General features: G+C 38.1%; 2 protein-coding genes across 9 annotated transcripts in view; both read left to right on the top strand.

Annotated features, from left to right (window-relative positions):
• The first annotated feature begins 970 nt into the window (after nt 1–970).
• Nucleotides 971–30,047, top strand: DTD2 (D-aminoacyl-tRNA deacylase 2). Of its 4 annotated transcripts, XR_009563083.1 has the most exons (5): nt 971–1,173; nt 4,758–4,827; nt 26,236–26,304; nt 28,969–29,054; nt 29,226–30,047. XR_009563083.1 is itself a non-coding variant. In XM_060294707.2 (3 exons), exons 1-3 carry the CDS (start codon nt 1,063–1,065, stop codon nt 9,141–9,143), a joined length of 465 nt encoding a protein of 154 aa, XP_060150690.1. In that variant the 5' UTR covers nt 971–1,062; the 3' UTR covers nt 9,144–10,670. The 4 variants fall into 4 exon arrangements, 3 of the variants coding, with proteins under 3 accessions (XP_060150690.1, XP_030710600.1, XP_030710601.1); XM_060294707.2 differs by lacking the exons at nt 26,236–26,304; nt 28,969–29,054; nt 29,226–30,047 and adding an exon at nt 8,818–10,670 and having other exon boundaries at nt 971–1,131; XM_030854740.3 differs by lacking the exons at nt 26,236–26,304; nt 28,969–29,054; nt 29,226–30,047 and adding an exon at nt 8,818–10,669.
• Nucleotides 30,048–32,824: 2,777 nt separating this feature from the next.
• Nucleotides 32,825–60,948, top strand: part of HEATR5A (HEAT repeat containing 5A) — a 111,884-nt gene continuing 83,760 nt past the window's right edge. For 3 of the 5 annotated variants that reach the window (XM_030854727.2, XM_030854729.2, XM_030854723.2), the window contains exons 1-6: nt 32,826–33,054; nt 51,131–51,331; nt 52,617–52,828; nt 54,586–54,694; nt 58,713–58,862; nt 59,538–59,712. In XM_030854727.2, coding sequence (XP_030710587.1) covers nt 51,206–51,331; nt 52,617–52,828; nt 54,586–54,694; nt 58,713–58,862; nt 59,538–59,712 — 772 coding nt within the window. In that variant the 5' untranslated portion in view covers nt 32,826–33,054; nt 51,131–51,205. Of the gene's footprint in view, nt 33,055–45,405; nt 45,489–51,130; nt 51,332–52,616; nt 52,829–54,585; nt 54,695–58,712; nt 58,863–59,537; nt 59,713–60,948 lie in introns of all 5 variants that reach the window. The other 2 variants (XM_030854724.2, XM_030854728.2) reach the window with 2 other exon arrangements.

Below are 60,948 nucleotides of genomic sequence, written 5' to 3'. Positions count from 1 at the left end.
TCTAAACCCTCCAAGCCCATAGAAAAATAATGCTAATCTGATGCAGGTTCAAGGAATACATTATGTGGGAAAGAAAATCAAGCCCTTGTTTAATTTCATTTACATTCTAATATGTACTTACAGGAAACACCACAGAATTCAGTATCATTATGTGCATCAGACTATGCCATTTTATTTTTGAATTAGTAGCATGTTTAAAAATTTATTAAAATCAAACACTTTCTTGGATAAGAATATTTTTAGCAAGGATATTCTCTAAAAGATTGATCTCCAAATATGTATTCACATAGCCTACCAACACCTTTCCACAACTGCGAGAACAGAATGATTTATAGCATTCTTGATAGAGGAGGCAGCGTTGTTTTATTATTTGGGGTAAGGAGATTTTTTTGAAAGATTTATAGCTTTCAGTTCCACCTCCGCTTGTTTTGTGATTCAATTGACTCATTCTATTTACCTATCTTCACAATGGTCATAATATGGACTTAGCAGATTTAAAAATTTTCAACGTCTGTAAACTTAAGCTTTCTGAGCTGAAAAATGTCTCTTTAAAAGGTATGCTGGGGGCTTCCCTGGTGGCGCAGTGGTTGAGAGTCCGCCTGCCAATGCAGGGGACACGGGCTCGTGCCCCGGTCCGGGAAGATCCCACATGCCCGTGAGCCATGGCCGCTGAGCATGCGCGTCCGGAGCCTGCGCGTCCGGAGACCGTGCTCCGCAACGGGAGAGGCCACAACAGTGAGAGGTCCGCGTACCGCATAAAAAAAAAGGTATGTTGGGAAGAGAACCACTGGGTCTTTTCACTCGCTTAAAAGCATACACTGAGCGCCTTCTACCGAATTGCATGTAGGTTGGGGTAAGGGTTAGTACATACAAGTCTTTTAAGACCGCACATCCGGGCCACCGATGAGCCAGTCAGAGGCCCCGCCCTTCTGGAGGCGGGGCCACGGGCGACCAGCAGGTACCTCCGCTGCGTCGCGCCCCGTCCAATGCTCCCTGAGCGCCGGAGGCGGGCCTGTGCGGCGCGTGGCTGGAATCTGGGGAATATCCGCGCGGGCTTGAGCCATGGCTGAAAGTGGTCGGCCACCTCAGGCCCGGGCCCTCCTGCAGCAGTGCCTGCACGCCCGGCTGCAAGTACGCCCCGCCGAAGGGGACGCAGCGGCCCAGTGGGTGGAGGTAACGTCGGCTCCGCAGCTCCGGTTATCCTGTGGCGCGCAGGGGCGGTTCTCACCGCACTGTCTAGGCGATTTGTGCCCTCGCGTCTCCCTCCGAGCCGGTCGCGTGGCGCATGGCACGTGCTGTGGGCGGGGCGGGACTCCCGGCCGGTCCGCCCAACGCTGCCCTCAGTGCCTACCTGTGGTCGCCTCTATCCTCAGTACTGCACCACCGGCCCTGGCCCTTTCTCCCTCGGACTTATTTTACGAGAGGAAGAGGGTGTCCCCTGCTTGGCACCCCGGGAGTTGGGAGCTTCCCCTCACCGTTTGCCTACCTGAGCTCTGTGGACTTTAGACCTAGTAGCTCAGACCTCTTGCTTCAAAAGAGCAAAAAGCCTTGCCACGCCCTGCGCGATGCTCGGGCTGCTGGTGAGTTGTCCTGATCTGGTTCGAGCTTCTAGGTTAGATTTGTTGCAAGCGTTCAAGATCTGTTTTGACTTGTGCTCCGGATCCCGTCGAATTCCCTCTTAGGTTGACTGCAGCTAGGTGTTAGCACAGTCGTGAGATTGCCCATGAAGCAGTTCTTTTTTCAAGAAACTCTAAAAAACTTGACTTATTTCCCACCAGGAACAAAGATGACTACTTTTATAATAATGTTGCATTGTTATCGAACACATTTCCTCCAAAGAATTTTAAACATTTACACCAATATGATGTCCTTCTGCTTGAATATTTGCCTTTTTAAAAGAGGCTGCCCATATGCAAAATTCCATGCAAAAACAAAATTTTCTTTAAGGCCCCCGACTTATTTTTTGGAGTAAGTTGAAATGAAGGGAAAAAATGTGTAATAATGATAAATAAAACTGGTGGAGGTACTCAGAAACTCTAATGTAGGAGCATTTCATTCATTCATCTGCTGAATTCCGTCCCAAATCTAGCACTCCTTAACACAATCCTAGTTATTATTTTAAATACTACCCATGAACTATATGTGGGTGACTATTCTTAAATCACTATCTGTTACTCCCTTGTAATTTGGAAATATTTATAAGCATAAACAGTCCTATATTTTTGCCCTCCCTTTTTCTTTCTCAAAAATTCATTTCTTATTTCTTTTGTTATGGTCTCTTAAAAATTTCTCTTCCCTATTTTGAGATTTTATTATTTTTGCCATACTGTCCAAAGAATTGCCTATTTTTATACTTGCTTCATGGGACTATAAATCCCAAACTATTAATCATTTAGATTTCTTCCATGCTTCTTTATCCTTTTATATTCTTCATGTCACATCTCCTTGTGCAAAATCACGGATAGTTTATTGCAGCCTTCCAAACTATCAGTGTGTTTATTAACTTTAAAAGCTATTTTAAAGCTTTCTCTTCCACTCCCACACATGGCTAAATTAATATGAAGAGCTGATGAGTAATTAGATAGAGTAAATTCTTTCCTCTTTCTCAAGCATCAGCTATTCTATTACTAAAAGTTCTAATTAAAAAAAAACATTTTTAATTGTTTTTAAGTTTACTTTTTGATTTGAAGGTTACTTTGCGTGTTCTTGGTTTCATTCATTTAGACCTTTGCTGTCACAGGCTAATATTTTTCTTCCTGGAAGGTGAACATTTTTAACCTACAGTGAGAATTATGTGTACTTTCTTATATATTTGAAATGTTCTATTTATACCAAAAGAAGCTACAAGGAAGGTGATTCTGACTTGAGGAGGGGAATTTGTAGATCACAATTTAAGAGCTATTTTTGGAATAAACTAAAAGAAAATACCTTAATGAAGAGGTAGTGTGGTAAGTAGAAGGAAAGAACTAGTGTTTTTTTGTTTGTTTGTTTGTTTTTGGCCAAGCCATGCTGCATGTGGGATCTTAGTTCTCTGACCAGGGATCTAACCCCTGCAATGGAAGGGTGGCGTCTTAACCACTGGGCCACCAGAGAAGTCCCAACAGGTGTTCATTCCTGCAATTACTTAATTCTGACATTGCATGTGTCCAAATATGAGTATGCTTGAGAAATTTTGGCCTGTGCTGAAACAATCCCAGTGTAGAGAGCTGTGACAGTGGTGCAGATATCTGTATTATTCAACCTGCCACCTCCTTACTTATGGGTGTGCCCTGGAGGCACTTGTTTGTTCAAGAGCACAATTACACTTATAAAAGGTTACTTCTTATCCAGGTAAGTCAGGTGTGAGTGCAGAGCTGCATTTATGTTTATTTACAAGAGTATTTAGATAACACATAGAGCCTGTAATATACAGTAGAACTTAAATGCAATCAACAGAGTCCCTATCATGTACAAAACAGTCTGTAAAGTGCTTTGGGAGTTAAGATGTAAAATAAATTGTGTTTCAGTCCTTAAATTTCTTTTTACATGGTCACTTAATACGCACTTGTATCGCTCTTACTATGAACCAGGCACTGTTCTAAGCACTTTACAGATATTAACTCAATCTTTGTAATAGCTGTTGGACTCAGAGGGTTAATCTACAAAATAAAAAATTTAATGATTCACTCTGCAGCAAAATCAAAGTCATTTGTCAAGTGTCTCTTTTCCGTATAGTCTCTGTCCTACAAGAGCTAATAAAGAACTATCCAAGTCATTGTATAAAATAAATAAGCTTACATTCCTGATAACAGAAAACCTCTTGATGTAGAACTTAATATGAATGCAGTTTCCAAGGTTTAATCACTGTGTATTTAATGTATTAACAAAAATAACAAAAAATAATTGGACAGCAGTTTCTTGGAGTTTATTGAAATAAATCAGACCCTTATTTTCATTATCTATAAGTAAATGGATTAGGAGGAACAAAGAATGATGATGTCAAAAAACATATCAGTTACAGTGTTGTTTATACATCAGCCATATCTGATATAATGTGAATTCATTTGGTGTTGAATAAATGGGCCCCTGCAAACTAATTATAAGTCTGTCAGCCATACTTAGGAAGAGGCTAGTTCATAGTACTAATGATTTTGATCAGAAGTACATGTTTGGGGACTTCCCTGGTGACGCAGTGGTTAAGAATCCGCCTGCCAATGCAGGGGACACAGGTTTGAGCGCCGGTCTGGGAAGATCCCACATGCCACGGAGCAACTAAGCCCATGCGCCACAAGTACTGAGCCTGCTCTCTAGAGCCTGCGAGCCACAACTGTTGAGCCCATGTGCCACAACTACTGCAGCCCACACGCCTAGAGCCCGTGCTTCACAACGAGAAGCCACCGCAATGAGAAGCCCGCACACTGCAACGAAGAGTAGCTCCCACTCACTGCAGCCCACATGCAGCAACGAAGACCCAATGCAGCCAAAAATAAATTAATTAATTAAAAAAAAAAAGAAGTAAATGTTTGAAGGTATAACTTGGGGTCTTTACTGCTCTTGGCTGTATTTTAAACTTAATTTTTGAAAAATGATAACTGAGGTGACTGAATATTGAAAAAGATTTTATTTTCTCACATATTTAAGAAATTAAATCTATTATCAAAAGTTATTCCTCTTCTTTTGCATTTAACCTTTTATCTATAAAAGTTGTGAAATTTTATTCATTTACCTCTGTATATAGAAGCTTCTTTCTAATCTGAATTTATTGTGGTTTCTCATAGGTCCAGAGAGGATTAGTGATCTACCTGTGCTTTTTCAAGGGAGCTGATAAAGAGCTTCTTCCCAAAATGGGTATGTGTTTGATGTTTCTTTTTTAAGAGTGAGAGTGACTAGCAATAGATAGATGAATCAGAAGGGAAAAAAGCACAATCTTAAATTGTACTGTTATGTAAGTTATAAATGACTTAACTCTGTGTACTGTTGTTGACTTTAGCTGTTTGTCTTTTCCAAAGCTTAATGTAAGCAAGTGTGGTAGAATTCTTTTAAAATATCTGCAGCATTTCAGATCATTTATAGATTGGTTTAGAAGAGTGTACACACACACACACACACACACACAGACAACACACTGAGATTCAGCCAAGGATACAGAAACTTGTTGGAAGCAGGGTGGCCACATAGGGAGAAATAGATGCTGCATTTCTTAATATAGTCTCCTTATCTCTCAGAGTCCCTAACAGGGGCATAGAGGTGACACTGTATGTACAACATGTGGTTCCCATCAAATACGTGAAGATCAGGCTTATATCATTATTATAAAAGAGTTTACATTAACCATTTATGCACTTCTTTTTAGGAAATGTGTATAAAGATGATTATTAAACCAAGCTCAGTGTCATCACAGCCACACCTCCTCTGCGGGCAGAGAAAGAGTCAGTGTTCAGGCATCTCTGAACAATAATGTACCTGCCTGCAGCTTTCCAGTGCCCTCGATATTCTATATCACTGCACATTCCTTGTGATAATTACATAGGTTCAGATATACCAAATCAAATTATATACTATCTCAAGACAGTATTTGATAGAATAATTATGTACAAAAAAAGAAGCCTGAAATAGTCAAGCTGTCCCTAAGGTTGGGGACAGGTTATATTCTCTCCATTAGTAAAGGCAGTACCCATTAGTTGGATTAATAAATATAAATTATATAGATGGGTAGTTGAAGCAGGCGGAAGTTAACCTAGAAGAGCTTTAAGTAGTGGAACTCAAGCGTAAATAGCACAGTGAGGAACAGCTTGGACAAAGGGCTAAAGCTTCTAGAGGGGATTTTATGCTGAGACATCAAACATGTTTAACAACTTTGTCAGAGGATGAAAACTAGACTTGAGAAGGGACTGCAGTAGGTGAGAATGGAAAGCAAGTAACTGTAATAATTTGACCTACTAGAGAATGGACTTGAGGAAATGGGGAGGGGGAAGGGTAAGCTGTGACAAAGCGAGAGAGTGGCATGGACATATATACACTACCAAACGTAAAATAGATAGCTAGTGGGAAGCAGCCGCATAGCACAGGGAGATCAGCTTGGTGCTTTGTGACCACCTAGAGGGGTGGGATAGGGAGGGTGGGAGGGAGGGAGACACAAGAGGGAAGAGATATGGGAACATATGTATATGTATAACTGATTCACTTTGTTATAAAGCAGAAACTAACACATGATTGTAAAGCAATTATACTCCAATAAATATGTTAAAAAAAAATGAAATTTGAACCTGAAGGATAATAGGGAGCTTTAAAGGGTTTAAAGAGAAAATGAAATGAGGTCTCCTGTTACAGAGGGTTATTGCCAGGACTTAATGCTTGGATATTGGACATTCTGTCTGTTTTTGCCTTGAATTAAAGCTTTCTTGACCATGAAGGCTATATAGTAGAAATCTTCAAAAACAGGAAGAGCATTTTTGGCCAAATTGTGGCCAAATAAAAACACTGAGGAAGTCCACTTTAACTCTTCTAGTGGATAGTCTAACACAAAGCTTTTATATATCATGATTCTCAGTAAAGAGCTGTGACTCTAAGAATCACATTCTACTGGTGTGAGTTGTAAGCAAAATAAGTCCATCTATTATTGATAGTAGTAGCTTGTACTTCCCTCTGTTCCAGGAGGCAAAGTAAGCCAGTGTGATGGGATTCTCTTAAACCCAACCTCATACTTATTACATGGATTCAGATCTTTCCAATCAAATCATGTAGCCCTTGGGAACATAACAGCCAGTTATATCCATAAAGTCTGAAATAGCATGGCTAATGTATAGATGTGCAGAATCTTCCTCAATTCATCTTCAGTATAATTGGACAGAGATCCAGGGCCCTGTCAAAACTTAACTTCCCATATACATCATTAGAGATATTTGATCGACAACCTGTCTTAGAATCTTTGAGTTTCCAAGATGCCATTAATTCATTGTCTCATTTTAATTCTACTTACTGACATTTGTATTTGTATTATATTTACTTCTATATACTGATATTTGTATACCAACAGCATTAATTGAATTCTCAGTTAGATCCAGTAGAGGGAAGTGTGTGGAAGTATAATAAATTATACTTACCTCTCTGGCCTGTTATTTCAAAACTGCCTCCTTAGTCTGTCACTAGCCTGAGGCCTGGATAGCTGGATAGTGATTTACGTGGAATGAAATGCTCCAGAGAATTATAGTTTTCTTAGAAGCAATCAATAGGACTGCAGGCTATATAGCAAAGTCCTATTTGTACTAGAGAAAATTAGAGTTATTTATTTATTTTTGGTTGTGTTGGGTCTTCATTGCTACGCACGGGCTTTCTCTAACTGTGGCGAGCGGAGGCTACTCTTCGTCGCGGTGCTCAGGCTTCTCGCTGCAGTGGCTTCTCTTGTTGCAGATGTTCTAGGCGTGTGGGCTTCAGTAGTTGCAACACGTGGGCTCAGTAGTTGTGATTCGCGGGCTCTAGAGCAGAGGCTCAGTAGTTGTGGCGCTCAGGCTTCGTTGCTCTGTGGCATGTGGGATCTTCCCAGACCAGGGATCGAACCCATGTCCCTTGCATTGGCAGGCGGATTCTTAAGCGCTGCGCCACCAGGGAAGTCCCTAGAGGTATTTTAAAATAGGCATTAGTTAAATGAAAACTGATAGTGCTTAATGCAGAGCTTAGGAATTCATTTGGGTGTTCACCTCAGCAGGTTTTCACCAGGTTAATTCCTTGATTTGTAGAGTGGGGCCACTGTACTGAATCCTTGCTAATATTTACTACAGGCTCTCTAGTAGTTGAAACCATTGACTACCCCACCAGAAAGCATACCTTTTCAAGCCTGATTATTCACACAGGAGTGTGAGGTTTCAATAGTTCTTTTACTGTTTGTGTCCTCTCAGGACTATTCTTTACAAGCAGAAGTTATTTATACCCTTTATAGAGGTAGGAAGACCCTAAGGGTGTTTATATTAGGCATTTCTTTTGCTTATTGTTTTGAAAATGGCTAATGTTGAAATGTAAAGATTTTCTAAGTTTAGATTTTTTAGCTACACATGGATATTTATGGTTATTTTGACACTTCTTATTAGCTATGAGTATACTTGCATAAGTGCCATAAAAATAATAATACAATATTTTCCTGTATGTATATGAAGATAATGCCAGTAACTCTATACCTTTGGATTTACTTTCCCAGTTGACAGTGAATTTCTGATGATTTTTGCTTTCACCTTTATCCTCCCACTGGTGATGTTTGTAAAATAATTAGTCTCTGTTAATAATGTCTTCGAGGTTATAAAACTGCAAAATCAACTAGTTTATAACAAGATTGAACCTGGAACCTTTGTTCAGCTTAGAATTCTAGGCAACTAAGTTTAAAATAATAAATGCACTAAGGTTTTTATTTAATGTTCTTTGTTATAAAGTAGAATAAGTGTGTGGAGGATCTGTCATGTTTTTTTTTTCCAGTGGGATTTGTTTTGAAATATAAAAAGGAACAAAAAGGCAAAATCTTTTCATGTATCCCCCAGGGCAACAATATCTTGAAGTTCCAGTATACAGTTAATTCTTTAGTCCTTTCTGGATTATCTTATTGTTAGGAGATCCTAACTGCCAAGTCAGATTTAAAACATCATGACATTTTCTGCATGAAATTTTCCTTGTTTTTCATGCTTAGATCATTTAGCTTACTGAAGCAGCTTTTAAAATCTAAATAGAAACTTTGGGTTAAAAGCATGAGCTGACAAACTGGATTTTAAACATGAGGTTTGCTGACTAGAAGATCGTTGGTTTTCTTCAAGTTTGTTTTCTACCTCAAAATGTTCTCCTTTCTTCCCTACCCAGTTAATACACTGTTAAATGTGAAATTAAGTGAAACAGAAAATGGCAAGCGTGTCTCTGTATTGGATCTACCTGGCAACATTCTTATCATCCCTCAAGCCACCCTTGGGGGGAGAGTAAAAGGAAGAAGCATGCAGTATCACTCTAACTCTGGAAAAGAAGAGGGGTTAGAACTTTATTCCCAATTTGTGACTCTCTGTAAAAAAGAATTAGCTGCTAACAGCAAGTGTGCTGAAGCTGGGGTTGTGGTGGAACATGGCACTTACGGCAACAGGCAGGTGTTAAAGCTCGATACCAATGGACCATACACACACCTAATTGAGTTTTGAAAAACTAAAAGTTTCTACAGTTGTAATTAGATTCTCTTCCCCTTCTGCTTGAGTACACTAATCTGCAGCATTTTTAGACAAGAAAATCCTGGGTCCCATCCATACCTCTGCAGCCTGCTACTTGGACGACCTCGCTACGTCACCTAAACTCTGGATCTCAGTCACCTTCCATCCTGCTTTCCCCTAAACTCACACTCAAAATTTTGAAAAATGCCTTGTATTCGCCTTATGGTCATTGATAAGAACATGGAAATGTTTTTAGAGAGCTGTATTTAAGCATTTTGTGCAATCAAGAAAAATATGTTTCTTATACCCTCAAATGTATGTAATATGTAGTAAAAATCACTATTTGTGTTACGATTATAATTTTGTCAATTTTGTTTTAGTATTTCAGATTTCCGTATTTTGAATGAAAGAATATGCAATTTACTATTCCTTCTAATAATATCTATGAAAATATAATACAGAAATGTTATTGTACATTTTAATATTATTTTCCAAGGACATCCAAGTGCTTTAAATTATTTTAAGAATCTTTAGTTGATATAGCAATAAGGTATGGGGGACTAAAAGTTTTTTTTATTTAATATACTAATGGCTTAATATTCTGTTTCTCATTTTTTTACCAAAACAATGTGTGTTGCATTTTCTGTTTTTGGTTTTTAAAAGTTACTGTTTCATTAAATTAATGTTCATAAATTTTTTTAGGAAGTTCCTTTCTTGTTGGTTTAGATTGCTGTAAAAGGAATAAAAGGAATAAAAAGGGAGGCTTTCTACTGGAATGATTTGAAAACAAGTTGACTTGTTCATTTCCATTTTATCGACTTAATGATTTAGAGCCAGTATCATTTATTTCTATTAGTGTATTTTTGTGTCCTCCCCCCACCCCAAAATTCATATGTTGAAGTCCTCCAATGTGATGGTATTTGCACATGGGGCCTTTGGAAGGTAATCAGGGTTGATAGAGCATGAGAGTGGGGCCCTTATGTTGGGATTAGTGTCCTCATAAGAAGAAACACCAGAGAGCTTGCTCACCCTTTCTCTGCCCACCATGTGAGAATGCAGTGAGAAGGGAGCCATTTACAAGCCAGGAAGAGAACCCTTACCAGAAACCATGCTGGCACCCTGATCTTGAACTTCTAGCCTCCAGAGCTGTAAGAAAATAAATTTCTGTTGTTTAAGCCACCATAAGTCTATGGTATTTTGTTCTAACAGCCCAAGCTAAGACAGTCACATAAGATAAACATCTAATAAGGTAGACTTTTCAAAGCCAAGAGAGGAAGATATACAAGAAATTGAAAGCATAAATGAATCAATAAAAGGTAATGTTCATTTTTTACAAACTCATTTGACTTGATTTAATATTTTAAAGAGTGAAAATGAAATAGTGTTTCTCGTTATCAAAAAGATGAAAACAATGACTTGAAGAAACATCTTAAGTAGCTGTTGAAAATTCTTTGTGTCTTATAATTTCTTTAGGTTTATGTTCCTAAGATACTTAAAGTTTCTGTTATCACAAAAAGTCCTATTTTCTCTATATCCTTCCTGTACTATTCTATTTTGGAACTTAAGGATCAATAACTGACTTGGTAGTGAGCTCATTTGTCCTTAACTTTTGCTTTATTGATTCGCAATACACTTATTGAAATGTAATAAACTATTCATAAACTTTCAAACTCCAATTTTCTCAGAGCTTCTCCAAGGAGGTTTATATGTCTTTCAAAAAGATTATGTGTTACCTATTTTAAATCATTTTGATGTGTGTGGGTGAAATGCTGACTCACAGCCCTAGATTGCTATTTTATAGTTCAGGCAATTCTCCTTAAGAAGAAATTTGCTTGTGGTACTTGTGGAGAATAGAAATTTCAACTACATGAAGAGTTATTAAACAGAAGATGACAGCCAAGTTTGTTTCATTTCCAAGGAGGCTAGAACAAGAGGAAAAAGGCAAGAGAAATAGTAGATAGGAAAATAACTACACCTTGGCTTTCTGTAGCTCTCCTGGCCCAAGATGCTCAAAGAACATTCAACAGATACCTAATTTTATCTTCACAGTATATAATGACAATAATGCTGTGGAAAGTAAGAAAATGCTTAAATAATTTTCCCAAGATCACACATTAGGGAGCAATAATTTCTATCCCCCTGACTTTTCTTGTAGTGAGAGTTAAAATTGATCTTCATAAAGGCTTAGCATCTCCCAGTGTGGATCACTTGAGAAAAAACAGCCAATAAATTGTTTTATGTACTAAATTACGTGGCGGTAGGGTTACACCTAATTTGGGTGCCTTCTGCCTTTGTTTTTCAAAGATTCTAGAATGTTTAAATTAGAGTATCATTTCTTTCTTTTAATGGAAGTATAGTTGATTTACAATGTTGTGTTAGTTTCAGGTGTACAGCAAAGTGATTCAGCATATATATATACTTTTTCAGATTCTTTTCCCTTTATAGGTTATTACAAAATATTGAGTATAGTTTCCTGTGCTATACAGTAGGACCTTGTTGTTTGTGTATTTTATATAGTAGTGTGTATCTATTAATCTCAAATTCCTAATTTATCCCTCCCTCCCCTTTCCCCTTTGGTAACCATAAATTTGTTTTCTATGTGAGTCTGTTTCTGTTTTGTAAATAAGTTCATTTGTATCATTGTTTTAGATAACATAAGTGATATATTTGTCTTTCTCTGTCTGAATTACTGCACTTAGAATATCATTCCTAAATACTATTTTATCTGTCCATTTGGCAAACTTCATGGATTCAATTATATAAAATACTGTGTATAAGACATGGACTACCAATGAGTATGAATTTATCTTGAATATACTCATACTAGGTAAATCAAACACTTTTACATTTCTTCATTCAAGTCAAAAGAAGGCATTGACATTTATGAATAATATCTGTATTAATGATTTATTGACTCCATAATGAAAGACCTAAGCTTATCAGATATAAGGATCAAATACTATAGAATCCTATGCCACTTGTTTTGGAGGATAACTCACATTGGTGTTAGAATGATGACATGTCAAACTTTTATTATCTATGATTAACATTGCAGAGGACCTGATTTGTTACATTATAGTTATTTCTTAAAAACTCACATGATAGTGAAACTAGTATTTCCAAAAGTGCTTTATCTATTAATTTATTGAAGTAAGACTACTTTCTGAAAGGGAAGAACTATTAGAAAACTAACATTTTCATTCTGAAGCCACACTTTGATGATGACTTTAAATGTCTGTTTATTTTGATAATCTAATTATTCTCCCTTCCTCCTATTTCTCCTACATCTAATCCTTTTTTGCAGACCATCTCCAAGGTAATGTTTCTAGAAAATTCCTTTCTGTATGATATTCCACTGTTTAGAAACTTTTATAACTATTTTTTATCTACAGGACAAAGTCTAAACTTCTGAGGTTGGCATGAAGATTCTCCTTACTCGTTAGGAGTGAATGAAATGAAGGGAGAAATGTAGAGGACCAAAGTCAGAATCCTGAGAAAACATAAAGAAAAGGCAACATATGAGAGGCCACAGGATAGTATAGAGATCAAAGAGGCAGAGAGAACCAGAAAATGTATTGTTAACAAGATAGTTTTCAAGGTTTAAACAGTCAGTGCCAAATACTGAAGAAAAATGGGACAACACAAAGACTGAGGAGAGACCTCTGGGCCTAGCAGTTAGGTGTTTTCAAACTTATGGAAAATTGGCATAAAATTTGCAAGAGTTACTACAATTAGGAAAAGATTCTTAATCTTTTGTCTTCAGGTAGAGTGTCTCAAAGTATGCCACTGGACCACCTGTACAGGAATCACCTGGGGAGACTAACTTTTTACGAAATGCAATTTTCTGGGACCATCCCAAATCTATTGAATTAGAATCTCAGGAGTTAAAATCTATCTAGTCACCTATCTCCCCCAGGTGATTCTTGTATATACTGGAATCTCAGAACCACTGTTATTCGAATGAAGCCCAGACTTTTAAAGCTGATATTACAGTTTCATAATCTGGCTCCAGCTTGACTTTCTAACCTTTTCTCCCTCTACTCCCCAGTAGAAATGCTCCAGGATAGCTCTTTTTATACCCTTCCTAGATCACGCTCACTCTTCTTCAGAAGACAAGCAGAGTTGTCTTCTGCTCTCCTCTAAATCCATCATTCAATATCTAGCTCAAGTCAATCTCTTCTGACCCCACAGTAATTTCTCCTGCCTCTACCCGCCTGGGCATTATGGTTGTCCCACTCTTGACACTTGGAATGTGTCTTATGAGATTGAGTACTTCACCTTTTTTTTTTATGCTTATATGTCCTAACTGCAAGAATATAAACAATATTGGGCAGAGACAATATGACAGTGAGCACACATAGTATAATATTTTTCTTTAAATCTCCATAGTACTTCCATAGCACCGTGTTGTCCATGCTCAATAATTCATAGTAAATGTTACCTGAATTAACATGGAGATTCATCAGTGGCTAGAATACTCTTGATTTTGGTTCGGTTTTACCAGTATTTCACACATAGATTTCTTTGTCATTAAGAAATAAAGAGGTTGGAATGTGCAGGAAGCAAGTTTAATACCACTACCCCTTTCTTTAATACAATAGATAACACCAGAAAAGTTAAAAGACAAACTAAAACAGGTTTTTGAGATTCAACATAAATGTGGGCATTGCTATTTCTACTTTGTTAGTTTATTACATCAGTGTGTTAAAGGGAAAAGCCACAGGCCCAAAATGGTGTCACTTGTGCTAAAGCCCATGATACCAAACCTAGATTTAAGATCTAACCTAATTGCAGTTTTAACCTTCACCAGAAATGTAGTGTTGTTGTTTTTTTTTTTACTGAAATATAGTTGACTTACAATGTTGTGAAATTGTAGCACAATTGTAGCAGTTAATTTCTGCTGTACAGCAAAGTGATTCAATTATATATATTTTTTTCCATTATGGTTTATCATAGGATATTGAGTATAATTCTCTGTGCTATACAGTAGGACCTTGTTGTTTATCCATTCTGTATATAATAGCTTACATCTGCTAATCCTGACCTCCTACTCCATCCCTCCCCCAACCCCCTCCCCCTTGGCAACTACAAGACTGTTCTCTATGTCCATGAGTGTGTTCTTGTTTCATAGATAGGTTCATTTGTGTCATATTTTAGATTCCACGTATAAGTGATATCATATGGTATTTGTCTTTCTCTTTCTGACTTACTTCACTTAGTATAATAATCTCTAGTTGCATCCATGTTGCTATAAATGGTATTATTTCATTCTTCATTATGGCTGAGTAGTATTCCATTGTATAAATGTACCACATCTTCTTTATCCATTCATCTGTCAATGGACATTTAGGTTTTTTCCATGTCTTGGCGATTGTGAATAGTGCTGCTATGAACATAGGGGTGCATGTATTTTTTGGATTAGAGTTTTGTCTGGATATATGCCCAGGAGTGGAATTGCTGAATCATATGGTAATTCTATTTTTAGTTTTCTGAGTAACCTCCATACTGTTTTCCATAGTGGCTGTACCAACTTACATTCCTACCAACAGTGTAGGAGGGTTCCCTCAGAAATGTAGTCTTAACCAGTCTGGAATTTTTTGGTCAGCACCAATTCAGTAATCTGCCACGTGGGCCCTCTCCAGCCTCCAGAAGAAGAAGCCATCTATATAATAAAACCCTTGCCTTTCCCTTCACCCTTTCCCCCTACAAAGATGTTCTGGCCTAAAAATAGTCCTTTCTTTTCTTTTGCTAATAGCTACTTTGCCCCACCCTTATTCCTATAAAATCCTTCCATTTTGTACAACCCCTCACAGCACCTGGAAAGTTGCTAGATGGGATGTTGCCTGATTCGTGAATTTCCTAATAGAGTCAATTATATCTTCAATTTACTCAGTTGGATTTTGTTTATTTCAACAAGGGTGATCACTTTACATTTTCTTAAGGCTTACTCTATATTATCTTTCTAATATAGTATAACTGTATTTATGTACCTAAGAAAGATTACAAGAAGCAAGCCATTCTTAAAACACAGAAGGAAAAAAAAAACAAATTTCATTTAAGAAAACCTGTATTTGAGTCCTTTTTAAAATAAACTTTTTGTGAATCAAATATAAAAGTATTTTATTCATAAATATTAATTTTGATACAAGCTTTAAGACCCTTCTATATTTAATTACAAAATAAAGCAGTTCTGTGGAATGCATCACAAATAGCCAACTTCATGATAAATTTTATCCTACTTCTTTTTACTGGACTTTTCCATATGAATGAATTTTTTGCACTGTGTTAGCTAGCATTTTTCTCTTAAGAAGCTTAATAAAATTTCACCTATTATATCAGCTTTTTTTCTGAATGTGAAAAGAAAAATTTATGTAGAGAATGCACCACACCGTATATAAACTGTATCTGGGAACCATTAGCTAATACTATTATAAACAGTTGGGGTTGGGAAAGTAATTGTGGACATTTTTTTTTTGAGGGGGAGATATGGAGTCTTTTTAAGGCACGTAGGACTAGACTAGCAAAAATGCCATCCTTGACTCCAGCTTTGAGATATTGTTTACTTAGCTTTATACTAACATAAATAAACTAAGACACATTTTCTACTCCAAGCATTCTTTTAATTTACTTTGCAGCCCCAAGGTAAGTTTCTTTAATGAGTAGATATGATCATCACAGTTTCATTTTCTCAGTGCCTGAATTATTTTATATCCTGATTACATTCAGGTAGTCTTCATGGCTTTGATTTCTTTTCATCATATGCATACTTGCCTTTTTTAAGCCAGGTGTTGAAAATGTTCTAACATTTTCTTAATACTGCGTCATGGATAGTTGCTCTCCACTTGAAAGTTATAATCCTCAGAATCTGCAGGTCAGCAGTGGAGCTGGGAGCTGTGTGAAATACAAATTGTTCAAGATGTGACGCTTAACCCCAAGGAATTTACCATCTAGTAGGGGACATGATAGACACAGAAATGAACTAGGTACTGTGTGATCAGTGATATCTGGACAATGCTATCTCTGAGCTATAGAATAGCAGCAGAGGGAGAAGATACTTCTGGCTAGAGTGGTGAATCCCTGTGTTAAAACAGGCATGGCAACTTGAGCCATCCCTTGTAGAATGGGTAGCATGTTTATAGGCACGAGGTGTGGGGGAGGGCACTTCAAACTTTCTGGACTGATAGACAATAAGGTGCCATTGAAGGCTTTTAGAGAGAATAATGACATAATGAAGACTTTTTAAGAGGAGAGACCTGACAGTGGTACATAAGGATACAGAGAGAAGGAAATTTTGTGACAGGAAGACAGATTTGTGTTTTTATTTTTTTGAGTAGTGCAGACATAAAGGGATTTGGTCTCACTTATAGTAGTGGCTGTGAAGATGGAAATAAACGTAATTGGAGATATTGAAAGGTGTTTTGAAGAACAATACACTTCAGGACAGCTGATTAGCTGTGGTGGAGCTAAAGGGAGGAATCAAAAATCACTCTTAAGATTTCATGTATGGGTTACTGAGGAAGATGAATTCAGATTTTAATACATTGAGTTTGAGGCACCTAAAGTAGGAACGTCTACCAGATTTGTTACTCAGGGCAGAGAGAGTATAGATGTGAGAGTCTTGTTTATAACAGTGATAGTTGAAACCCTAGAAATAGACGAGATTTAATCATTCCAATATTACTGAGAGCCTACTCAGGTAAGTATAAGAGGCACACTAAAAATGAAAAGGCAGTTTCCTCAGGAGATTACAAAATAACTGGTGTGTTAAGATAGTTAACTGGAACACAGAGAAACTAGAGGTGCCAAAAGAGAGGTAAAAACAGTACTATGGAAATTTGGAGACGGAAGAGATTTCATCTAGTTGGGGAAGCGCTGGCATTTCAGTATAATTTTGAAGATGAGATCTGCGAGAGATGATGTAGAGAACAACAAAGGATTTGAGGTCCAACCAAATTTATAGTAACAGAAGGAAGAGGAAAATTGACAAAGGAAAGCAATGTCAGACAGGTAGGTGGAAAAAGTGGGAGAAGTGGAAACACCAGTGTCTTGGAGTTAAGGTTTCAAGAATTGGGGAAGTGGGTCCAAACATAGAGAAGTTGAAATTATTGCATAGTTAACACCCACATATCCACCACCTAGATTCTACAATAGGCATCTTGCTATATTTGCTTTACTACCTATCTATCCATCTGTCCATTCCAAGAAGAGGTTATTTTGTTTGCCAAGGGTTTTTAATTTATTCCTCTTCTTTTCTCCCCTTTTGCCTCTGCTGGTTAGCTTCTCCTCTCAGAGGCCCAGGTTTTTTGTTTTTTGGGTTTTTTTAATTAATTAATTTATTTTTGGCTGCATTGGGTCTTTGTTCCTCTGCTCAGGCTTTCTCTGGTTGTGGTGAGCAGGGCCTACTCTTCGTTGTGGTGCGCAGGCTTCTCATTGTGGTGGCTTCCCTTGTTGTGGAGCACAGGCTCAGTAGTTGTGGCGCATGGGCTTAGTTGCTCCACAGCATGTGGGATCTTCCCGGACCAGGGCTTGAACCCTTGTCCCCTGCATTGGCAGGTGGATTCTTAGCCACTGTGCCACCAGGGAAGTCCGAGGCCAAGGTTGTGTGTGAGCCTGCTGCATTTCACTGATATGCCCAGATTTACTATACTTACATTATAGGAAAGCCTCTCTACTCCGTGTGCCTTTGTCTTTAAAGGTCCCAAATGGTGACCCATGGGAGAAATAACTTTTCCACCTTTTCAGTTAGGTTAGTTAACTATCCCTGGAAGTCTGCACCTGGGACTAGAAAAGAGCCTATTTCTAAATGACCCATGATTTGCTGAACTTTCTAGTAGTTTACCAAAGTATGGTCTGAGAATCTCCCTAATCAGAATTACTAGGAAAACTTGTCAAAAATGCAAATTCCTATGTCTCACCTTGGACTTACTGAATCAGAATTTCTGAGAAAAGGCCTGGAAACTGCATTTTAAGCCACTTTTCCCCACCTGTGGCTCTTATACAGACTAGCATCTGAGAACTAATTGTATAATCTTTGTGGTGATATCTCTGAACTAAGAGTCAAGAGGCTTCTGTTGAAGTCTTGGCTTTCCCATGGACTGTGTGTGTTACACTAGCCTAGGGTAACTCAATCCCATCACGACTCATCATAAGGGAGGAGATTGCACTTGACAAATTCTGAAATTCCTCTCAGCTCTACCATTTTGTGGAACTCTGAAAACTGAATTCTGTAAATCAGGAGTTGGTTAAACTTTAATCAGATGAACTGAAAAAAAAAATGTGTTACTCATCAAAATAACTAAATTCTTCTTACATCTTATGAGTTTTCATTTGGTTTTTAAAAGCTGGACCATAGAATGGGCTTCAGGCATTTCACTCAGCCCTTTGCCATTTCAGAGTTCTGTGTTTCCGTGGTGATTCCAGTGTTCATAGCGGTTACCACTCTGCATTCCTTTTACATTGTTGGTAATATCCTTTTCTTCTTCTTCTCCTCCCTATAAAAAAAGTGACTTAAAAAAAAAAAGTGACTTATTTTCTCAGGGTTCTGAGTTGGCAGAAGTTACTGCAAGTTTTAAAGCTATATTTACCAGTGAAAGAGAAAAGTGTCTGATTGTCTTAAGCAATGATTAAATTTTGTGCCCTCAGTCACCTTGGTGTTGGGTAGTGTTTTTTGTGGTTTTTTTTTTCCATTATAAATCTGGGCCTAATTTTAATTTCAAGATGATTTCAGAATATTATTTTAAATGTTACTCAGTGTTCTTGCTGTTATCTCATAAGTGATAATGATGAGTGTCCATATGCTCCAAAGTGATTTTTTTTTAATCTTTTCCTTTTTGGTGGTGGTGTAGATTTGCTATGTGCTAAACTTTTCCAAACATTTTGTTGATAGATAGATTCTTATTTACTGAGGTCGTAAGATCAGAATAAAGTTTATCTAGTACATAGCTCACATATTTGTGTTTATCCTAAAATATGTGTAGGAGTAGAGTAATGACATATTAATTCCTGTATTCTCTCCTCTCTTTTTCCTTGATATTTTCATTTAGAAATAGGGAAAAGAAATTATGCAAGCATTTCAATAGTGGGCCACTGGTACTCTCAGTTCGATTTATATTTGAGATTATTTAATTAACCAGGTACTTATGACCTAGTATGTGCAAAGCAGTAGTAAGCATTATAAGAAGCAATAAGTACATTGCAAGGTGCCTACCATTAAGCTTACAATAGTAATTCATCCTGAATTACACAAGTCAGTAGAAAAAATATTGGACTTTAGCACTCCTAGAATTTCTTTGTTAGACACACTCAGAATTCAAAAGGCATAGTCTTTTTTTTTAAATTAATTAATTAATTTTATTTATTTTTGGCTGCTTTTGGGTCTTCATTGCTGCACACGGGCTTTCTCTAGTTGTGGTGAGCGGGGGTTACTCTTCATTGTGGTGTGCGGTCTTCTCATTCTGGTGGCTTCTCTTGTTGCGGAGCACGGACTCTAGGCGCGTGGGCTTCATTAGTTGTGGCACGGGGGCTCTAGAGCTCAGACTCAGTAGTTGTGGTGCACGGGCTTAGTTGCTCCGTGGTATGTGGGATCTTCTCGGACCAGGGCTCGAACCCATGTCCCCTGCATTGGCAGGTGGATTCTTAACCACTGCGCCACCAGGGAAGCCCCCAAAAGGCATAGTCTTTTAAATAAGAATCTGTTTAGAAGCAATTGTATACCCAATACTGGGATACATAGTGGATAAAAAGATAAACATATTTCCCTCCTTTGTAGGTTCATATCTTTATATATTTCAGGAGACAGAGAGATTGGGTCATCCAATGTAGATTTGGAGGTTAGCTACACATACATGGTAGTTAAAGTCACCAAGGTTAATAGTTGTGGTTCCTCAAAAATTAAAAATACTACTACCATATGATCTAGCCATCCCGCTTCTAGGTATATATCCAAAAGAACTGAAATCAGGGTCTCCAAGAGAGATTTGCACACCCTTGTTCATAGCAGCATTATTCGCAGTAGCCAGAGGTGGAAGCAGCCTAAACATCCATTGAAGAATGAATGAATAAACAAAATGTGGTATACACACACAGTGAAATATTATTCAGCCTTAAAAAGAAAGGAAATTCTTGGACTTCCCTGGTGGTACAGTGGTTAGGAATCCACCTGCCGATGCAGGGGACACAGGTTCGAGCCCTGGTCCGGGAAGATCCCACATACCATGGAGCAACCAAGCCCGTGTGCCACAACTACTGAGCCTGCACTCTAGAGCCCATGAGCCACAACTACTGAGTCTGCGTGCCACAACTACTGAAGCCCACGTGCCTTGAGCCCGTGCTCTGCAGCAAGAGAAGTCACTGCAATGAGAAGCCCATGCACCACAGCGAAGAGTAGCCCCCGCTCACCACAACTAGAGAGAGCCCGCTTGCAGCAACAAAGAGCCAACGCAGCCAAAAATATAAATAAATAAAAGAAATTTATTTAAAAAAAAGAAAGGAAATTCTATTACATGCTGCAAAATGGATAAACCTTGAGGACATTATGCTAAGTGAAACAAGCCAGCCACGAAAAGAAAACTTCTGTATGATTCTACTTATATGAGTTATCTAAAGTAGTCAGAGTCATAGAAACAGAAAGTAGGATTGTGGGTGCCAGGGGCTGGGGGCAGGGTAAATTGTTGTTGCATAAGGAGAGTTGTTGTTTAATGGCATAGAGTTTCAGTTGTGCAAAATGAAAAACTTCTAGAGATACAACAGTGTATGTAGAGTTACAACAATGTGAGTATACTTAAACTATTGAACTATACGCTTTTTAAAAAGTCACCAAAGTGGATGCCGTTGTCTAAGAGAGTGTGTAGAAAAGATGTCAAGAGAGAAACAGTAAGAAGCTAGTTATTTAAGAAATAGGCAGATTAAGAGATGCCATCAAGAGGCTAGCTAACAAAGAGTGGGACGAGAAGAAGCAGAAAAAGTCTAAGAGAATGCTGACATGAAATCCAAGAGAAGGAAGAATTTTATTTAGGTCGTGGTGAACAATAGCCAATCAAGTAGAGAAGTCAAATAGGATAAAACTTTTTATAAGCCATTTGGATTGACAATTAGGAGGTCAGGTTCCTTGGAATTTTGTAAGCCAAATGTCTTGAGGATTGAATGGGACTAAGAAAATATAGTAAATGCAGATGACTCAGGAAGTTGAGTATGAAGGAAATTGAAGAGTTGTAGTTTTGTGGGAAGGCAGTATTAAGGTTTTTTTTTTTAAGATGCAAAAAATCTGAGCATGTTTTTAGAGGAAGAGGAAGTAGAGAGAGAAATTGAAGAAAGAAGAGAGGTTTATGTAGTAAAATTATGGAACAAAATATACAGAAAGCGTAGACGGAGGAGTGCTTTTGGAAAACTGGAAAACTTTGGGTATCTCTGAGATAAGAGGAAAAGACTGCTGAGTATAGGATGAGAAGGAGAGCTCTAGTGGAATTCAGACATCATGACCTCTACTTTAGCTGTAAAACATAAGATGCGATCATCTGGGAGAGAGGAAGATGGCTTGGCGTAGTGACTGGAGGACAGTAGTGAATGTTTGACGTAGCCACTTTAGGAAATGGGTAAGTGAGCCAACTAGCTGAGGCTAGAAATCATAAATAATGTAACAAATTAGAAAACACAGTTACACAATTTTCTTGGCATTCCAAGAGCAGATTGGAAAAAGCAAATGGGTTGGGTTGATTCACATTCAGGGATTAGCAGAGGAGATGCAGTGTGTTAAGGTCATGGAGTGGAAGGAATTGGGAATGTTAGTAAGAAAATGGTTGAAACAACTGACCTCATAAACCAAACTGGATAAGGAAAGGGAAAAAAAGAGTAAAATCAACTAGGAGTTTACAGACCAGATGAGGGAAGAGGTCGAGAAGACTAGTGCTTTTCAGAAGTTAGAAGGAGAATTTCTAAGAGGGAATAGGGGATGTGGAAAGATTAGAGACTGGTCGTAGTATGAGATCTCTGAGGTAGAGCTATTATGAGTGACAACAAAATCTAGAATGAGGCCATGGGAACGTGTAGCTGCAGTGGAGGATGTCAAGGAATTTAAAAGCTAGTACCCCATTTGGACAAGAAAGGTAACCCAGAATGGTATGACTCAGAACAGCAGGAAATACCCATGACCCTGAGCCCAAATTTTTTAATCACTGTGGAAGTGTGATATGAAGGTCAGCAAAAGGCAGAGATGTGGATGGGGAAAGAGTGATGTATCAGGGGGATGTCAGAAGAGGAACAAAGAACTATATTCTGAAAACCACTAGAGAGCCAGAGAAATGTCAGCTCCATTTCCTGGTCTCGAAATAGGAATAATCTTCCCTTAAAGGGACCTTCATGGTCAGGAGGAAGTCGGGTTTCCATCATAGCAAAAAGATCAAAAGATTGTTAGGGAAAGGTTAACAATATAGGAAAGTTTATTAGCAACAGGATGGTATTTTATTTATTTATTTTTCAGGATGGTATTTTAGAAGATAAAGTGAGATGAGTGGGAGAAAGAGCAAGCTGAGTTGTGTAGGAAAGAGAGAGCAGAGGAAAGAAAAAGTGACTAGAGACTTATATGAGGGAGACAGGACACAGAAATACTGAAGATTGCAGGGAGGTGAGAGAAGAAATGTGAATGGAATTATAATGTGAATTTTTGGCTGACTCTTGTCGGAGATGAAGCAAAAGAAGTTGAGAGAGAGAGAGAAGGCATGTTAATACAACCAAAACACTAAGTATGCCTATATATTGTTTAGAAGAGATAAAGTAAAAGATGGTGACATAAAGGAAATGAAAACACTAAATTTTGGCTTCATATTGTTTAGGAGAGATGAAGAGAAATGGAGATTATATGGAAGTAATATCTAATATTAGTGCAGGCTCTGCTTTAAGTTTTAGATTTCAGGTTTAAACATTTTGTTCTGAGGAAAAGCATCTAGGCACCTTCTCCCACCCCGACTTTCTCCACCTATTTATCTTTCAGGACTGGAAATACATCGATTGCCTGATCTACAATGACCGTAATTCAGTTCCACTTCCCCACATTGGTCCAGCTTTCTTACTTGTTTGTTTATTTATTGATATATAATTCACATGCCATAAAATTTACCACTTTAAAGTGTCTAATTGAATGGTTTTTAGTATATTCACATGGTGGTGCAATATTGTTGTATTGTACAATATTGCAGTAAGGTTGTACATCACCATTATCTATTCCAGAACATTTTCCTCACTCTAAAAAGAAGTTTTATACTCATTAAAGTCACTCCGCATTTCCACTTTACCCCCAGATTCTATAAACCACTAAGTGACTTTGATCTCTGTGGATTTGCCTATTCTGGACAGTACATGTAAATGGAATCTTGCAATATTTGGCCTTTTGCGTACACCTTCTTTCATTCAGCATAATGTTTTCAAGGTTCATCCCATGTCCTTTGTAGCATGTATCAAAACTTCATTCCTTTTTATGACTAAATAATATTCCATTGCATAGATATACCACATTTGTTTACACATTTATCTAATCGGTAGACATTTGCATTGTTTCCTTTTTTGGCTTTTATGAATTATGAATAATGCTTCTGTAAACATTCGAGTACAATTTTTTTGTGTGGATGTATGTTTTCAATTGTCTTGCATATATACCAAGAGTGAATTGCTGGATCATATGGTGACTCTATGTTTAACTTTTTGAAAAACTGCCAAACTGTTTTCCAAAGCAGCTGTATCATTTTACGTTCCTACTGGTAGTGTATGGGGGTTCCAATTCTTCCACTTTATCACCAACACCTGTTATTTTCCATTTTAAAAAATTTTAGCCATCCTAGTGCCTGTGAAATGGTATGTCATAGTTTTGATTTGCATTTCCCTAATGACCAATGTTGAACATATTTTCATGTGCTCATTCTCCTTGTGTATCTTCTCTGGAGAGATGTCCATTCAAATTATTTGCCCATTTTTTAATTGGGTTATTTGTCTTTTCATTGTTAATTATAAAAGTTCTTTATATGTTCTAGATACTTGACCCTTATCAGTAAATGATTGCAAATATTTCCTCCCATTTTATGAGCCGTCTTTTTATTTTCTTGATAATGTCCTTTGAATAACAAAAGTTTAAAATTTTGATGAAGTCCAATCTATTTATTTCTTTGGTTGCTTGTGCTTTAGGTGTCATATCTAGGAACCTGGCATATTCATAAATAGCTCCCCTTTGACTCTCAAAAGTGTCCCAGGGCTTCCCTGGTGGCGCAGTGGTTGAGAGTCCGTCTGCCGATGCAGGGGACACGGGTTCGTGCCCTGGTCCGGGAGGATCCCACATGCCACGGAGCGGCTGGGCCCGTGAGCCATGGCCGCTGAGCCTGCGCGTCCGGAGCCTGTACTCCACAACGGGAGAAGCCACAGCAGTGAGAGGCCCGCGTACCACAAAATAAAAGTGTCCCAGTAGACAATAAATTATATGGGCAACGTACTAATAACAGTCTCAGGGATAGTTAATTAGAAGCCCCTGGGCAGGTGGATGAGTAAATACTCACTTATTTTACCCTTACTTCACCATAGCCAGTGTTAGCATTTGGCTTCTCTAAAGAAGATCTGCCAGCAGTTGTAGTTGCCATTTTGCATAGTTATTCATCAAATTTACGTTGAGCAACTACTATGTATCAAGTACCTTTCCAAAGGGGGAAAATTACACCTGGAAATCGCAAAAAGAAATCTTTAAAAAAATGCTTGCTTTTTTTTTTTTGGTAAAAGTAATAAACACAATTACAGATAATGAAAAGATTAAAAAGCCTGTATGCTCATTGCTCAAATATCATTATTTCATTTTTATTTATTCCCTTATAATCTTTGTTTATAAAACACTGATATTTTAGCATTGTTCAGTTATAAAGGGATTTTATATTTGGCTTTTTAAAAACAATATTTTATCATAATACTTAAGACAAAGTTTTTTTTTTTTTTAATTTAGATCTCAGGGAGCATAAGTGAGAGGAAGCAGACAAAAGGAGAAAAGGTGTAAGTCAATAAAATATTATTAAGATGAGCAAGTATGGTCTATAAATGGATTTGTGCTCTGGTCTGTGAACGCCTGTAAGTTAACAAATTGAGTTCGAGAGAGTATGTAATTCTATTCCATATTATTAACATTTTTCTTTTTCTTTCTGATCTGTGACTCTGGCTCCACTGATTATCTTAACTATATTATATGGTTAATTTAATTTCTAGCTATTGTTCATAGTGGTCAGTTACATATTCGCATCTAGATAAGGTTCTCTATTCTAAGTTTATAGCTAAACAAGAAGTTTGCCATATAAACTAATTTTTATTAGAATTTCCTTCAAGAATATTGTGTCCCAAAGAAGTTATAATAGATCTGTCTTCATAAACACAGTAACTGATAAGAATTTCCATAAGTATTTTTTATAATATTGTATATAGTTTTTCCTCATGTATGATAATTCAGCAAGAATACTATTTATCAACTAGTTAGAGTTCTTCCCTTTTACTGGGTAAATTCAATTTCTTGAGCTAGACAAATAATCTTATTATGAATTTTACAACAAATTATTTGAATCATCACATTATCTCATGTGGTTATTATTCAAAGGCATTTAATTTTTGAGTGGACGCTCATCCATCATAAGTTTTTACATTCAAATGTCTGCAATTGGTGAATAAGGTTTTGGTGGGATATCTTATATGCTACTTATAAAGGATGAAACATTCCTAAATTAAAGCACTAAATTATTCTCTTAAATTGCCTGTCTACAGGTAAACAGTGTACTTGCCTAAAGAGCTTGCAGCTGAAATTAAGTGTTTGTGTAATATGCTTCTTCAGTCCTAGCTCTGGCTTGACCTATCCCATTCCTTAGGTTTTGGCTCATGTTTAGAACCGAGCCACTAATGTCATTGAATTTTGCTCCTTCACCTTGATAAACTCCATGATTCATTTGGCTTATGATGGTGTTTCCTGTGGTTCCCATCAGGAACTTCCTGGCAGGGAAAAATTGACAAGCTGACTGAGAAGTCTTCTCATTCCTCTCAGCCCCACTTTTTTTGATGCCCCACTTTTTTTGATTCCCCTCAGACACCTCCTTCCCCCTTCCTGGAGTCAGCTTTGGATCCCATCATCCAGAGCCTTCTCTCCCTGGCCACGGTAAGTTTGTTGATGCCCATTACTCCCCCTTACCACCGAAACCTTCCTGTCCTGTTGTTCACTTCTTCAGGGTCACAATTTGCCCTGTCTTCCAAGGTGAAAACTGTATTAAAGAAGGAGTCAGAAGAGATCTCCAGGATTTTTTCTCCCATCTCTGGTTATAGCATTCAACATTGACTTCCTAAAGTCTCTTTCCTTGTCTTTCTTTTATGAAAGCCAGAGGAATGATTCTAACCATGAGATTTTATTTATTTATTTATTTATTTATTTATGGCCACGCCCTTGCAGCTTGTGGGATCTCACTTCCCCAACCAGGGATTGAACCTGCGCCCTCAGCAGTGAAAGCGCAGAGTCCAGGGACTTCCCTGGTGGCACAGTGGTTAAGACTCCGTGCTCCCAATGCAGGGGACCTGGGTTTGATCCCTGGTCAGGGAACTAGATTCCACATGCATGCCGCAGCTAAGAGTTCACATGTCACAACTAAGGAGCCCACATGCTGCAACTAAGGAGCCTGGGAGCTGCAACTAAGGAGCCTGCCTGCTGCAATGAAGACCCAGCGCAACCAAATAAATAAATATTTAAAAAAGAAACAAACAAAAACGCAGAGTTCTAACCACTGGACCACCAGGTAAGTGCCTAGCCATGAGATTTTAAAGGCAGATATGAAGGAAGAGCGGTATCATAGCAAACTACAGAACCATTTTAGGTCCTCTTCACTCCTTGCCAATTACTCGTCCCTACAGGCAGGAGACAGCAGTTTTTCCCCCAGCCCTCAGGTCCATGTGATTGAGTGTTAGCAATGTCGTACCCAGGAACTGATGTTTATATGGCCAATGGTAATAAAATTAGTATGAATACAAATTTGATGTGCCATATGCATAGGACTTTGCTTGACATATGAGTAACAGTTCAAAGAAAACCAAATAAATGAAAATAATTTCATGGAGGTAGTAGGATTATGTCTTTGTTTCCCTGAGTTTAAAAAAAGATTGTGTTTTCAAGTTGATGTTAATAATAATATTTAAAAATAAATATGTGACCACATACCTAAAAAAGAAAGACTTTTAAAGGTATTTAACATATTTTATACAGTTTTTAATATATGTGGTACTATGATACTATGGAAAAGATATCAGACAAGGGTTCAGAAGGCCTGGTTTTAAAATCTTACTTCTGGAATTTTGTTCCAAACATGGACAAACTAGTTACCTATTCTGGGATTTGGTTTCTATTTCTTTCAAATAATAACTACTCTATTTACCCTGAAGGGATTTTTGTAAGAATAACAATAGAATCTTTGAATTTTAAAACTGAGATCTTAGCGATCCTCTAGTACAACATGCTCATGTTCCAAAGGAGGAAATTGAGGCCCAAAGACGTTAATTGATTTGCTTATAAAATACATGATAGCAACTTTGGAACAACATCATAAAGTTTATGCACATGTAAAACACTGTATTTCTTAATCTGATCAGAGAATGAGAAGTTGGAAGGGATGTTAGGGGTCCTAGTCAAGTATGAACATAATTGCAGTCGATTCTTGTGTAAAGTATCATCAAATATGTAGTTACAGATCTACCTTTGCTCAGTATTCCTCCTTAGAAGCACCAGCCCTGAATTTAACTGCTTCTTTCCAGGTTAGATTGTCTACTACTACTTACTTACCCTCATGCATCAAGGTCTGTGCTATGTTGTAAGTACTTCTTGGCTGAATTTTTATAGTGGTAGTTTGCCTACTGAAGAAAATCCTGCCCGTGGCCAAAAGTTCTTAATGGAAATTTAGTGCTAAAAGCTGTCATATACTACAGCAAGCTCAGCAGTACATTGACAAATAATGCTTGATAGACCAAAAAGTAGAAAGCTGTATCACAAAAGGCCAGCAGATCTTTTGTTGGAGTGAGGGCTATCAGTGTCATTTCAGGCTTAAGATCACACTGAAATCGACAGAGTGGAAGCTGTACCCAGCCCATGAGTTTTGTGACATGAGCTTTCCACATGTCCACTCCAGTCTCCTCGATGGCTTCATCAACATTGAGCAAAGTCTGCTCCCAGGAGCACTAGTTCTAAAAGATATTAGTGTGCATTCCTTTTTTTTTTTTTAAAGATATTATATTCCATTGTCAAATAAGCTTGGGAAACACTGCTTGAAATGCAGCCTACTAATATGCCTAATGACTCTTTAAGAAACGGCTATAAAATGTTAACATATAGTGTTTCTCAAATTTATTTAAGAATGCCTTTTTAAAGGAACAACTGTTAACATCTTGAGGAGTGCAATCTAGAGCAAGACCATAGAGCTACATGGGTATACGAGAGTCCCATTTGTTCTACTATCATTGAATTTTATAATCTCAGGGGTAAAAGGAATCTTAAAGGGAATATATCATCTTCAGTTTCCCAAATGTATAGTGGTTGGAACCTAGAGTTGTATCAGATGGGTGTGAACAGTAAATTAAAGTGAGATATCACATAGCCAGTCAAATGGGTAACTACTGGTTTACTTCATCATTTTTACATACACCATTAATTACCAACAATTCTACTTCTAAGATTGCTTCATTTATTGGTGGGGAAAATTATTCCTTTATAGAAAGCCAAGAAGATGTAGTATGATGCATTACAGGATAAATAGAAAGTATGTAAAATTCTCCATTCCTTCAACAGATATCTGATGAGTGCCTTCTGTGTGCCCAACAGTGACACCAAGTGTATTGACAAAAGCTGAAGTAAGTTGGGAGTAGAGAGATAAGGTAAGTGCCTAATAATGCTGGCTATCATTTCACAATGGGCAACATGCCAGTTATTTTGATTATATTTTGAATCTTCAGCACACCTCAGAGAGGGAGATATTATTCTCATTTTAAAGTGGGGAAACTGGGCTTCCCTGGTGGCCTAGTGGTTGAATCCGCCTGCCAATGCAGGGGACACAGGTTCGAGCCCTGTGCCGGAGCAACTAAGATCCCACATGCCGCGGAGCAGCTAAGCCCACGCACCACAACTACTGAGCCTGCGCTCTAGAGCCCACGACCCACAACTACTGAAGCCTGCGCGCCTAGAGACCATGCTCTGCAACAAGGAAAGCCACCGCAGTGAGAAGCCCGCGCACCACAGCAAAGAGTAGCCCCCGCTCACCGAAACTAGAGAAAGCCTGTGCACAGCAACGAAGACCCAACACAGCCAAAAATAAAAATAAATAAAATACTAATAAAATAATTTTTTTAAATTAAAAAAATAATAAAGTGAGGAAACTGAGATATGAAGCAGTTTTCTCTAGGTCAAGCCTACTAAGTGGTGGAATTAGGATTTGAACACAAGTCTCCAGATTTGAAAGCTGTGTTCTTTCCATTAATTATATTACAGCTTCTTCTTTATTGTGACTTAAAATCTCAATTTGAGATTGAACAAAGTATAATAGTAGTTGAGAGGTGAAACATTTCCACCTGGTTAAAATTAAACTGGTTGTTCCTCAGAGTTCTGTCCTTGTCATTTTCTCTCTTTATTTTTTCTCTTTCATTGTATTAGCTGTCCACTCCATGTAGAAACGTTTTGAATCTAGTGCTCTTGTTCTGAACACTTTCCTAAACTGTAGTCCTCCATTTCTCCTTGGATGCTCTACTGTCACTTCAAATGTGATGTGTTGACAATTAAACTTATTATTTCCTCCTAAGTTAATTCGCTTAGTCACTTGGGCTCAAAGTTTGGAGCCATCTTTGAATCCCTTGTAAAATTAATGGTTGGACTCAATGATACATAATATCCCTTCCAGCTCTAAAATTCTAGTGTTGTTATTCTTGTACCACATACTCAGTCAAAATGAATCACTTTCTCTGCTTTGGCCAAGAACAAATAATTTTGCGCTCAAATTATTTTCCAGAGTTATTTCAGAATCTTACAGAGTATATCCTACTCATCCATTCTTATGCATTCTTCAAAGCCCATTTTAAATGCCATCTCTTTCTATAAACCTTTCATGAGCCTCCCAACTGGACTTCACAGCATTTGCTCTCTCCTTCAGGATCTGGAATATCTTTGTATCTTTCTCAGCGTAGTTTACAGTACCCCCCCCCACACACACACACTCTTGTGGGATAAGGAGGGTGCCTAGAGGGATGCTTGGCAAGGGATGGAGCCTGAGCACGGTGGAGAGGGCTTACAGACAGGGCATGGGCACAGGGTTTGGGAGCAGGGATAAGGAAAGAGAAGGAGGGGCTTGTGGTGGCTAATTTTGGGGTTTCAGAACCTTAGTGGGATAAGGGCAGCATCCTCCAAAGGGAGAGATGGCAGCAATGGGTGATTGCTTAAATATAGGAGAGGTGTTCAAACAAGTAAATATCTCAAAGATAATAGGATCCATCATTCTCTCTGTAGGAGAAAGGAGTTACAAATGTGGGAGGGAGGAAACTAGAATAAATTGTGTGATGCTGGATTGGAGGTATTACTGTGAACATGTGGTTTTTCAACATACATAGTTAAATAAAGAAATCTAGCTATAAATGTGTATATGTGTGAGTATACATATATAGATGCACTGTATATGTGTATGAATGTACAAATATTCCTTAGCTACAAACCCTAAGACAGCCTGAGCAGTGATACCTCAGTAGTAGTGAGCATGCCTCGTGCTTCTAAATTCCATTCTTGGGGACGCTCCTGGTGGCTCAGTGGTTAAGAATTAGCCTGCCAATTCAGGGGACATGGGTTCGAGCCCTGGTCCGGGAAGATCCCACGTGCTGCAGAGCAACAAAGCCCATGCACCACAACTACTGAGCCTGCGAGCCACAACTACTGACCCCATGTGCCACAACTACTGAAGCCTGCGCACCTAGAGCCCGTGCTCCGCAACAAGAGAAGCCACCGCAATGAGAAGCCCGTGCACCGCAATGAAGAGTAGCCCCCGCTCGCCACAACTAGAGAAAGCCCGTGCGCAGCAACGAAGACCCAATGCAGCCAAACATAAATAAATAAATAAACAAACAAACTAAATACATACCATTCTCCACTCAAAGGAACCAGGACTCCTGGATAAATGGCTGCATCCAGGTGCCAGAAAGTAAAGGAGTACTCAAAGAATGATGGAGGTGTGTCAAAAGGGCACAGAATAGTAAAATGTTAATGAATAATATGGATGGTGGGATATACGTTATATAAAACTCTTTCCAATTTTCTGTATTTAAAAAATGTTTTACAATAATACATTGTGAAAGGATTTAAAACACACAAAGACACAGAAGCCAGCATGAATGGGTGAATCCCACTGACCAAAGTTGGGACAATTTGAACTCCAAAATAAACAATGATAAATTATAACACATTTAATAAAATAGGAAACTCTGAATTCATACTGATAGAAATAAATTAATTGAAAGTTTGATGAGAAACAAAAAAATGTACATAGTTTCAAAGAATTTCCCCCACAAAATACTTCCTAATTACAAAGAGGAAAAAAGTAACTACTGGAGAAGCCTGGCAGACACTACCTTATTGAAATAAACACCCGTAATCAGACATTAAAATCATGTGCCACCTCACAGGATGCAATGAGAACAGAGCATCACTTCTCTGAGAGTCCTATCAAAGACATCTACCCTGAATCTAATCATGAGTAAGCATCAGACAGATGCAAAGTGAAGGCCATTCTGTAGAATAATTGGCCAGGAATCTTCACAAGTATCAAGGATATGAAAGTCAAAGAAAGACCAAGGAAGTGTTCCAGATTGAAGGTGACTAAAGATACATGACAAGTAAGTACAGTGCTTGATCCTGAACTGAATCCTTTCATCATAAAGAGCATTATTGGGACAACTGGCAAAATGTAATGTATCACATAAATATTTTGATTTTGATAGTTATATTGTGATTATGTAACAGAGGTGCTTATTAGTAGAACTACACACTAAAGTATTTAGGGACAATGTGGCATTGTGTCAGCAACTTAGATCACAAATGGTTCAGGAAAGAAAAGTGTTTTCTGTACTATACTTGCAACATTTCTGTAAGCTTGTGCTTGTTTCAAAATAAAAATTGAAAAATTACGTTCAAAATGCTGAGTATACTAGAAAAACGCACTTGACTTGGGGCCAAGAGGTTGTTAATCCCAGTTCCGCCAGTGACTGGGTGTGTGACCTTGAGCAAGCTACTTTACGTCAGGCCCCAGAGTTTCGAGCTGTAGGACACAAGGCTCTCTAAGGCCCCTTCCCAGTCTAGCATTCCACCACCTACACCCATGGCACTCCCTGCCTGAATTTCTACAGGCTCCAGTTGTGTCTTAGACTTCAGATGCCCCAAAGATTCTGGGTAGCGTCGAAAACAAACAAAAATGGGTGTGGCCAAGCTCTCCAGACTGCAAAGACGCTGACCTGGCCTCAATCTAGGCCGCAGTCTCCGCCATCGCTCTTTCGGAGGTGGAGCAGTCACGCCTGCCAGTGTGGGCGCTCGATAGCTCGGCGGCCGGCTGGCGGGGCTTCGGCGCGGTACGGGGCGCGTTCCCAATCGCTGGCTCCCGCCGCACTCCAGGCTCCGAGCTTTCAGTCCCGCCCCGCGCGCGCCCCTCCCGTCGTCGCTACAGCCTGCGACTCTCAGCGCTGTGGGTCCGATAACTTGGCGAGGCTGGGACGGTCGCTGAGTCGTGGTCGTGGCGGACCCCGGGAGCGAGCAGTCGGGAATCCCCGCGGTGGAGGCGGCTCCCGGCGCGAGGGGGCGGTGTCCGTGCTGCCTGCTGGCTGCGAAGAACCACACACCGGGGCCTGCACTGTAAGTTGAGCGGCTTGAGGGTCCCCGGGGTGGTCGCGGCAGCGAAGCGGTGGAGGAAGCTGGGACCCGGGGAGCAGGAACGGGACGAGGGATTAGGTGATTTGGCCGAAGGGGCCGGAGCCCGCCGAGAAGGGGCTGAAGTGCGGCGCGGGGATGGCAGAGTAGCCGTGCACTCCGTCCTTCCTCTTGGGCTCCGGGAAAGTCTGGTTTCCCCCGTGCACAACAGGTAGGCGTGGACTCTGGCCGCCGGCGGGAGCCCCCAGGCTTGCGGGGAAGGTCGGAAGGTCGTAGCCCGCTTCGCCGGCGCGCCACTCCCCGGACCCGCCCTGGCGGCGCCCGCCGCGCCGGGGGTTGGCCGGGAGCGGGGCCCCAACCCGAGCTTCGGGAGAGGTTCTCCGATCGCCCGCGCGCAACCCTGGAGGCGCGTTTCCGGGAGCAGTGGAGTGGATTATGGATAGTGCCTTCTCGCAAGGAAAGTAAGCCTTTGCCGGGGTAGCATTTGCTTAGTACGAGGAAGCACTTCTTCTTACCCTACTTTCGGCCAGCACAGTGTCATTTCTAGAGGTTATAAAGTCTTTGGAAACTTTATGAAGCGCTTTACGGTATTTACTAGTCACAGTAATGTATACCTCCGATAAGGTAAGATGATTTTTGTAACTGTCAAGTCAGAGAATAGGTGTCAAATGATTTGCGCTCCTTTATTAAAGGTCATAGTTATACACTGTTTTTATGTGCGGTCCTTTATTCAACAAATACTCAGCATCTTTTATGTGCAGGCTCAGCGCCCTTAAGGAAGTTAACAGCCTAGAGAAGACGTGAAAAGGGAAAAAAGGGGCCCATAAGTAGGGTTCAGAACTTTATCAGAGAAAATACTCTGGTGAGATTATAGTGTAAGGAAAAAGTGTGCTTGGAGCTGGGATTAGGTGGATGGGGAAAGGAGAATTGCCCTGTTTCATTTTCAAACATTTTAGAAAGTATGTCTTTGAGAAAGTGGTTTTAGGTCAGCATTGAAGCCGAGATTTGTCTTACATTTTAATACCATAGATTTTTTCCCCGTTAATGAAATGGGTAAGCAGGCAGGGTTTATACCAAGAATAGTGACAGTTGGAAAAAGTACAGCTATTTTATATAGATAGTTATAGTATTGGAAGATTCCTAAACTGACGGGAGACCTGAATTTTAGCTTAAGCTCCTCCACTGCTGTTTACGGATCTTTGTTAACTTTTCTCTTCTTTTCTTTTTGTTTATCATTGTATCTGACTTAAGAACAGAAAATACATAATACAAAGTACCTTAAAATTTTTAGAAATTGCACTAATAATACGTTCTCTAAGGAAAAAATTTAAGAACTCTCGTCTTTAAGCAATACACCCATCTTCCTTTCTTCCATTCAGCTTTATTTCAGAAAGGGGATTGAGAGAGTTGATAACCTTTATGAGCTTTTCTTAATTATCATTTGAATAAAATAAAAGATTAAACTCTGGATTTGTTCAGGTCCCTTCATATTCTAAAATTCGTTTATTCTAAATCCTGATTAACCAGTTTAATGACATCGGCATTTTTTTAAAAAGGCTTTATTGACTCTTGTGTTTCATTAATTATCCATAGTATAGTTGATGGCTTTGAACAGCCTCTTCGTGGGACCTTAGTCCTCTCACAGAAAAGCATTTCTGCATTTTAAGGAGACTGCAGAAACTGTTATTAAACTTCATTTAAGAAATGAATTAACTGAGGCCTAAGGAATTAGTAGAGACTTGTTTATATCATTTAATTGAATCTTTTGTCTAGTTGTAGTGTTAAATTCTTTCGGTTACACTAGGGGTCAGCAATTGACAGGCTGTGGGTCAAATCCAGCCTGCTGCCAGTTTTTATAGATAATGTACTGGAACATAACCACACTCATCTATTTATGGGTTTATGTATTGTTTATGAGTAGTTATGATAGAGACTGTGTGGTCCACACAGCCTAAAATATTTACTCTCTGGTCCTTCACAGGAAAAAATTGCTGACCCTGGACTAGAACTCTGTAAACTCTTAATCACTGTATCTTTTGTGGGAGGAAGTAGGTTAAGTTCAGTTTTAATTCTCCATCTTTTTCATTATGTTAGGTGAACTACTGGATCCCATAAATGCTTCCACATCCTAGATGTGTAATGAGGGAAAAAGGTTATGCCTTTTCTGTTATATTTACCTAATAATTTTTAATTTCAGCAATTCTAGCCTTTTGGAAGGCTAGAGAAAGGGAAGGATTTTTACGTGTTTTCTAACAACTTTATAATTCTAGTTTTAATTTAGATCTGATGTGGAAATTTTTTTTCATTCAGTAAAGTCTCTTTTTAATATTTGTGTTTTTCACAAGTAACAGTAAGTTATTTTTACTCAGACTTTTTTTTTTACCATGAATCTAGTGACATTGATTAAAAGATCAGACAGAAAATTATTGACAGTGTAACTGTGAGCATGAAGTCAAATGTATATATACAGTAAGACCCAAATTGGAAATTGGAACCGTCTAAACAGATACCCAACAGATTGAAACTGGAGCATGTATCCTGAATCATGTTAGGGATTTTCTTTTAGTAGTAACAACTTAAAAGATAATTATTTCTAGAAAAGAAGCATAATATAGCCATATTAAAGTATTATGTTAGTGTTACCTGCCTAAGAAATTAGAGCTAATTATGTGACAGGAAAGAAGGAAAACTTGTATGAGGTGATATTTAAATATTTAAAGCAGAGTATATACTTTTGCTAATCTTAAAACCGTGGTATGGTTCTAACTTCACTAAATAAAATATTTTATATATGTACTTCTTTGTACTTATTTTCTAGATTATGCTTCTCTATGGATATACAACAGCATCTGTCTATATCCTTTTCTCTTGGGCTTGTAGATTTCTGTATGTTGAATATATGCATGTTTTTGTATATATATTCATAATAATACCTCACTTGTTCAATACATTTTTTATGTAAGTAAAATTATCAGGGGCTTCCCTGGTGGCGCAGTGGTTGAGAGTCTGCCTGCCGATGCAGGGGACACGGGTTCGTGCCCTGGTCCGGGAAGATCCCACATGCCACGGAGCGGCTGGGCCCGTGAGCCATGGCCACTGAGCCTGCGCATCCGGCGCCTGTGCTCCACAATGGGAGAGGCCACAACAGTGAGAGGCCCGTGTATCGCCAAAAAAAAAAAGATTATCAGAAAATTGAAATTACCCATTGAAATGCACAAAAATTTTTAAAAGATATTTTGGGAGGAAATCTGCAAAGCAAAAAAACAAAAAAGATAAGAAAAGTATATGCAGGTATAAAATCCCGTAAACTTAGAGTCCAAAAGGCTTTTTTCTTAACTCATTTGGCAGCAAAACATCACCTGAGCTGATATGAAGCTATTTATAGTCATTATTTATCCCACCTTTATGTGAATGTTTATCTTTTGCTGCAGAAATATCAGTGAGTTTGATTATGGAGTGCTGCCCCAGAGCAACTAGGGGTTAGAGGTAATAGATGGTATGTTCAGTGTATTACTTGGGTGGGCCATGATGGTGGCAGCCAGAAAGCAGAGGAATAATGGAGTTGTTCCAGGGAGCTGCACTTGCAACGTTAAGAGCCTACTTAGGCATCTGGCAGGGAGTAGGAAGCAGTGTCTGCTAAAAAACAAGAACCCTCAGGTAGGGCTCCAAGAGAGTCAGAGCTGTAGCTAAATTATAGACTAGGCATTTCATAAGATATGTTGTAAATTAGAAGTGGGAACCGTGAGGAAAAGCCAAGATGTCAGACCATAGTGTGCATTAAGGGTGAATCTGTGAATGCTAACCAGCGTGCAAGAGCCATGAATAGTTAGAAGGGGAAAAAGGAGGGGATTCTATAGCAGGTGGACTCTTAATGGCTGACTAGGAAATCCTAGGTGGCAGATTTCATGAGCAGCAAAAACAGTGATATTTTGGAAAATTGAGCAAGGATTCCGGGCCTCTGATGAGCTGGGGGAATAATGGCATCTTGTGCACTTTGCTCTTGAACTAAGTATCCCCATGTTGCCTGCTTTTAAAATATCTGTATTAAATAGTATTTTGGTCACTTCCATCACTGATACCTGCCTGCTCTGACTTCTTCCTGCTCTCAGTGAGTTTGCTTCTTCACTTTTAATATGGTGCTCTACTCCACCCTAACTAGAATCCAGATAACTGGATTATTAGTCATGTCTAAACTAAACTAAGAATAAACTGACGTTGAGAGACAAGAAACTTACGTCAGTAAAGGTCATGATTTTTGAAACAATTGCTGTATATCTTCTTTTTTTTAAACTTGTTTTGTTTTTTATTGTACTTCTTGTTACTGGATTCATAATTAGGTACCAAGTAGTGAGATTGCTTAGATAGTGACTTTCAAATTGAGTGTGATAGGAGATATTAGAGTAAAATTTCTCTTTTAAAATTTGCCTTCTGGAATTCCAAAGTGAAATCTTTCTTCCCAGGGGGAGGTGGAAGAGTTGGTTTGTGGAATAAAGAGTGATAAAAATTGTCAAGAATAGCCAAAGACTAACCTAACACTGTTAGTACTTATTGATTTACTGTCTAGATGGAAAGGGCCCTCTGGAAGTTGATGTCTCTAGTAGACCTCACACTTTATCAAAAAGCCTAAAAGTATTGGAGACCTAAGATGAGAGTGAAATGATAAGAAAGAACAAAGTTATAAAGATTAGATGCTTCAGTGGGCATGGCAGTAACTGTCAGTAATAGCAGTGATTAGAGACTATATGAAGAGAATGTAGAAAGTAGTTGAAGGAACATGGACATTGAAACTAGACAGATGTAGGCGTTAATCTTTCTTCCACTTAAATAGCGTCTTCATGTTGGACAAATTGCTTAACTCATTATCCTCATCTGTAAAATGAGGATGATAATATCTGAGTCTCAGTGTTATGAAGATTAAATGAGATAGTGAATTAAAAGTTTCTAGTAAGTAAATCCTCAAGAAATGTTAGTTCCTTTTCCATCATTTCCTTATTAGAGTTGGTTCCTGCTGCTCAGTTCCCCTCCCCCTCCACCCATACTTCCTTTTACCCTTCAAGGTTTTCTCTTTTGTAATCTGCAAGGAGAATTCCCAGGGCTGGACATCAAATGGGGCCCCTATTGGCAATCTCCTTCATCGAATGCAGCTTCTGCCATTCTTCTTGTCCCTAATGGTAATCTACAGCACTTTGGAAAAACAAGAAAGGAAGGCAAAGGAAATTGCATCCCTACTTCTGGCCCTTTCTTACCCCAACTTATAAATTTCTGTATAACTCCTGTTTCTTTCCTATTCCATCCTAGCTTCTCTGTCCTATAGGATGTGCTCCCCATCAGTTTTTGGAGTTGAGCGTATCTGCCTTTCCTATTGACTTGTATTATGCAGTGGTGAGAAGCAACATTCTTGCCATTTCTACCAAGTTTGCAGGAAATATTGTTTGAATCTTGGTACACTGAATGTATTTTCATTATATAGTAAAACAAGGTATTAGTGCTGTGCCTGGGGCATGATGCAAGTTAGATTTTTGTCATATGACAAAATGGATTAAGTTGACAACATGGATTAAGTTGATTTTATGGGAATTGTATTCAGAATCCAAAAATGAAATTTTAAAATTTATGGTGCAACAAGCCATTTTTAGATTGTTAAAATTATGAATAATACAGATTTTTATGTGAACTGATAAATCTTAAATATACTAGGTTAATTAAAACTATTTTTTTCTTTACTCATATTCCAGGAGTAGAAAAGATTCTGTTTATATTTAGAATTCTGAATGTTAGATAATTTGATCCAAAATATTAATCAGAAATGGCTACTTTTTAAATAAATTTATTATTTTTTAAAATTTTATTTATTTTTGGCTGCGTTGGGTCTTCGTTGCTGCATGTGGGCTTTCTCTAGTTGCGGCGAGCGGGGCCTACTCTTTGTTGTGGTGCGCAGGCTTCTCATTGCGGTGGCTTCTCTTGTTGCGGAACATGGGCTCTAGGCACACAGGCGTCAGTAGTTTTGGCATGTGGGCTCTAGAGCGCAGGCTTAGTAGTTGTGGCGCATAGGCTTAGTTGCTCTGCAGCATGTGGGATCTTCCCGGACCAAGGCTCAAACCCGTGTCCCCTGTGTTGGCAGGTGGATTCTTCACCACTGCACTACCAGGGAAGTCCCAGAAATGGCTACTTTTAAGCAGAAGTGTGACATTGACTTGTTACGCATTCTTCTACTTCTTAAAAAATCCTATCACAGTATAAACGAAAGGGAATTTTAAATTTTTTGACTTACAATAGTCTTTAATGATTAGTATTTAAAGATTGTGTACTATAGAACACTGAGTTCACAGGGTTCCCAGCTGGGGAAAACAAGAAAAAGGTAAAGGTGGGGCAAAGGTTCATACTTAAAAGGTGTTGAGAAACATCGAGTGCCATATATATACTGGGTGGGCCAAAAGGTTCATTCAGTTTTTTCTGTAAGATAGCTCTAGTAGCACTTAGTTGTCTTTAACTTCATTTGAAACGATTTTGTTAGATTACATGTGAGAGCTGTCATATCTGCATGCATTTAAAAAAAGACTTATCAGGAATCCAGATTGCAAAAGAAGTAAAACTGTCACTGTTTGCAGATGACATGATACTATACTTGAAAATCCTAAAGATACCACCAGAAAACTACTAGAACTAACCAGTGAATTTGGTAAGGTTGCAGGATGCAAAATTAATGCACAGAAATCTCTGACATTCCTATACACCAACAACGAAAAATCAAAAAGAGAATTAAGGAAACACTCCCATTTACCATTGCAACAAAAAGAATAAAATACCAAGGAGTAAACTTGCCTAAGGAGGCAAAAGACTTGTACTCAGAAAACTATAAAACACTGATGAAAGGAATGAAAGATGACATAAATGGAGAAATATACCATGTTCTTGGATTGGAAGAATCAATATTTGAAGATGACTATACTACCCAAAGCAATCTGCAGATTCAGTGCAATCCCCATCAAACTACCAATGGCATTCTTCACAGAATTAGAACAAAAAATTTTACAATTCGTATGGAAACACAAAAGACCCCGAATAGCCAAATCAATCTTGAGAAAGAAAAATGGTGTTGGGGGAATCAGGCTCCACGACTTCAAACTATACCAAAAAGCTACAGTAATCAAGATAGTATGGTACGGGCACAGAAACAGAAATATACATCAGCGGTACAGGATAGAATACCCAGGGATAAACCCACACACACATGGGTACCTAATTTACAACAAAGGAGGCAAGAGCATACAATGGAGAAAAGACAGCCTTTTCAGTAAGTGGTGCTGGGAAAACTGGACAGCTACATGTAAAAGAATGAAATTAGAACACTACCTAACACCATACACAAAAGTGAACTCCAAATGGATTAAAGACTTAAATGTAAGACCAAACACTATAAAACTCTTAGAGGAAACATAGAAAAAACACTCTTTGACATAAACCACAGCAAGATCTTTTTTGACCCACCTTCTAGAGTAACGGAAATAAAAAGAAAAACAAATGGGACTTAATTAAAAGCTTCTGCACAGCAAAGGAAACCATAAACAAGACAAAAAGACAACCCTCAGATTGGGAGAAAATATTTGCAAATGAAACAACAAGGGATTAATCTCCAAAATATACAAACAGTTTATGGAGCTCAATATCAAAAAAACAAACAATGCAGTTAAAAAATGGGTGGAAGACCTAAATAGACATTTCACCAAGGAAGACATACAGACGGCCAAGAGGCACATGAAAAGATGCTTAACATCACTAATTATTAGAGAAATGCAAACCAGAACTACAATGAGGTATCACCTCACGCTGGTCAAACTGGCCATTATCAAAAAATACAGAAACAGTAAACGCTGGAAAGGGTGTGGTGAAAAGGGGACCCTCCTGCACTGTTGGTAGGAATGTAAATTGATACAACCACTATGGAAAACAGTATGGACCGTCTTTAAAAAACTAAAAATAGAACTACCACATGACCCAGCAATCCCACTACTGGGCATATATCCTGAGAAAACCGTAATTCAAAAAGAGTCATGTACCGCAGTGTTCATTGCAGCACTATTTACAATAGCCAGGACATGGAAGCAACCTAAATGTCCACTGACGGATGAATGGATAAAGAAGATGTGGCATATATATACAATGGAATATTACTCAGCCATAAAAAGAAACACAATTGAGCTATTTGTAGTGGGGTGGATGGACCTAGAGTCTGTTATACAGAGTGAAGTAAGTCAGAAAGAGAAAAGCAAATACCGTATGCTAATGCATATATGTGGAATCTTAAAAAAATGGTACTGATGAACCGAGTTGCAGTCCAGGAATAAAGATGTAGACATAGAGAACGGACTTGAGGACACGGGGTGGGAGGGGGAAGCTGGGGCGAAGTGAGAGTAGCATCGACATATGTACACCACCGAATGTAAAATAGTTAGCTAGTGGGAAACAGCAGCATAGAACAGGGAGATTAGCTGGCTGCTTTCTGATGACCTAGAGGGGTGGGCTATGGAGGATCAGAGGGAGGCTCAAGAGGGAGGGGATATGGGGACATACGTATGCATATGGCTGATTCACTTTGTTGTACAACAGAAACTAACACGGTATTGTGAAGCAATTATACTCCAATAAAGATCTATTAAAAAATAAAAAATAATAAAAGACATCAAAATTGGTGAATTTTTGTACAGCCATTTTAATATTGAAGATGGAAGAAAAACAACATTTTTGGCATATTATGCTTTATTATTTCAGGAAAGGTAAAAACACAACTGAAACAGAAAAAAAGATTTGTGCAGTGTATGGAGAAGGCGCTGTGACTGATCGAACATGTCAGAAGTGGTTTGCGAAGTTTCATGCTGGAGATATCTTGCTAGATGATGCTCCACAGTCAGGTAGACCAGTTGAAGTTGCTAGTGATCAAATCGAGACATTAACTGAGAACCATCAACCTTATATGAGGTGGGAGATAGCCGACATACTCAAAATATCCAAATCAAGTGTTGAAAATCATTTGCACCATCTTGGTTATGTGAATCACTTTGATGTTTGGGTTCCACATAATTTAAGCCAAAAAAACCTTCTTGACCGTATTTACATATGCGATTCTCTGCTGAAATGTAATGAAAACGTGCCGTTTTTAAAACAAATTGTGATGGGAGATGAAAAGTGGATACTGTACAACAATGTGGAACAGAAGAGATCGTGGGGCAAGCAAAGTGAACCACTACCAACTACACCAATGGCTGGTCTTCATCCAAAGAAGGTGATGTGTATATGGTGGGGTTGGGAGGGAGTGCTCTATTATGAGCTTCTTCTGTAAAACTAAACGATTAATTCTAACAAGTACTGCTCCCAATTAGACCAACTGAAAGCAGCACTCAACAGAAAGCATTCGGAGTTAGTCAACAGAAAACGCATCATCTTCCATCAGGATAACGCATGACCGCATGTTTCTTTGATGACCAGGCAAAAACTGTTACAGCTTGGCTGGGAAGTTCTGATTCATCTGCTGTATTCACCAGATATTGCACTTTCGGATTTCCATTGATTTCGGGCTTTGCAAAATTCTCTTATTGGAAAAAAATTCAGTTCCCTGGAAGACTGTAAAATGCACCTGGAACAGTTCTTTTCTCAAAAAGATAAAAAGTTTTGAGAAGATGGAATTATGAAGTTGCCTGAAAGATGGCAGAAGATAGTGGAACAAAAGGGTGAATACATTTTTCAATGAAGTTCTTGGTGAAAATGAAAAGTGTGTCTTTTATTTTTACTTAAAAAACTGAAGGCACTTTTTTGCCCACCCTATATATATTTTATGTGTGTGTACACACACACACACACACGCTTCTGGCAATACGTAGTGCACATTACCATATTACATGTGTGGGGACCCTCTGTAGGAAGGAAAACTGCCAACTTGGCATTTCCCAAAATGATTTGGATTTGGATTTGGATTCTGCTCCCTCACACACAACACTTATCCTCATTTCCTCATTCTTTGGCACTATTGTTCTACAAAACACTCTTTAGGAAACACTGCTTTACCTATGGCACGCCCTCGACGTTTAAGATTTATGTACTTATAGTTTCCATAATTATAATTGTTAATAAGAGCCTAATACTCTTTGAAAATGTCAAACTTAAGTTAACCATTTCTCTAATGTTGGACTTTCAGGTTTCCAGTTTTCACTTTTCATAGTGCTGTAATCAACACTTACGCTTGTGATATTTTCCTTTTTCTTTCTCTGGCATGAATTTTCAAAAGCTGATGCTTTTGACAAATGGTTTTGATATTTCTATGGCTTCTTTATATTTTCCAAAAGAGTGGAATCTGTTTGTACTGTCACTATGAATCTATCAGCTTTTCTAAAATCTCAGTATTGGCTATGAAGTTTTTATATTTATAATATTTAGTTTTAAAGTACGTATAATTTTGAATCACTCAGCTAAATCAAATCCTTACTGAGCTTAAATCAGTATTATACACTTAACATTTTAAAGTATTAACTAATGGTTAACTAATTTATTTTTAGGGTTATTACAGACAAGTAGAAAGACTAAATTCATGTCAAATACTAATATCATAGATTTGAATTTCATTGTCGTATTCCTGCTATTTTCTAAAGCAGTTTCAGTTGCTATGGGCTTATCTAAAAATAATAAAGTTAAATTTTTCTTACCCAATTTAATAGATGAATTATAGGAGAATAGGGGACACTAATCAGCTATTAAAATTATCTATATTATCTAGTCTCAGCATTCTTTACTTATAAATTAATAGTGCTAGTTTTTTTTGGGTTTTTTAAAGCGTTTTGGTTATTTTTGGTTAAAGAAAAACAGCCTTTTCCAAGGACAACAAAATGAACTTAACGTCAGAAGGAAACAGGGTGTGGGCTTCTTACAAGCCATTGCTCCAAAACTTGTATGTGATTTTCCTCCTGGAAAATCAGGGGTGATTGGCTAGCAGAGGGATGACTTTGGTGGTGAGTGGAGCTGCAGCCTACCCCTGGTCACCATTTTATAATGGTGATGTGAGGATTAAATGAAAAATCCATTTGTCACAGCACCCCAGCCTCCAGAGATTCTGATTAAGTTGGTTTAGGCTCAACTTCAGTATTTTTTAAAAGCAGCCAGAGGCTGTCATCAAAAAATCTACAAACAATAAATGCTGGAGAGGGTGTGGAGAAAAGGGAACCCTCCTGCACTGTTGGTGGGACTGTAAATTGATATAGCCACTATGGAGAACAATATGGAGGTTCCTTAAAAAACTAAAAATAGAACTGCCATATGACCCAGCAATACCACTACTGGGCATATACCCTGAGAAAACCATAACTCAAAACGACTCATGTACCACAATTTCATTGCAGCTCTCTTTACAATAGCCGGGACATGGAAGCAACCTAAGTATCCATTGACAGATGAATGGATAAAGATGTGGCACATATACGCAATGGAATATTACTCAGCCATAAAAAGAAATGAAATTGAGTTACTTGTAGTGAGGTGGATGGACCTGGAGTCTGTCATACAGAGTGAAGTAAGTCAGAAAGAGAAAAACAAATACTGTATGCTAACTCATATATATGGAATCTAAAAAAAAAAAGGTTCTGAAGAGCCTAGGGGCAGGACAGGAATAAAGACACAGACATAGAGAATGGACTTGAGGACACAGGGAGGGGGAAGGGTAAGCTGGGACGAAGTGAGAGTGGCATGGACATATATACATTACCAAATGTAACATAGATAGCTGGTGGGAAGCAGCCACATAGCACAGGGAGGTCAGTTCAGTGCTTTGTGACCACCTAGAGGGGTGGGATAGGGAAGGTGGGAGGGAGATGCAAGAGGGAGGAGATATGGGGATATATGTATATGTATAGCTGATTCACTTTGTTATAAAGCAGAAACTAACACACCATTGTAAAGCAATTATACTCCAATAAAGATGTTAAAAAACATTTTTTTAATTAAAAAAAAAAAAAGCAGCCAGAGTTGAGAAGCACTAGTCTGCATTGTTATAAGTCTACTGTCTTGACATGTTTAGCTTTTAATTTTGTTTACCAACCTCATCTGTATTGTTCCTTTTGCTGTTTTCCCAGTGCTGCCTTTTTAATTGTTTGACCCTTATCCTTGGAGGACTTGGAAGGTGAAACCTATTTTGTGATTTACTAAAAGGTGTAGGGGGAAATAGGGAGAGAATGAGCCCAAATATAAAGTAATGCCTCCCCACCCCACCCCCCGCCATGCCCTGTTTATTCCACACTTTTTGTCTCTTACATCTTAATGAAAAATGCTGTTTTTCCTTTTTTCCCCCTGTGGAAGGGCTTCCTAGCATTGAGGAAGGAGAATGAGCTTTGTTGCCAAAGAGACCTGGGTTCATTTTCAGCTCTACTGTTTATTGGCATGTAAGTTTTTTCTTCCATAAAATGGGGATGAGTAATGCCTTCGTTGCTTTCTTCCTTGTGATGATTAGAGGTGATATAAATTAAGCACCTAAAAGTTCCTGGCTCAGTGAGTAATAGCTACGGTTGTCAATTTGTGATTTGGGAATCTGTTTGGAAAGTGAAAGGCATTGCCGTGAACTACAGCAGGCAATACATTTGTCCTTCCCACTTGTGATGTTACGAAGATGATGCTAACAAATGGTATTATGGATTATAAAAGGAATCTAACAGAAGTTTAGTTTATTTATTGGTTTCTAAGGGTTTCATTTTAAAAGTTTTTAAATCATTAAAAATTTGGAGACTAGAGAAGATAGCATTACCCATAATGCTACTACTCTAATAATCATTGTTAACATTTTTGAATCATGATTTGGAAAAATACTAGGAGCATCTCACAATTTAAATGATGGCTAGAGAAGCCAAACATTTTATGAAGCATAACTATAATAATAGAAAAAGTGCTGTACCAAGAGAAGACAGTATAATCATGAAAGGCTTCCTGAAGGAAGGCTTTTTTTTTTAAGGTGAATTTTGAAATAGTTTATTGTAGGAAGAAGCAAGGTATTTCAGATTCAAAAATGGAATACAGACAGGATTTTAAAATCATTAAGAAGAAACTGTTAACTCTAGAATTATAAGTGATTTCCTTCAATATTCATTTTACCCTACAACCAGTGAAATACAGTGTGTCAGCAAACCAACTTTAAGACTGTGCCTAGGGATATTTAAAGTACAGTAACAGAAAGACCTCATTTTCTTTCTACCAAGGGCAACCTTCCTTAGGCAACATCTTAATTATGACCTAATGCTCTGTGTAACTTGTGAGTTCCTATTTTGTAACCTATAATTTTGCAAATCCTGAATCACAGGTCATAGGGAATAATAGGTCAGTAAAGAATGATCCATCTTCTTTCTAGATTAAATCTTGGGATTCAGAACGAACTGCCCAAAGTGTGTCACTTTTGCATGAGGATTGTTTTGAACTAAAGGCAGTCGAGATGCTGTGGGTTCAAGAGAAAATACTGCCCCTCCCATAACTACTTAGAAGAATTTAAATTTGGGATTTTTCCCAGAAAAGAGTTATTGCTGGAGATAATTTTAATCTAAGTAGACCCATCTCTATGTGAGAGCAAACATCTAGTTACCAAACATTTACTCTTCTTAATCGTCCTGTGAATGACTCTTCCTGCCCTTCGAAGCCCCAGGCCACTGTCCCATTCCTTAGCTTAGAATGGCATAATACCTTATTTTACCTTTCTGTCTTTCAACATTTCATGTATCTGGGGTCTTTGACCCTCTTGTGTATGGGGTTTCTGTATGTCCAGAAGTAAATTTTTCTCCTGTTAATCTGTCTCATGTCAATTTAATCTTAGACCATCCAGAAAAACCTAAAAGGGTAGAGGAAAGTTTCCTTCTTTCCCAACAAGCTAATTACTGTTTTGGGGTTTTGTTTTGTTTTTTGAAAGGAATAGGTTTTAAAAAGATTTATGTATGTACCTGAAGTATGGGAGATTCTTGAGAGGTTTTTTGTTTGTTTGTTTTACTGTATGCTTTTTGAACAATACTGAGAAGCTAAAGCCTGGAGGCTGAGTTGAAGCTGTTGTGATGTCTTTTAGACACGTGAGTTGAGAGTCAAAGAAAAGTAATTTAAATTTAAGTATGAGAAAGATTCCGAAACTTTAACTGCTTGATACATTCTGGAATTAGTTCCATTTACTGCTGAGTGGCTTATTCATTTTGTAAATTGTCTTTTAATGCTCTGGAAAGAAAAAAAAAACAAACCAATTCGACAAACCTATCTTATTTTGTGTTTGATGTTTTCTTTGCATGTATGTGATTTTTTTTCTCTTTTCTCTCTTCAAAATGACATAATAAATCATTTTAAAAAACTAAAACGACCAAAAAGATTAGGGAGACTTATTCCCCCCTGCATAAACTTCAGCATATGTTCCCAAAATAGTTCTGTAAACCCTATACAGATATGGTGATCATTTCATGTTTGCAAATGTCAAATCATTATGTAGTACACTTGAAACTAACATAATATTGCACATCAACTATATTTCAATAAAAATGAATGAATGAATAAATAAAATGCCTGGCTTCAAGGTGTTTGACAGGCTTGATTGGATAAAAGGGTAGCAGCATAGTATCTCGTGGTTAAAGCACATATATCTAGAGTCAGATTGCTGAAGTGTATGACCAGGTTCTGTGTGACCTTAGGAAAGCTACTCAACTTCTCTGTGCCTCAATGTCCTCATCTTAAAATAGTGCTAATAAAAATAGCTACCCAAGGACAGTTTTGCGAATTAATTATTCAAGAAAATGTAAAGCGCTTGGAGTAGTGCCTGGACTATAATGAGTGATCAATAAATAATTAGTTTCTGTCAAAAATAATGGCTGGCATTACAGTTGGCACACAACAGTTTGATGGAATCTTTTTTTCAAGTAGCATAACTGTACCTTGAAAAATATATTGATATATATGTTCACTTTTAATAAACTAATCACTTTGTAATCTCAACAAACATAAAAATGGAAAATAAGAGAAAAACTAGAAAAATAAGCATCCTTCAGGTATATATAGCCATAGGGTTGTGGTTAGATTAAAACATAACGGTAGATTGACTTCGTTTGTATTCATCATCCTAAAGTGAAACTGTAGGTTAGAGCAGGAGCATCTGTTATTTGCAAAATGCATTTGCTTCTCTCACTGATGGTAGGTATGTGGAGATTGCAGGTGCATTTTAGATTTGGGGGTTTAGATGTGGGATTACCAGTGTGAATTGTCTGCTTCTTTTAGGAGTGATTTATATGAGGGATGTGTTGAGGGCATTGTAGATAACTTTATGCCCTGCTTATGATCTCAACCTTTTACTGAATTATTTATTATTGCATTGTGTTAGCTATTTTGCTTCTTGATAGATCATTTTACACCACAATATTGCTGCTGCCTAAGGAAAAAAATGTCTCTTGAGCAGTCCTAATGACCTCTAAAAAGGGTAATTTGATTCTTGAGATTTTGAGTTGCCCTGGTGGTTATAAGAAGTTTTCTCTATGATACTCAGGTTTTTTTTTCCTCTCACAGTCATAGATACTGAGTGCAAACTTGCTTTTCACCTTCGGTACACTTAGTAGCTTTCTTCTGGAAATTATTTCTGTAACATTTATTAACTTTATCCTTAATTGTATGTATTTTGGTCAGTTCACTTCGATAATTTAAGAAAGTAAAGGAGGGTTTTTTATTATTTTTTTTGCGGTATGTGGGCCTCTCACTGTTGTGGCCCCTCCCGTTGCGGAGCACAGGCTCCGGACGCGCAGGCTCAGCGTCCATGGCTCACGGGCCCAGCCGCTCCGCGGCATGTGGGATCTTCCCGGACCGGGGCATGAACCCGTGTCCCCTGCATCGGCAGGTGGACTCTCAACCACTGCGCCACCAGGGAAGCCCAAAGGAGGGTTTTTTAAACAAGAAGCTAAAATTCACGTTATCTTTATAAAAGTAAATTTGTTAGCATGGTTGTTTATATTGTTCTTGTTCCTCAAGATTGACATTTATGAAAATAATCTAATGTACACTTCTGTTTTGTTTTGAGGGCAGTTGGTGCTAGGTCATGGGTGGCACTGGGCGTGTGGGCAGGACTAATTAGGGAGGGACAACCCAGATGGCTAAAAGCAGCACATAGGTTTGAGAAGACAGTGGTGATCAAAGCTGTCTTTTGGCCTCTGGGGCAGCGTCATAGTGAAAATATAGGATATTAACCCAAGCCATAGGACGAAAGTAAGGTAAAGAGTAGGGGTTGAAAACTTGAATACCCATAGAAGTTGGCAAATAATGTAAGTGAATGAGGCAGTCTAGCTGGTGACTGTGCCTGATGGAGAGTCCCTGCCCCTCTTAGATTCCGTCATTCATTGCGGTATGGGATATGGACCCAGATTTTTGTGTAAAATCTTGTGTTTAAATGTTAGTAACTAATTTTTTTCCCTAGTACGTACATTGCAGGCCCAATTTAGCCAACAGGGTACCAGTTTGCGACTACTGTCTTTTAGAGGGGCTCTTTTACTTATTTAACAATAATGATGATGTGATACTCTAGGTAATTTTATACCCATAAACTTTCTTGGAGAAAAAAATAAAGGAAAGAAAAGCCTTCCCATGTCTCTCCCATCTGATTTTCTAATACATCTTGCTGGCTTCTCTACAAAAGATTGAGATTTATTTAGGGGAATATGAGCTCTGTATTTTATATGGTTTAGTTTAATTACCTGTAGCATTCTGTCTGTATTTCAGTGCAGTTCCAATTACCTGTTTCTGTTCAGCTTGGAGTTTTATTTATAAGGTATCAAATTTATTTTTGATACATCAATGAATAGGAGTATCCATCTTATATGTATATGGTACTGTCTCTGTCATTTAATGTTCTTGATGATAGCTGTTACTCCTGTAAGTAGTAGTAATGATTTTTTCTAAAGCCAACTTACGTTTTTTAAAAAATTTCTCTTCTTAAATAATTTTTCCAACTTTTTATTGTGATCTTTTAAAAAATACAGAAAAATTAAAGAACAGTAAAATGGTTACTCACATACCCACTACCAACATTCAGCTGTTAACATTTTGCCATATTTTATGGCTAATTGATTGATGTACTTAACCATTTGAAAATGAGTTACAGACATCATGGTGTTTTACTGCCGTATACTTGAGCATGCACCTAGAAATAAAAAATTCCATAACCACAAATGCCATCTTATAGATTTGTGTATGTGTGTATGTATTGTGCACACATGCTTATGTGTTGTATATAAGCAACACAGGAACTAGAGTGTACCCAGGAGATGATCATGAATCTGAAACAAAACAAAACCTCCTCTGTCTTACGTTGATTATTTCCTGCAACAGAAGTGAAGGCTACACTGGATCTGGGTCAGAGCAGACATGATCTTTATTGCTATGATCCCCAGACAACATCCATCCAAGTGCCTTCAGAAACATGAGTTTGCTTTCACAGCAAGGCTCTCAGCGATAAGGAGACTATATACTTGTTGGGATGGGACTCTTTCCCAAAACTCCTAGCCTCAGGCAGTGTCTTTGTTAGATTGGGAGAACAGGTTTTAATAGGAATAAGTCCCTCTGCTCCTTGAATCTACAGGTAAATGACAGGTTATTTATGGAGGCAAAGATCCAGAGAGACATCAAGCTTTCCTATAGAATTTTAGCAGGAGGTCTGGAGATTTGGTCATTTGTTAATATGTACCCATGACCCATTTTAGTAAAAAGGTGCTTATGCTACAGAGAAAACTGAAAATCTTGAGTAGTCTAACCTTAAAATTTTCAAAATTTTAATGGAACGTCTCTTCTGTTTAGCAGCTTTTTGCATGTGAATGTCAATACTCCTACTCTGTTTTCCTGTCTGCTCTCTAAAAAAGGGGTTTTGTGTCAGTATTAACTAGGGTTTACTATTGGGATTTTCCCAGTTTCACCCTAGAGCTGTTACAAAAGATGTCTCCATTTATTTATGCTTTGTGCTTTTCTGTGGAAGATTTCCAGTATTGTGATTGTGTTCCTTTTCACCCTCCTTTTAAAATATTATTTTCCTCTATTATAGGTTTTTTTCCTTAGGTATATTGACCGAAGTTTAATGAGAAGAATCGTGACCAGCTAGGAGAATTTTCTGCAAGGAATGGAATTAGCTCATAGCTTACTGCTGAATGAAGAAGCATACAATCAACTGGGTGACGTTCAGAAGGCAGAGTTTATTTTTGATTGGTTGAGATATTTGGAGAAGCTCTTGCTAGCAACAAGCAGGGTGAGTAAAATTGCAAAAACTGTTTTTTGAGGTTTTTTTTACTTGCCAGATAATGTTTAAGTTCCTTTGATTTGATATTCTAGTTCTGTCCAGTATAACCTAAATTAGCTTTCAAAGGTTAGACCTTAGTAAGACTTTATATTGAAATAGGAGGTTTCTTCTGTTCAAAAGAGCAGGAAGAAATTAGCCAGTTATTTGTAGTATTACTTTCAAATATATTAAAAACTAACTACAGAGCACATTGTGTTAGATTTCATTAGCATTGTCTTCTGTACCTTGTGTCACTCCACATGCATGACATCCTGGTGCAGTATAGCGCTAAATAATGTGATGGGAGTTTCACGTTTAAAAAAAGTGTGAACTCTTTAAGGGGAGTAAGAATTGAGGAGCCTTTGAGTAAACACATTCCCTTTTAAAAGTTTATGAAATGGCTACCAGAAAGTGAAGACTAATCACTCATACCCTTTACCGACATTCAGCAGTTGTTAACATTTTGCCATGTTTAACTGTTTTACAGAGCCATGTGAGTTGCTACTTTACTTCTAATACTTTTGCATACATCTCCTAAAAATAAAGATATTCTACAGAATGACAGCACCCTATGTAATGCAGAAATGGTGCAAAGACTACTCATGGAGACATTTAGAATTTAACAAATGACAAAAATCCATACACTAAATTAACAAATATTTTATGGTGGAAGTTTAGGCCTCAGGGAGCACCTGAATACCATTACCACTGTGATGATATTCTGTACTCCTTTTTCAGAGCGTAGACAAGTAAAATGGAGTCACACTATCGGCATTTAGATGCATAAGCTTGCGAAAAGAAAATTGCAGTAAACTTAGAAAATGATCTGAGTAAAACAGGTAACCCATTACAAGATCAGCTCTGGTGATAGGTTTTAGGTTGCTGCTTATTGATGCAGATATATATTGGGCAGAGGCTTAAGAACTAAGAAGCTCTAGTTAAGATATAAATTTGCTCTACTTTTCAAACCTAAGAAGAAGGACATAGAAAAAATAGAGCCCTTGTCTTTGTTCACAAAGACTCCAGTATATTGTAGTTCAGAATTTATTTTTTGGAGATATCAGCAGGGCAACAAACTACCTGTTAATGAGGTGTAATAGCCATGCCACCAACTTATTTGTACTATTTAATCAAAATAATTTTGCATTTTTCTAGAGGCTTTTAGTTAGTTCTTAATTATATGAAAGAAAAATCATATTAGAGGATTATGTGTAATTATGTTGACTTGAATTATCTTTGTTACCTTCCTTTTTAGAGTGATGTAAGGGAGAAACAGAAAACTCTCGTGGAACAGCTGCTATCTTTGTTGAACAGCTCCCCAGGGCCTCCTACTCGCAAACTCCTTGCTAAGAATCTAGCCATTCTTTATAGTATTGGAGATACATTCTCTGTTTATGAGACAATCGATAAATGTAATGATCTTATTCGAAGCAAAGATGATTCTCCAAGTTATCTTCCCACCAAACTGTAAGTTAAATGTTAAAACTGAACATAAAAGAGTTCTTCTTTGTATCATTTTTATAAAGAACCCAAACTTTGCTCTACAGTAGAAATGAACACAACATTGTTCATCATCTGTACTTCAGTAAAATAAGTCTTTAAAAAAAAAAAACCCCTGGACTTCCCTGGTGACGCATTGGTTAAGGATCCACCTGCCAGTGCAGGGGACACGGGTTCAATCCCTGGTCCTGGAAGATCCCACATGCCGCGGAGCAACTAAGCCCATGCACCACAACTACTGAGCCCACACGCTACAACTACTGAAGCCTGTGTGCTCTAGGGCCCCCGTGCCACAACTGCTGAGCCTGCATGCTGCAACTACTGAAGCCTGCACGCCTAGAGCCCGTGCTCTACAACAAGAGAAGCCACCTCAGTGAGAAGCCCGCGGACTGCAAACAGGGTAGCCCCTGCTCGCCGCAACTAGAGAAAGCCCACGCGCAGCAACAAAGACCCAATGCAGTTAAATAAAAAAATATATATTAAAAAAAAAAAGAACCCAAACTACTTGATAATTATTATGAAACTGAATACAAATTGTTTTACTCATTTTTTAAAGAATCTGACTTTCAGAAAGATCTAACATTTTCCCATGGACTGAGAAACAGTTCTTTTAAAAAATGCTTTAGGGCTTCCCTGGTGGCGCAGTGGTTGGGAGTCCGCCTGCAGGGGACGCGGGTTCGTGCCCTGGTCCGGGAGGATCCCACATGCCGCGGAGTAGCTGGACCCGTGGGCCATGGCTGCTGGGCCTGCGCGTCCAGAGCCTGTGCTCCGCAACGGGAGAGACCATGTCAGTGAGAGGCCCGCGTACAGCAAAAAAAAAAAAAAAATGCTTTAGACATTTGAAGCTTAGATTTGGGGATCAAAACTGTCTGATAAAAATTTTAGCAGTTGAGGGACTTCCCTGGTGGTCCAGTGGTTAAGACTCCAAGCTCCCAATGCAGGCGGCCCGGGTTCGATCTCTGGTCAGGGAACTAGATCCCTCACACTGCAACGAAGATCCCACGTGCCAAAACTAAGACCCGGTGCAGCCAAATAAATAAATAAATATATAAAAATAAACAAATAAAATTTACTTTTAGCAGTTGAGTGTTTAAGGCACAAGTATTTTAAATTCTTCACGTTTTGTATGTTCTTTTAGTTTATTAATTCTTAGTAGTGAAAATTAATAGTAAATATATAGGAAAATACTCTTCTAAGATCCTAAAAGAACAACTTAGTTTCTTTTTCCGTAGGACTCAGTTCATTTTATCACCTGTTTTTTAGAGAAGGCAATTTGCCATGTATGGTTGCATAGTACTAATGTTATAGAAATTTTTATTTATTTAATTTTTAGCTTATAGTAGAATGTATTTTCCCATAAAGTTTTCAGACTTTATGGGAATGAGAACATTGTTCTTTTTCTTTTACCTTTAAGACCATCTTTGATTATCTGATATATGAAGCTCAGTTCTATTAAAAATTATTTTGTAAAAAATTTGAGGGGATGGAAGCTTTGGGCTGAGATTTAGATTAGTTGAAGATATATCTTTTTAAAATTCTTGTATTGAAAATGTAATTATTTGATACTCACCTAAGTGTCATTCCCTAGGATTTAACAGTGGAATAGATTCTGGGAAATTTTATCCTTTAAAAGTAAAATTAAGTAGTCATCTTGACGTGTGCTAAGATCCTTTTATTCCTGTTTTTTCATTCATGACTAATTTCTAATTTAAATGTCGTTCCAGCGCCGCTGTGGTGTGTTTGGGTTCCTTGTATAAGAAGTTGGGTAGAATACTGGGTAACACCTTTACTGATACAGTGGGCAATATTCTTAAAGCTATGAAGAGTGCAGAGGTAAATACAGACTTTAATGGTTTCTTAAGTCAATAAAAGAGCTTTACCTATGACAAGCATACATAGTATGTATGTAAATATATCCATAAATGACATTCTAGGTAGTGCACATATGTACTTTGTATATTGAATCTTTATTAGAAAAGCAATCGTGCAATAAGATTTTGTGTATTAAGATAAATTCAAATGGGCACAAACTAAGGTGTTTCTCTGGCAGACCCATCCCTGCTCCCTCTTCTTGCATCACCTTTTCCATCTGATACTACTTACTAGTGCCAGAGCAAGTGCTTGTCACCAAGGATCCAGATACGTAGTTGGTAACTACCATATACCTGATGGATGGATTAATATTGTACCAGCATCAGAAGGGTGTAAGGAATAAAATCAGGGTAGGAAAGAGTGTGGAGGACATAAGCATGACTAGGGTCAGGGTAACCTTTCAGTCGCCAGGATATATATTGTCAGCCTTAGCCTTATTGATTTGTTGGCATCATTTACCATTGTGAAACACCCTTTGTTTTTGTAACTTTCTTTATTGGACTTCCAAGATATACTGTAATTTCTTGCCAACTATAGTTTAACAAGTTTTGAAATTAAAGCATTTGTATGTTTGTATATCAAAAATTTTAAGTCTGTGGTACCTTATATTTAAGGATAACTCAGCACCTTTAAATATAAAAAAATCACACCAGTTCCTGTTCTTACCTTGCTTGGAAAAAGTCTAGAGAACAGCCCTGAAACAATTTATAAAAATGCTGGCCTGTCAGACACATTTCTTTTTAACTGTATCAAGATAAAACATGGGAAAATTCAAATGTAAAATCTGCCAAATTTGGGCTTCCCTGGTGGCTCAGTGGTTGAGAGTCCACCTGCCGATGCAGGGGACACAGGTTCGTGCCCCGGTCCGGGAGGATCCCACGTGCCACAGAGCGGCTGGGCCCGTGAGCCATGGCCGCTGAGCCTGTGCATCCAGAGCCTGTGCTCCGCAACGGGAGAGGCCACAACAGTGAGAGGCCCACGTACTGCAAAAATAAATAAATAAAATAAATAATAAAATCTGCCAAATTCAAGAATGTAGCTGATTCAAGAATTTTAAGAAGTGAAGTCCATAACATAAAACTGGTGAGAGAATCAACTCAGCAGATCACTTTTGAACATCAATAGTTTACACAAAGATTGAAGAAGGTAATTCAGGAGGAGAGATTTTTTTTTGTAGTTATTATAAGAGTTTATTACCATTTTATAAAATAAAAAACTTTGCCCAATATGTTTGAAAAATCTGAGAAAATTCAGATATTTTAAGATGGATAGAAGTTGAGATAATTTATCAGTGGCAGGTCTTTTAGTGGTGAAAGGAAAAGGAAATCTTTCTGCTCTGAAGGCACCCTGTTGCTGGAGGTGAACAGATTTACAAAATGATACTGAGCACCATAAATGGTAACATGTGGACACAGGTGTAGGCTATACGTTAATTCTTTATTTATGTAAGAGAAAGCTCATGATGAAGACAAAGAAATGGAAGGCATTGTGGGTTTTAACATATATAGAATTAGAATATATAAAAACAGAAACATAAAGCATATGAGAGGGTATATGGAATTGTACTGTTTTAAGGGTCTTGCCACTATGAAGTGGTAAATAGTAGGTTTAATTAGAATGTAACCTATTAGGGATGTGTAGCATGATGGCTACAATAATCACTATTTAAAATAGTTATAACAGGGGCTTCCCTGGTGGCGCAGTGGTTGAGAGTCCACCTGCCGATGCAGGGGACACGGGTTCGTGCCCCGGTCTGGGAGGATCCCACATGCCACGGAGCAGCTGGGCCCGTGAGCCATGGCCGCTGAGCCTGCGCGTCCGGAGCCTGTGCTCTGCGGCGGGAGAGGCCACAGCAGTGAGAGGCCCGCGTACCACAAAAAAAAAAAAAAAAAAAAAAGTTATAACAATGTAAATATTTATACACCCCTCAGAGCATCTAAATTATAAAGCAAATATTGGCAGACCTAAAGAGAGAAATACACAGCAATACAGTCATAGTGGGGACTGCAGTTATCCCCCCTTTCATCAATGGACAGATCACCCAGACAGAAATCAAGACGCAAACCTTGGAGTGAACTACACATTAGACCAGTTGGACCTAATGGACGTAACCTGATCATTCCACCCAACAGCAGCAAAACATACCTCTTCTAGGGCACAGAGCATTCACCAGGGTAGATCACATATTAGGTCCCAAACAAGTCTGGGCAAGTTTAAGAAGACTGAAATCGCATGAAGTATCTTTCCCACCCGTAATGATATGAAACTAGGCGCCAATAACGGCAGGAAGGCTGGAAAATTCTCAGTTATGTTGAGATTAACAGCAAACCACGAGGAGAGACTGTTAACATCCATAAATCTGGTTTTATTTAAAAGGATGTGTCTGTAAGATCTTTTATTTACTGAGGTATCGCCACTTTAAACTTTTTTTTTCTCTTAACTCCATTGATTAAGCTATACTTTTTAGGCCTCATGGTTAACAGAGGATTACTCTATAGGTTTCAGAAAATTTTAAGTTAGGGACTTCCTGGTGGCACAGTGGATAAGATTCCATGCTCCCAATGCAGGGGGCCTGGGTTCGATCCCTGGTCAGGGAACTAGATCCCACATGCATGCCGCAACTAAGAGTTCGCAGGTCACAACTAAGGAGCCTGCCTGCCACAGCGAAGACCTGGTGCAACCAAATAAATAAATCAATATTTTTTTAAAAAAAGAAAATTTAAAGTTATTGCTAAGTACTTTATTGCTCCTCCACTTTTACCTTTATGATTTAGTTGGTTCAGTACCACAACGTTTTGGAGATGTCAAAAGGGATTTCCACCTTTGATACACACCAGTAGTGATAAATAGCATTTGAAATTGGCGTAAAAGAAAGTTAAGAAGTTTCCCGTTAGGACTCACTTTGTTAATATCTACCTATAATTACTATCGTGCTCCTTTGAACAAAAATAAATTAACAACATTACTATGAAAATGATACTTGATCTTTCTCCAACTTTAACTTACCTATAGTGGCCTTAACTTCCTGAGACATAGAAAGCATTTGGAACATTTAGTAAAACATCATAATATAAGCAGCTACTATTTCTTGAGTGTTTACTAAGTCCAGGCACTGTGGTGAATGATTTCCCCACAGGGGCTTGTTTACTTCTCACACTGGCACAGTGGGGTTCATCTTATCCTCGTTTCATTTTTTCATTTCTTTTTTTTGGCCACGCTGTGCAGTATGTGGGATCTTGGTTTCCCGACCAGGCATCGAACCCATGCCCCCTTCAGTGGCAGCACAGAGTCTTAGCCACTGGACCGCTGGGGAGGTCCCTTATCCTCATTTTATAGATGAAGAAGTAAGTAAGAACAACTTAAAGTCACACAGCTACTAAGGTTCAGAGCCAAGATTCAAACCCAGGTCTTTTAAAATCTAAACCCAGACTTTTAACCTCTGAGTTAAAATACTCGAACCAATAAATGGTAAAATATCAATAGCTATGAACTCAACTGAGCATTTACTGTGTGTCAGGCACTGTTCTAAGCACTTTACATGTAGTAACTCGTTTGATCCTCACAACAATCATTTAACTTTTATCTTTCAGATAAAGAAACAGATTTGCCCAAAGACATATAGCTAGTAGGTGGCAGACCATGCACTCTTACCATGTTACCTCATTTATAGCAACCATTTATCGAGTGCTTGACAACATGCAAGCCATATGCCTGGTGCTTCCCATATAATTTCATTTAATCTGCACATCAACCCTATAAAATTTGTATTATGCTGAAGTGTAATATATACAAGTAACACTTTTAAAATAGTAAACACTGTAAGAAACAGCAATTATTCATGCATCTTGATGTCAGAATAGGTTGGTTAGTGTGTACAAAAATCTGAGTTTCTCTAATATGAGATAAATTTCAATGCTTAATACTGTTCTTCACAGAGAATTTTTTTTTCCTGTTCTTTAAATTTTTTCCTCTTTGATAGTCACAAGGTCGATATGAGATCATGCTGAGTCTGCAAAACATATTGAGTGGACTGGGAGCTGCTGCTACACCTTGCTACAGGGATGTTTATAAAGCTGCTAGATCCTGCCTAACAGATAGATCCATGGCTGTTCGTTGTGCTGCTGCAAAGGTAAAATAGTCTAATGAGTAGAATTTCTAAAAATTAATATAAAGACAACTAAATCAGTTTATCCCAGTGAAAACACTAGTAACAGCTACATGATCTTAGAGCTGCAACCTTGGTATTCAATAGGACTATCTCATTTTAACATATGAGGAGACTGAGGCCCTGAGAGTTATATGAATTTCCCAGGGTTCTTAAAGTGGTTAGCAGCACATTGTTGGAAGTGGGGAGTTCAAGTTACCAGACTCTAAGTATTCCTTCCATTCCACTGTACTTCCTCTCTATAATTGTGTAAAATTTACATGTATGGTGTATGTTGTTTGAAAATGATTTGGTTTTATCATGCTTTCTTAACATAGTTGGTTAGATAGTAAAGTGTTTATGTTGGAATTATTCTCACAATTGCTTATAGCCAACAGATAGGTTCTACAGACATTTTTCATAGCCCACTGAATTAGAAATGGGTCTTTCTCCTACCCTTTGTGGACACGTTGCTTTGTATAGTATAATTTTTATGACTTTTTAGTAAGTATTCACTTGTTGTCCCTACAATCATTATTTAGAGACTTTGGATTTGTGTATTATTTTTGCTAGATCTTGATAGTTCTGCAACTTATGTAGATCTGAACCTGACATTTATATTTTGTTTTTCATTAATTTCTTTTTTTCCCGATTGAACAGTGTCTCCTTGAACTTCAGAATGAGGCCGTCTTTATGTGGAGTACAGACCTGGACAGTGTGGCCACACTATGTTTTAAATCCTTTGAAGGCTCCAATTATGATGTGCGGATTTCAGTTTCAAAGCTACTAGGCACAGTGTTGGCCAAAGCTATAATTTCTAAACATCCAGGAGCAGGTAAATTCACGTAATTATTTTCATAATGTCTTCCATAATTTTTTCCCGGTTGATTTAAACAAACATATGTAGCATTACTGCTACCCATTATTACTTTTGAAAAGAGACAGAATATCATATAAATTTTAGTTTGGAAACATGTCTATAAGTCCTAAGATTTCATTTTAAAACAATTCAGTGAAAGTTTGAGGAAAAAATTAAAAGAACTCTTAAATAAATGTGCTTTATTCAGTCATTGTCTTCCTCTACACCATGGCTTTTTTAAGTGAATTGTGGAGTGTTATCCAATAAGAGATATGATCTAATTCTCGAGAATTTTTTTTTTTAAGCAGCATGCATCTGATTACATACATTTGGCTTGCCATCTTCTAGATTGGTGTAAGGGAGCAATGATGTAAATAATTCCAAACAGCAGATACTTGAAATTTACTATATTTGCACAATTTGTGTTTGTGTTTATTCCCTATTTATACACTCCTAGGCAGTGAGCAAGGATGGAGTATTTTTGAAAACAAAAGGGTTTGCCTGGGTTTAATCTACAGGGTTTATAAAACATCGGTGAATAATTAAAAACTTGCTTTATTATTCTGTCTCCAAAGAATAACAGTCTCACGCTAATGAAAATGTGATTGTTCTGTAGAACATTGCTCCTCAATATCTGCAAACCGAGAGTACTAGCATCACCTGGGAGCTCTTAAGAAGTGCAGAAACCCAGATGCCACCCAACTTACTAAATCGAATTCTCATTTTAACAAGATCCCCAGATACTTTGTATGCACATTAAAGTTTTAGAATCATTGCTCTAGAAATTGTTTATTGTGACATTAAGAAGTGTTCTGGTTTCTTCTAAGCCAGTGTTTCTCAACCAGAGCTGAGAGAGGACAGTGAGTACAGCATATCAGAATCACCTAGGAAGCATTAACAACTATATAGTCCCTTCATTCTCCAGTTGAGACCCACAAGTTTAAAATTTATAATAAATTTTTTTTTTAGGTTTTGGTTCTTCTAATCTTGTAATTCAGAGTTGTTCAGGGCATTTAAAAGGTTAAATCTTAAGCCATCTAAGAGATTGAAATTAGAAGAAGACATGTTTAATCAAACCCTCTTGAAAATGTGAATTGCTCATTTCCATAAATGTGTCATTAGCACTAGTACACAGTTGCAGTAAAAACAAGCAAAATACAGAATTGCCTAACAAATGTGAATAATATTTAAATGTATATCCTCCTAGAGTAG

Source organism: Globicephala melas, chromosome 2 (genome assembly GCF_963455315.2).
Source record: "Globicephala melas chromosome 2, mGloMel1.2, whole genome shotgun sequence".
NCBI lineage: Eukaryota > Metazoa > Chordata > Mammalia > Artiodactyla > Delphinidae > Globicephala > Globicephala melas.
Note: the sequence above shows the minus strand (reverse complement) of the source record. Positions and strands in the feature narration are given on the sequence as shown.

Bases quoted from the DNA above. Each gene is read 5' to 3' on its own strand.
- DTD2 (XM_030854740.3), top strand. From the start codon at position 1,063: ATGGCTGAAAGTGGTCGGCCACCTCAGGCCCGGGCCCTCCTGCAGCAG. The intron at 1,174-4,757 runs GTAACGTCGGCT...GGTTTCTCATAG, and splicing joins CAGCGGCCCAGTGGGTGGAG to GTCCAGAGAGGATTAGTGAT. The intron at 4,828-8,817 runs GTATGTGTTTGA...TTCCCTACCCAG, and splicing joins AGAGCTTCTTCCCAAAATGG to TTAATACACTGTTAAATGTG.